Source organism: Atheta coriaria, unplaced genomic scaffold, assembly GCF_025399875.1.
Source record: "Atheta coriaria isolate IRGN ID8LTWV9N9 unplaced genomic scaffold, Caltech_Dcor_3.1 hic_scaffold_11_pilon, whole genome shotgun sequence".
In the NCBI taxonomy this organism is placed as follows: Eukaryota; Metazoa; Arthropoda; class Insecta; order Coleoptera; family Staphylinidae; genus Dalotia; species Dalotia coriaria.
Genome location: NW_027045453.1, coordinates 1 through 60,727, shown reverse-complemented (window position 1 = coordinate 60,727; position 60,727 = coordinate 1). Strand labels below are relative to the sequence as shown.

The following is a 60,727-nucleotide window of genomic DNA, read 5'->3' as shown; positions in this document are numbered from 1 at the left end:
CTAACTTTTAGGTCTAGGAACGAAATCGCAAGCGAAAACTAATATATATATATATAATATAAAAATGAATCGCAAAGTCTGTTGGTAAGCGCATAACTCAACAACGCCTAGACCAATTTGGCCAATTCTTTTTTTAAATGTTGTCCAAGTATAGTTTTTACCGCGATAAAAATTTGATATATTGCCGGGAAAACCCTAAAGACAGCCTTTTTCAATAGGATAAAAGTTGGCATTGAGTTTCAATCATAGTTATAGTTAAATAGTTGAATCCGAGATGGCGCGCTGAAGTGCATTATTAGCAATTCTTTATATAATTAATTTCTATAAATAAATTAGCAAATCTTATTGTTAGAATTGACACATACGAGTAGTATGTCTAGAACAAGAGGGTAAAAAAGAATTACATTTTTATTAAACACTACCGGGACGAAGTCGCGGGCAAAAGCTAGTATATTTATATAATAATTCCTAAAAATGTTTTTGTCGTTAATTAGCGGTTGAAATTTTTAAATTATTTGCAAATATTTGATTTTATGAGTCGGTAAATTGCTGCGTTTGTAGCAATGCTAATACATGCGGTATTTTGGAGTTTGTGGTGTAAACACGTGTTGCTTGTTTGTAAAATATCGGATACATGGTGATTGATGCGTTGTGTTTGGTTTTGTTTTGCAGAATGCTGGGTGGCGTTGCTGGCAGGCATATGTCTAACCGGCGGCGCGGCTCTTCGCCGGCGGTGCGTGCCACCGATGACCTGCCGCCCCCGCGGTATGCCCGCCGCCGGCGCGCCGTCAACACCGCGGACCATAAATCATGTGCCCTTATTCAAACGCGTCTCAAGCTCGGAGATATTATGTAAGTATATCTTTATTTTTGCATTTATTTTGTGTCAAGTCAACGTTGATAAAAGTTTTCTTTGCCCAAAATGTTTCAAATTTCTACAAAAATATTATCTAAACCTTACAAAATTATAAAAATATTGATTTAACACAATAAATTCAATTTGTATGTCATTTTTATACATAATAATTGAAATACGAGTATGTAAAATTTTGGTAAATTTAAATTTTAATCTCGTATAAAAATATAAAATTTATTTAAATTCAGTTAAAATAGTTTGTTTGGTAAAACAAATAGATAAAGCCGCTCATTGTTTTCAAAATAACACAGTAAAATGCTCAAAATAATCACATTAATTGTTGTTTGTGCAGTGCAAATTAATTAAATTCACTAATAACGAGAAAAAATATCGGATACGACGTAGCCGAATTAAAATCGACTAGCGGTTGACTAAAATGCTAATATGCCAAAAAAAACCTGAAATCAGCACAAAATAATAAAATAATAAAAATAACACTAAAAGATGATAAATATTTTAGTATAGTATTACTAAAACTGAATTATCAAATTCAATAAAATTATCCGCAATAAATTAGATTAATAATCCATTGGGGCAATAAAAACGAATTGCTCAATGAAATCCAATTAAAAATATTTCAGTTTCAAAACCAATAAACGGTGAAGTTCTTCATTCAGTCAAACTCAATGCGATTCCATTTTATAGCCTCTCATAACTGTTGCGTGGCTGCATCGGTAAAAAGATCGAAAATTATATTTGCGATGAAAAGTGTTTGTCGGAGTTTCGAGAGCCACCTTTCGGCGAGCGGAGGAAATGAGGAAAAACGTAGACAACACGTGGAAAACTCAACCTGCGCAGTTTGACGCGCGTAATGCGGCGTTTTCCACGTGGCGCGCTGGTTCATTGAGCGAGTATTTCGGGGTGGTAACTTTATTCTCTTATCGGGAAAATTCCTAGATGTCTCTGCTGGCGTGAAACGGAAAATTAAAGTTAAATAAATAGTAAAAATTATTTTGAATGCTTTTGAAGCTAAAAGATGATAAAAATTATTATTTTTAAGGTTGCAATGAAAAAAGTTTTTGATTTTTGTTAGATTTATCTAGGTCAAAATGGTTAATAGTAATGACCTTTAGTAGTAAAATGTAGTAAAAGATGGCATTGTAATATCGGGGGCGGTTTTAAGTTTTTCATTAAAAAAAGGCTCTTAAAGTTATATTCGTGGGTAGTTGATCGAAAAATTAAAATAATTTAATTGTTTTCCTGGTAGTGAGATATTGGTTTGTCGGTATGCCACGTGAGCGCGTTGCATGAATGGAAGCCGCCGCGCCGGGGGTAGCTGGATCCGGGCACTTGGGCATCGGCGCGGCGCGGCAGCGGCGAAAAAACAGCGCAAGCTCTAAGTCGCTGCTCCCACACACCAACACACACTTCCACACAGTCAAATGAAACGAATACGGGCGCCGGCGTATACCACCCCCACGGCGGCGGCGCGCCACCACACGCGTTCGACGATCTTTTCCGACGGCGGCCGAGGTCGGCCGCAAGCCTGAGGAGTACGGGTGCGGACCGTAGCCGCGCACACAGTGACGTTGCGCCCGAAAAGTGGCTAGAAAATAAACGCGAAAATGAAGTGTCGCGCACGGCGGTAAGAGACAACAACCGGGGTTGGCGAGAAACGCGGGCGCGGTGCTCTTCAGCAAGCTGGTGATCGCTTCGAATACGGGCGGATGCGATAGATGTGCGCGCGGTGTGCGGCGGCCAGCTTCGGACAGGATGACGCCGGGCAATGCTAGCGCCAGCTCAAGACACGCATCTGCACCCTAACGCGAGTTAGACACAAAATGGAGGCATGCTGCTGTAAGCCCACTCTGACAAACCAGGTGAGTGTACACCAGGCACATCCAACAGACGAGAAACACAGGGAATTACAGCGTCGCAGCGGCGAAGCCATTGCTTCGCGCGCGCGCTCGCGAAACGTTCAAGAGGAATCCCCTAAATGCCCACACGGCACATTGATCCCCGTGACCCACATCTGATCCTCGATTTCCAAAAAGTCTACATTAACTGGCTTGGAACTATTTTCAACCACAATTCAACTCGCCTGCATTAATCAATGGTAGCGCTCGTTTCCGGCATTGAGATCCTCATCCTCATCATAGCTGCATAACCGGAGCAATTACCGGAGCGCAAGCCGCATTCATACACTTACGCCACTACTACACAAATACTCCAACCACCAAACACACCAAACTTAAACATTCTACAGCATAAAATAATGCGACTGATAGCGTTAAATCAATTGTAAAAAATTGTGATTGTCGTTTTCTTGTCTTTGGAGCTAAAAATATCACCGCCCGAAATTCGACAGCGAGTAGCGCACAGCGTAGCAATGACCTTTCATCCTCATCGCGGTGGAATCAATTCGAATAAGTTATATCCGTTCAAATAACGACGACTGCTCATAATCAATAAAACCACATGATTAATTAACCATCGAGGTGGTGGAGCAACAGTAGGGCTATTTGTATCCAGTGTGCATACAGTGTGTTTGCGAAATGATTTTGTTTGCAAACAAAATTTCGAAATTTTAATTGTGTTAGCAGTGGCGAGGGTGTTCGTGTTCAGTGTGTCACGAGGATAATTCATTTTCACACACTACTGGCCGCATAGCAACGGCATCGGCGTCGGTGAGGGCGAGGGCGGCGAGAAGAAGCAAACGCTGCGCTCGTCCTGGTCGGAATAGGAAATAAGGGCGAACGGCAGTTGAGGTCGCGTTACACAAAGCGGACGCCGGCGTACAATGAATGCACCATGCACTTTGTGACACTAATAAAAATTCAATTTTGAAATTGTGTGCAAGTTGCATATTTTTCTAGTTTGATACAATACAGGCAACCCAATATACAAATAAATATGTTGATTTTGATTGGCATTGAAAAATAGATACATGAGTGGTTAAATATGTCGTAGCATATCATCTTGTATACTTGCGCTCGGTATTGTTTAATCCATAAATGTTGTTCTTGTTCCACTTTGCAATTCAATCGCTTGGAAGTCTGGAGCGGCGCGCCGACTAAATATAAACGCCGCGGCGGGCAACGAAATTGACAGAACGTATACGAGCGACATTGATTAGGGTTTGCACTGGATACGTCCCACATTGTTATCGAGTTGATTCGAAGACACAATTGAGTCACAGAGCAAGTCTCAAGATTCAAAAATTACATCAAGCTATGAATAATATTTAGATTCGTCGCAAAATAGATAAAACGATTAATTTTTTTGAGTTTTATTCACTTTCTTCATTTAGAAGAAGCCATTCGTGTATTGATTTGCGTCATTGTGTTTATTATCATCTTATTTTTCTGTGTCCTTCAGATTTGAAACAGAATCGCTTCGTATCATTTGTTTTGATCCAGTTGAGATTACGTTCTTGACCGACAACTTGCTTACCAACAGTTTTAAACTTAGTTGATCGTTGAGTTCGGCGTGTTCATGACGTTCGCGATGCGTTTGATATCGGAAATTATGTTTATTTTTATAAATTCCACGTATTATAAATATTAATTTTGTTTTTGATTTAGTTAAATATAAAAGTGAATTTTATGCTAATAGTAGTGATTATATTAGCGATTGTTAATAAACTATAGGTATATATTTAATTTCTCAAGTGTTAAAAATTATCGTGAAGGAATAATACATTTTCTTTTAATCTTTGGTTGTTATCTATGATTTACGTTGATTAAGGTAACTATAGAAAACCATTTTATTAAAATTAGTTGAAAATTAAATGAAATAGGCCGTTAGAGAACATTTTATCGTCCAGTCAATACAATTGGTGTACATAATAAACAAATGCCGTAATAATTTAAAAAATAATAATAATTAAAATAATAATTAAGTAACAAAAACGTTGAATTCAAAAAATATATTTTTTTAGAAATCTGGATTATCAGATTAATATATATATTTTATTCTTATCTATTTTAACACTTAATGATGACTGAAAGATAAACCAGCATATTTTTCGATAATTATTGGTTTTATATTAAGTTTCGTTCATTAAGAATTCAATTTTATGACGTCTTAACATCTTAACTTATCCCAAACTGAAATATTAATAAACCACTATTCAAATTTAAATTGAATAAAATAGCTATACTTACAATAGGAAGTTTAATTCTGCTGCAATATCAAACAATACACTAACAATAAAACATAAATTTACAATAAAAGCATTAATAAAAAGTGCACTTGAGTAAAAGTACGTATATCTTTGACGAAACCTTATTGAAACAAGCCGTTATCCAATTTATGTCGCGCTATTAATCCAAATTATATGCATCACGTTTGCAAACGAGTACAATCCAGTCAGTATTAATCGCAAGAACTGATTCATTTAATTCTTATCTTTGGTATAAAATAATAAATATTAAAACTATTTTAAAACACGTTTAAATTTAAAAGATAATAAAACATTGTGATTTAACGCGAACTAAAATACTTATATTCAACTTCAATATCAATTATTATTTTTATTATTAACCATAAAACGATAAATATGACTTTTGTCACTAAACACTGAACTATAAACTGAACTTAACACTATAATACGACATGAATGACCTCATTGGAAGAATAAATAGTTTTCTTAGAATTCCAGGAAGATTTTCCAATGAGTCATGCACTTTTCACAATAGCTTTGATCTACGATAACTTTAATTATTTACATAACATTTTACCTTACACTTTTTCCCAGGAAATAATTTAATTAGTGTGGTAAAGTGTCGCGAATCTGGTTGCATACCAATGTAATTTCAAATTAGTATATGAGTTGGTTTGTTTGTTACTCTTTCACGAATCTCTTTTACTGAATAGATTTAAATGACTTTTTACAATTTTATAACTTATTCGTCAAAATAGAATATAGGCAACTTTTGTCCCGAAAATAAAATTTGAAGGCAAGAAAATTGGGTATGCTACCGATAGTTATTTAATTTAAACCAAGGCGGCGCTAATGTTGTTTTCGCATTTATTTAAATTAAAATTTAGAAGAAAGTAGTTAGTGAGGATACTTTTTAAAAATGTATGCAAACGATATCGCGGGCAAAAGAAACTAGTATCTAAACATATAAATTGCTGACAATTTAAATTGCCATTATTCTATTAAGATTATCACTTTCAATTTTAAACTGTCTCTGACTCTGACATTCAATTTATTGTGACCGGCATCTCACTACAAAGCCTCAAGTTAAATCATCTCACTGTGTATAACTCTCTAGCTGTACAAATTCTAAAATTGTTATCATCTCAAGTAGGTTAAATATTGCAACAGTTGATTCAGTTCGCAACTTTTTCTGCTCTGCACGAACGTCCGAATCGAGGTAAATGAAGGTAAACGAAACTGAACAAATGGAAAATATCTAATTAGCAGAAAGTTTATCGCTTCGTTCCGTTTTCTAAAATACACACCAAACTTCAACTATATGTAGGTGCACATTGCGCATTGAAACGTCAAAAACAAAAGCGGAAATCTTAAAGTTTCAAGAGTTTGGAAGTTAACTCGATACATCTTGTACTTATGTATATATATTTAAGACAAAAGGATTGCAATTTTGTATAGTGTGTCGCTAATTAATCATGATTTTAATTTTGTGTGTCTTTTTGTTGCAGGTGAGTGTTAACACTAAACTAGAGCGAAATTAAATGTGGTTTGTTGAGTCCAGCGTGAGTACAAATACAAATTTTATAATAAACAATAGAAGAATTGTCAAAATTACGTTTACAACGTAAAATTTCAAGAGAAACACATTTGAGACAAGAAAGGTTTTTATTAGGTTATGTTGCTTCCGGATAGTAATTATATTTTATATTAAAATCAGAAATTTATAGCGATAACATTAAAATAATAATATGATAGTACTCTTTTTAGTTTGTGATCATTAATTTACTATTATCTGGTTGTTTGTACATCAATTTTGCTTTTATTGTAATCTTTGCTGATTTGGTTCAAAAATCGAGCATCGTTTCGCTCGACATGCATTCGCAATGAATGGCCCGCGTTCCGGCCGGAAAGAAAACGTGAAAAACGAACGCCGAGACGACGGCGGGCGAGGGTGGCGGCTGCAAAAATGTAAAATACTCGAGTAGAAAAAATGCGGACAGCTATGTGAACGCGCAGGCAATGGCTTGAACAATGGGGAGGAAAACTCCAGGGTGGAAAACGCAACAATGCCGCTTTTCTTTCTACCGGTGTTGGGGTTTTGTTCGGCGCGTAAGCGCCGCGGAAAAGTGGGGCAACAATAGGGAAATGAAAAAATGAAATCTCTTTAATTTATTAAAAATTTACTAAATTAAACATGTTTGGGTGGCAATTACTATAATGCTAATCATTATTATCTGTAGTTTAGAGGGCATTTTAGTCAAATTATTATAGTATTAGCAATTTAAAACAAATATTCACTTTTAATCAACTTAATTTAATTTAAATAGCTCTGAATATCATTGCCATTGCCATGAGAACGGATCAAAAGTGAGGTTATGGCACTTTCTAACCAAGAAATCACGTTTCTCTGTAAATTTTCTTAAATAAAAGTAAATTTTTGAGTTAAAATATGTTTTAACTATAATTATGTGAAATATTAGATTAATTCTGACATCAAATCAAATGATGTTTAAAACTGGCATTTTAAACACTTAATATTCATTATATTAATGTGGCATTAAAACTTATGACACTAATAAACGGTTTAAATAATTCTTAACATTTGCAATTCGTATCAGAATATCAATTAAAATGTCAATCATCATAAAATCATTATAAAATCAAAATGAAGCAGTTCCACATCTAATGATTACAATGCTAAATTATTAAACGATTAAATAATTAATTGATATGATTGCAGAACAAAACGATATAACTTGAACAAGTAGGTACTTAAAATGTTCACATAAGCACCTAGCTATATTATAAAAGTGTTTCAATGCAGTAAATTTTATACCGATGCGCGTTTCCGTGCGCTGTGAGTGCGGATATTGTATCTAAGGAATAAATTAACGAACGGATGCCATTTAATTAATTTGTGTTCATTAACGTGCGCCGACATTTCGAAATGGAACGCATCGCAGAATATGTCACTTATAATTTGTGGAATCGCGATCGCATCGAGGCATTGCAGCTCACGGCGATGATGATTAATTAGCTTACTGTCGTTCTAATTCCACAACTGTAGAATTATTAAATAAAATTGTGCTGAATACAATAATATGCATAAAGTATAAGCAAACAGACATAAAATATGACAGTTTATGTTAGGCAACCCAATATACACATGCATATTCTATTATTGCAATATACGCAAAGTTAAATTTTTATATAATAGCATCAATTTATGCATATTTGCTTATTAGTATCTAGCACTATGTTCTCAGATGTCCGTGTTACAACATAATTTATGCTGTTGCAATGCACAAACGCTCGCGAATAGCGGTTTTCAGTTAATTAAAAAAATTGCTGCAATTTTCTACATAAATAGTTGCGTAGAATTCTGCAGGCAAATTTTTTAGCAAACATATAGGGCGAATAGATATTGTTTTATTAATATCTAACTATATTTTGTATGTCTCTGTATCATAAAGAAAACTAAGTGGAAAGCGCACAACAAAAGTAGAATAATTTATTCAGTAATTTATATGTTTTCAGTCAAAAAATGTCCGCAGTATAATAAAACTAAACGACATAAAACGCAGTCTCGACCCGGAGACCACAAAATCAACACGTAACTTTATTGCCATTATTGCGTTGCGTTTTCCTGCCTCGAGAGATAATTATTTAGGAAAGTTTTCTTGCAATAGTGCCACAGCTTTTACACCTTATGCAATATTTTAAAGAACAAAAAAATATATTAATTAAAAATTGATACAATTTTTAAAATATTTTGTTGAATATTTTGGTATTTTTGTGTTAGGTTTAATTTTTTATTGTTTGTGATTTGTTGAAACTCCCTGTATAATATTTATATATTATAAGCATTAGGCATTCAGTGAAATTATACTTCGACACGAATTCCCAAATATTTCTGGTTATTGTGGCAACTTGCCTGCGTCTTTAACATCGCACCCTCTTTTTGTTTCACTTTGCTTCGATTGCTTTTATTTTCCGTTTTGAGCTTGTCAAAATAAAACCGTATGCGTCAGTAATCGATAATTTTCTGCATCTGACACATATTCACGCTCTCATAATCATGAAATGTTTGTTTATTCTATTATAGTTCTTTTTCTGTGGCTAAAACAATAAATTAGAAAATATTAATAATAATGTTAATTAAATGATTAATTATTGTTGCTGGCGCATTGTTAACGATCGTATTTTATTGCTTGCAGCGCGTTTGGCGCGTTTGTCGCCGGTGCGTCGGTTAATTATTCGAATTCATTAAACAAGGGGTGCCCACCCCGCCGGAATGTGCTAAGCTGCCAAAACGGTTGCAACAATTTACATAATCCGTTTGCATTATCGGATTTAATAGACGCGGACGCTAGTTTAGCGAGTTGAAGTGCGATGGTGAAGGCGCCGGGCAGTTGGCTGGCATTGTTCACGGCATATTTCTCGCGGTTTTACGTCCAAAAACGCCCAACATGCGGGGCGGCGTAGCCGAAACTATAATTGAAATTTTCGTGGTTGGCGTTCACCGCACATATCAAATCAACACGTGTGCTAATTGAAAATTAAGCAAAATTTTACATCAACTTAAAAATCTGATCTAATATTCAATCAAAATATTTATTATTTTTTTGATGTAAAAGTAATCCAATCAAATTAAATGAATGCAGAGAATGTCTCCATTTTGGTTGATTATACGCCATTATAAATTTAAAACAGACGTATCAGTTTTCTCGGCGTTCGCAGCATTCGAAACGCATTTCAGCAGGTTTCCACCGTTTCGCATCCCACGCGTAGCGTGCTCCAGCCGCCGCCGACATCGGCATCGCACCCCCTCCGCGCCAAAGCACGTGTACACACACAGGGTGACGCAGAGAGCTGCAAAGTGACGTCACAGCGGCCATATTATCGCGTGACGTGGCGCGAGCTGCGAGCGGCGAGCTAGCGAGCGAGCGGCGGTGGCGGCGGCGGCGCGCTGATCGATACGCACATAACTGCAGTGGCGGCAGCGCGCACTCGAGTCGACTCGTGTGCGGCGCGGAACGACAAAACCAACCTAGAAGGAATTTCCTCTTCTATAAGACTGAAATAAAACCAAAAATTCACAAATTCTTAAAAATCACAAAAAATTGAAAACCTTAAAATTCATAATAAATTAGTAAAACCGCAAAATTTACTATTTACAGTATGATATAATTGTATTTAATTATATATTATAAGCATAATATTGTATTGTTTTGTGTTCAACTTTGTTTTCTCATAAAAGTTTTTCAAATCGTCAACTTTTCGCGCGTTTCATGCGGCTTCCACTGCGTCGGCGGCGGTAAAAACCGGGTTATGTAGCGGCGGCGATAGCGGCGGCAAGCGGAAAAACCTCCACGCGATTCGTGTATTCATTGCGGGTCAATACACTTCGGCCGGCGAAAGGTGACTAGCGAGTGCTGCGGTGCGCGTTGTGGTGGAGGTGCCGGGCGCGCGCGCTATTATAATAATGCAAAGCGGAGCCTTCAAGCTTTCGAAACTGTTCAATAATTTCACACGAGGCACAAAACTACCTGCTACTTAGTCGGGAAACACGCGTACTGAGCTAGAAAGCCACAAATTATGATATATTTATCGCTATTGCTACAAAGTTACTTTTTCTAAACAACATTAAACAAAAAGTCATAATATCTCCTCAAGATTTAAAAAAAGTATTATTTTAATTTATAGATACTTGTAGATTGATGCAGTTACTTTGGTAAAAGTGAGGTTAGGCAGTTTGTTTGTCACCCAACACAAGAAAACTGACAGTTATTTCTAGCTAATTTATAGATTTTTGATCATTTTGAGGAAAACATCTACAAAATAATATATTAAGTATCAAGTGGCTAAACGAGTGTTTTAGTCACGACATTGATTCAGGGCGAGCGTTTAAGCAATCCAGTGTTTAACAACGTTTAGCCACGCGATGCTTACGCTATTCTTTCTACTTCCACTCTAGTTCCACGTTTAGGTTTTTATATTTGAACTTTTTTAATTTAAATCTTCGAAATTTGCTTGCATACTACTGGGAAATGTAATTTAAACACGACTTGCAGCAGCGCCTGGTTTGACTTGTGTGAATGGCGGCGCAAGCTCCGCCCCGTAAATAAAGCCCGTAAAGGAAAGTACTTTACTAACGGCCTTGGCTGTCCGTGTTTAAAGTACCACTTTTTGTGTCTAAAAACCGTGGAAAACTGGCGTTTTAAAGGAGGAAGTAGGAAAAATATATTTTTCACAATGTACAGTGTTAACAGCTCTTATTTTCTGGTCGCAATTAGATAAAAGTGTATTTTGAGGTTAAATATGACACGAAACCTAAAATTCCAATGATTGAGATGCCGTCCAAGTGCATTATTAACCCCCACAAACCATTTACTGATAAAACAACATTATCTCTATGAAAATAACGTGATTATGTTATGATCACCGAAGCTTTACGTCAGTTGCTCAAGTAAATCATCTTTCATTTTTATTTGCTTTGTTTATACTGCAATAACCACATAAATCATGTACTCTCGTACTTAGCCAACATTAAAAAATATTGATTGCAATACTATTCAAATATCATCCACATATTCCTCACCGTAAATTTATTATTGATGATATTTGCTCGTCACTATCACAGATTTTTTCTCCACGCCCAAGAAGAAATTTATGATTGCTGCTACTTTTCAGCATTCGCCAAGCAATTTCTTGTTGATCAAGTTGATATATTTATATGTATAATGAACTGCCGGCGTGCAATAAGACGCGAGATGCGTGGTGATGCTAGGCGAGCAGCTCGCGAGATATATTGTTTAAATATTCGCGGCGTGGTTGGCGGTCGGGTCGGCGGCGCATGATAAATAACGAACTGGCCGAATGCCAAGAGGTCTTGAGCGGGCTGCTTGAGATTAGCGCACGCCACTCGCGACGCGATAAATCAGTTCGACCGACCTCGCCGATTCAGCCGGCGTCATGTCTTCTTGCCGCCCCTCGCTGAAAAGTCATTTCAGCAACTACATCATAACTTTATCTGCATATATTTCTAGTGTTTTCTAACAGTAATTGTAAAAATAAATGGATTGCATGGGTTAAACATGCGCATGCGCAGTAAAATTAAATATTTGCTTTACTTATGTAAATATTTATGTTTTTGATTCTAATTAAAAACGATCACTTGTTGAAAACGTATTTTTAGCGGTCGTGCGCTACTTGAGGTTGCACTGCGCCGCCATCGTGCCACCCCCGTCGTTGTTTAAGTGTTACACGGTCGACCGCCATCGCTCAGACGGATTGGCGGTGGTTTTGCGGTATTTTTGGCTCAAGTAGGCCAGTGTCGGGTAAAAATATAAATTACACATTAATGAGGACTGATTTCTTTTAAGTGGAACTCGATAAGTATCAATAACAAAACAAATTCACTCACAATTTATTTTTATCTACTCTTAAACATTGGTTATACCGTTACCCAACCTACAAAACGTAAATTCACACTAATAAGCATAAATATTTCACACTTTCAATTATTATCCTTGAGAATGCGTCAGGATAACACAATTAAGTGTCGCGTGGGTATTTATAGCGCAGTACTTTTTACGACCGCCCGAATGCATATGTTGTCGGGGGCGGCAGGCGGAGGGCGCGGACGGACGACGGCCGGCACGTCCAGCACGTGCGAGCGCATCGAGCGTGTAAAACTATAACTCGGAAATCGGAGTTTCCCGGTCGCGGCACGAATGTGTACCAAATGCGCGGACGGTGGGGGCGGCGGCGGGACGTAATATATTTATGTGTGTGCGCGCACTGCCAGCGTGTAATTCATCCGGGTATGATGAGGTCGGCCAGCCAGACGACGCCGCCGTCGCTTCTTGCGAATGGTCCAGACGGCGCCCGCCAACCCAGTTAATCCTGGCGATTGATTGTGAATTACACCGAATTTAGTTACAACTCGAGAGGATTTTTTAGGTCATGGCGACAAACAGATAAAAATTTTATATGTATTAAATCCTTGAAAGTTTCAAATTAAATTAATTCAATTCATAATAATAATATTTGAGTATTTAGGGCGTTGTTAAATTTATGCTTTGCCCTTTTATGTTTTTTATGACGCTGTTGGAGAAGAAAGGTACTGACACAGCTAATTTTTTGTTCCGGTTATCAGAGATGTCCTCGCGGTGTGGAATTTTTAAAAAATGCGCACATTTTAATCCCACTTTTTCCCACTTTGCGCCACACTTAACATTGACTTCATTATCACGCGCCGCGCTACGCCGCCGGAAAGGCGGTCCACTCTGATTCACTCAAAAGGACGCGAGGACGAGCACGACGCTGAGAGTGCGGCTTGGCTGCCAAATGCTTCAATTAGAACGCGACATTGACTCACTGGTGAGCAAAAAGTGAAAATGCAACATTTGCATGTCCTCTCGAGTCTCAAGCCGCGGAAAACTCAATTCTGCAAAACATGATGAAACTTATAAACTGAAACAAGCGGCATTAATAAAGACAAATTAGTTTATGCGCCACTGCGCCGCATAAATATAGATGAAAGATACAAAAATCAAAGCAAACCGGAAGTTTTTTTCGAGATATGCAACACACTTTTCTGCAATATGCAGTTTATACATTGTAAATCGCTCGCGTCCGCGTTTTTCATCTTGTTATCGAAGGGAAAGTTTCTTTTTCGCGTGTAATTTCACGACTTCCTGTTTCGTGGCAGCCGGCGAAGGTGAGTGGAGTGTTCAGTAGGCCGCGCCGAAATCAATCGATAAAAGATGTGACATTTTAAAAGTTCAACCGGTAGGCATGCGACTAAAAATAAACCTATCTATCGGTGTTTTTGAGCAGCGGGCCTCAAAGTGTTACACTTACTAATATATTCTTTGATATTACTAAATTTAAATCAATGTAAAAGTGGGTTATACACGTCACACAATAATAATGTATGCAACTCTTTATACAGATTTTTAAAATTTTTTGTATTTGAATTTTTCAGGTTGGCCGCAGCGCAGGAAGCGGCGGCTCAGGCGGTGCAGCAGCAGGCGGGGGCGGGCGCAGCTGATAGAATGGGGGGTGTGAGGGAAGCGGGCGGCCAGGGGCCCAGCTCGCTCTTCCTGTTGTCCGACGAGAATTTCATCCGTAGATACACGCGCTTCATCATCGAGTGGCCATATCCTTTTCTTACTCATTCACACCAACCGGAAATCCGGAAATGATCCGCAATAACACAAAATTTTCCAAAAGCAAACATGTTTACAAATCTAACACTATTTTAAAATAACCCATACTTGCATAAATGTAAACTTGGTTGCATACTTTCTAAAATAATTCAAATGTTTTTCCTTAATGATAAATTTACTCCGTTTGAGTATGCCGTGCTTTCGACAATCATAGCAAACTGTGTGGTGCTGGCGCTGGAGGAGCACCTGCCCAATCATGATAAGACTATGCTAGCACAAAAATTAGTGAGTATTTTCAAAATTTCGGAAGAAAACTTGAAAAAATTATTTAAAACACACTGTAACACATTTTTCTTTCGCACAGGAAAAAACAGAGGCATACTTTCTAGGAATATTCTGTGTTGAAGCTTCGTTGAAGATTCTAGCATTAGGTTTCGTTTTACATAGAGGATCATATCTCAGAAACATTTGGAACATTATGGATTTCTTTGTCGTGCTCACAGGGTAAGTGTTCAAAACCTATTCTACCAATAACCAAACTGTTACTGTTAAAATAAGCGTAATAATTACATAATTCAGATTTAGCGCTGTCGAAATCCCGATTTTTTGACAGCCGCACTCTTTTGACAGGTCGTCGAAATCGAAAAACAAAACCTCCACCCATATTAGTGATACGTAGATAATAAACGTGAATAAATTGATGAATGCACTACGTATGAACGTTTTTAATGCGTGTGACTCTTGATGTGTAGCCTGTATCTATATTCACCTATTGATGTTGTGCCGAAAAAGTAAACTGTTGCTGTCTTCGCTCAGGTCGATGACCATTTTTGCCGAAGCGAACGTTGACGTTGATCTGCGGATGTTGAGGTCGTTTCGCGTGTTGAGGCCGTTGAAGCTGGTGTCCAGGATCCCAAGTATGTTCGCGAGCCCGCCCACTCCGCCCAATCATCTCCACTAAGTCACTACTTTACTTTACTTAGCGAACTACTAGTGTTGCGTATACCAAACAAGTACAAATGTGAAAAAAAAAACACACTGAACAACTTAACCAACATACACGACTCTCACACGTAATAGCATACAGTTCGTTCACACACGCTCTCTCTCTATCTCTATCTTCTTGTCTTCTTGACTTCTTTTTGACCTGCCAGTTGACTGTCTTTCTGTCTAGCTCTATTTCAGTGGGCCCGCTGTAGCACAGAACTAGAGACTTGATCGTAACAATAATATTACTTAGCTCTTTCTTTCATAGTTTTAGATGAATACAGTACTCTACAGTACCGTCTACTGAGTTTCACATCATGATTTATTTTTGAATTTAATTTCATTGCAAAATTATCAAGAAAAAAATTAATTAATTATTCCCTGTTTAATTTCTTATGATTATTTGATTTTGAACCAGTAGTTTAGGTAAAATTGTAACGATTATTCAGTGCGTTTGCAGGTGTGCGTTGTTTTAGTCGGTGTCTATATATATATATAATATAAATATATTTCGTGTCAGACTAAACCTCTAAATTTGACCTTTGATTAATTTTTTCGTATTGACATTGGTGAATTACTCTCACTCTTAGCGTGATTAATCAAGTGGCGTTGATTAATCCTTGCGATCTCAGCCAGTATGCATGTTTTTTTGTAGATGGACAGTGCTCGATTGCATTTCATTGTAGTTTTTATATAAATATATACATATAAATATATATATAGCATATAATTATGACGAACATAGCACGTGTTTAATTAACGATTGATTTGTTTTTAATGCGAAAAAGAAAGAAAATCATTATGATGAGTGATAACCAAATTTGAAACACTAAGAGTACGAATACGAATCTGACCTTTGAATGGATATATATTGTGTTTGTGTCGTTAGAATTGACTTTGTACATAAACAAATCACATTGATTGCTTTATTGACTATTTGCGTCGATGAAAACGAAGTGTTTTCTCTGTTTTCCTCACCCGTTCATATCGATTGCGTGAGTTTGAAAGCATTAAATAAGGCATTACCTTGTTTGACAGTAAGCACACTTAATATTTTTCAATAAATTAATTACTCAAAAATATGGCTATATTTGGATGTAGAATTTAATTCAGAATATGTTTTTTTGTCAATTTTACATTTTATCACTAATAAATTGCACAAAAATTGTTTTTTTTTGTGTGAGATTGTCAAGAATCTTTTATTGTGTTACTAAATTTCATTTTTTTTTCTTTATAACTTTGTACATAACTATCGGACAAACTACATTTTAATTAAATTAGATGCAGAATTTAATATAGAATATATTTTGTTGTCAATTTAATATTTTATCGTTTCTCGTTGCTCAAAAATTGCATTTTTGTTGGATATTACAAAGAATTTTTCACTTTTTTGCTAAATCCAACTTTCATTGTTTATAACTCTATCCATAATTATTGTACCAACCGAAATTTGATATAATTTGGCGCAGAATTTAATATAGAATGTATTTTTCTTTTATTTGATGTTTTATAGTTAATTATAACCTCAAAATGTTCAGGTTTTTTAATTACATCAAAATTACATATTTTTATTACTAAATTTAACTTTAACTGCTTATAACTCTAGTAAAATTATTAGATAAACAAGTGTTGCTAATAATGAGACACAGAATTAAATTCCGTATAAATTTTCTTTCATTTTATTAATCTATTGCTTTCTAATTACTCAAAATTCACAATTTTGCATGTTTCACGAGAATCTTGCAATTTTCTACTACATCTAAGTTCAATTGTATATAACTCGATGTTTAATTATCGAATACACAATTTTTACATTATTAGATGCAGAATTTAATACAGAATATATTTTTGTTAAAATTTATCATTTATCGCCAACGGTTTTTGAGTAATTAATTAAAAACTGTAAGAATAACCATGAAATGATTGTGTGTGAACCACAACAAGTTTTCTGTACATAAGTTTCTCTGTCGATTTCCTCTATAAAGTCTTTTTGTACTAAGAAAATAATGTCGTAACGTCGTCGTTTTTTCGGCCCCGAGGTTCGGGCGGCGAGTGCGCGGCGCACTTATCGATTTTACAATTATAATTAATTATGTCGCACGCAGGAAATTAATATTTCACCATCAGGGCACGCAGGCACCCGCCGAACATTGTACACTTAGCGCATCGAGCATTGTTTATCATAACAAAAGAAAGAGAATCGCTCGGAAACGCGAAAGTTTCGGCGTCGATTTCCGCGCTGCAAACACCGCGATGATCTCGCATCGAACTTTAATCCCTTTAATTCCGAACAATTCTACCAAACTACATTTTGTTGTAATTGTCTTGTGTTGTATTTGGATTGTGTTTTATTTCATATGCTTTTAATTAGTTTTCGTTCGGTTTATTTTCGATTTATTTCATGCACTAGAATATTACAGCTGTTTCCATGACGACCGCCAGACCAAAGTAGATGAGGACAACCGAATTCTTTAGCGATTTTATAGTTTCAGCGATTTATAGCGATTGATTCAGATCGATTTCTAGGACGTGTTGTTACATAAATTTAAGTATTCTATATTTTTTGGTTTCCTTGATTTGTTGATTATTAGTTGTAAACAGAACATAGCGATTGGAGTAGATTGCTGGAGGCTAGTATTTTGCAGGTTTATAACGATGTTCCCTCAGGAAATCATAGCGGTGGACCTGCGCACGTTGCGCGCCATTCGAGTGCTAAGACCTCTCAAGCTAGTCTCTGGCATTCCTAGTAAGTAGATGATTAAACAAAACAATACCTATTTATTCCCCCCGCCTAACCTCATTGTTTTAATTAATTTCGTTTTTATTTACATTTATCCTTAATAAAAAAAAAGCAACTTTTATTATTGTCGTCCACGGCGATTGCTGCGATTTACTTAATTTTCAAAACATTTATCAAACGTGAAATACGAATATTTAAGTATCACCTGAGGTAATATTTTAATTAACTTAATATAAACAGAAAAAATCTGATTGCTTTCACCTGAGAGGAGATTTATGCTCTATTCTAATCAAAATAAATACACTCCTTGGATACATCTCTAAACGAACGAAAAATACAACGAAATGCTCTTCATAATGATTTCGAATCTAAAAAGAAAAAAAGAAACACAATTCTTTATTAAATACGTACTTTAGTGAGTAAAGTAAACTTAGTTGAGAAACGAGTCGATGATAATGAGATGATTACGTTTTTTGGTATCAAACTAGTTGCACAACAAACCCTGTTCTTATTGATTTTCTAGTAACGTAACGTTTTGATGCGATGACGATTGTACAATTGTAGTGTTGTTACATATTAATTACAGTAATATATATATCTTTAGAGATTATTTGCAGAGTGTTTAACCACATATTTTACCTACCATCGGGTTAAAGTTAAAGCATGACTTAAATCTCCACTTAAATAGCAAATTATTTAAAAAAAAAATCATAAAATTCACAATGAGCATTGTTGCGGGCACAAAAGCAGCGCCGAATTGTCTTTATTCGTAATCTATCTTTAATCTATCGATTAATTAATGAGGCGCAAACGCTTTGTGCGTCATTTCATTGTTTTCCGTTGTTGATCGCCGCGCATTGCTCAAAATTAATTCGATTGGTGAATCAGATCAGATTTTTTTGAAGTTCGAGTCGAAAAGTAAGCAAAATTTCTAGATAACAAAAAAAACATATAGACATACAATCGAATTTGTATAAAGTAGTATCGAGTTTCTCTATAATTAATTAATTAGTGATACATAAAATTAGTACGCTTCGTAATTGAGACGCTTTATTGATTACAATTAGATGTATTCAGAAGTCTGTGTTTCACACTTTTCGTGTGCGTGTGTGTGTGTGTTTGTATAATATTTACATTACAACGATAACACCCGACCAATTTCAGTTCTCCCAACTTTTAGTCTTTTATCGTATTGTTGAATTTACACCAAATGAAACTACTGTAAAAATACAAAACTCACTGGTTTTTATTTTGTATTGGTTGGTTTCTTAGATGGAAATTTAGTTTTTGAGTAAACCCGGTGTGTTCATAGCTTCCTAGCATTTATTACATTGATGTGAAGCTATGAATGCATTGAAACCGATTGATTTGAATGTAGTTAACGTGTGTGATGTGAAATTTTAGGCCTCCAAGTCGTGTTGAAGTCCATCATCAAAGCTATGGCTCCCTTGCTGCAGATCGGTTTGTTAGTATTGTTTGCCATCGTTATATTCGCGATCATTGGTTTAGAATTCTACTCGGGAGCGCTACACAGAACCTGTTATAGTCTCTATGATATAGGTGAGCAAATAATCGAGTTTAGCGGTTTTTTTCTGGATTGTATTTGCGTGATTTTCTTAATAGTCTTGATTCTTGAACATCATTGCAATATGATTCATTGAATCGCACGGTATTGTGCGGAAGATAAGCAATCCGGCAAAAAGCACCATAAATCTCAACGGCTAACCGGGCCGAGCGGTGTGCGCAAAGACGCTCGTATAGCCGCCTCCGCCGCCGCCTGCGTTGCCTCGGTCCTAGTCCAAGTCGCGCAGAGCATCGAACCGTGAACGCGAAGGCGCGCATGTGTCGCACACACCTTGCCGCTCCTCACCCTTCGTGTGCCATGATAGCAACTCCTCAACAAGCTCAAACACACTCCATCTAGGCAACCCAGGCAGCGGCGGCGGGACTTCTTATCGCGGCGATTATACTTGATTTAATTTTATTTATTCTCGCCGCCGAGCAGATGAAATTATTAAGGAGGGCGACGCAGCGGCACCCTGCAACACCGATAATCAATCGCAGGCGGAGCTGCAGGGGAGCAATTGGTGTCGCGACGGCAACTCGGTGTGTCTGGAGCGGTGGCAGGGTCCGAACAATGGCATCACCTCCTTTGACAACATCGGTTTCGCCATGCTCACCGTGTTCCAGTGTATCACCATGGAGGGATGGACTTCGATACTGTATTGGGTACGCCAAACCCGAATTGCTTCCTCGACCTTTTTCAGAAATTAAACATAAATTTCCTCAACACAATCCGCTCTTGATTAAAAGAACTACAAGTGTCTGAAACATAGGCAACCAACATTACATTTCACTATTTTTTCAACAACTGTATTTCTTTTAACCTAGAAGATGATGTGATATTCTTGATGATTGAAAACTCGACGCGAGCAATCATTCCGTGCATGAATCTTCCACTCATCCTCTCCAAATAAAGCAGGCGCCTTTGTTATCCTCGTTATATTCGACGGTGGCCGCTTTTGTGCAAACACATTCCGCTGAAAATGAAATCTTGCTCACGTTCCGCTCCGCTCCGTCTGTCCGCAGATGAACGATGCAGTCGGCAGCTACTTCAATTGGATGTACTTCGTGCCGCTGATTGTGCTCGGCTCGTTCTTCATGCTCAATCTGGTGCTCGGTGTGCTTAGCGGGTATGTTATCGCTGGCGATCTCGCCAAGCGCACGTAATTTTTTTCCAGCGCCACACTTCACCACCTTCGACTTTTGTTCATGTCCCTAACTGGCGTCACGAACAGAAAAGCAAGCCACACTCGTTATTTTTTGTTCTAAACTTTAAATACACCACCAAGTTTTTGGTTTATTATAGCGAATTTTCTAATGAACGCCTGCGCGTTGAGCGGCGTGCTCAATTCCACAAAGTGCGCTCGAAACTGCAGTTTCAGCAGGCTCTTGAACGCTATCTGGAGTGGATAACACGGGCAGGTGAAAATCACCGAAGCCTCAATGCGAAAATTATGCTAAACTTGCTTTAATCTAGTCACAAAATTATTTATCGATACTTAAAACACATGCTAGATATATTTATACCTAGTTATTTAGTTTTGGTTTAGCTAAAAGTAATTTGGTGTATGCTATTCTGCTTTCTCCCAAAATTAGAGAGTTTGCCAAGGAAAGAGAAAAAGTAGAAAACAGGCAAGAGTTTTTAAAGCTACGTCGAGCTGCCCAGTTAGAAAGAGAGCTAAATGGCTATGTGCAATGGATTTGCAAAGCTGGTGAGTCATAACCTCAATTATAAGCTTACAAAGTGTGAATGTTCAATACACACTCTAAAATAAAATCGTTTTTCAGAGGAAGTAATATTAGCTGAAGAACGAACGACAGAAGAAGAAAAAATGCACATAATGGAAGCGCGTCGACGCGCGGCGAAGAAAAAGAAGCTGAAAAAGATGGGCAAGAGTAAAAGCACGGATACCGAGGAGGAGGAGCAGGAGGAAGAGCTGGGCGACGATGGTACGATCATTTTATTGACTCCATCTCACTTTCGTCACTTTTCTTACTTTCATTTTTCACTCCACCTTCGAATTCGAGTCGAAATTCAACCACAATGTTAGCCAAAAATTCATATCGAACGCCATTTGTTTACCGATTAACCTCCTTTTTTGTCTGCACTATTTTATCACGTGACCACCATCTTTGTCATTTGCAATCACTTTGGTTATCTTATCCCCCAAAACTAAAAAATAATAATAGAAAGAGAAAAATGTGTTGCAAAGATCTAGATTTCCGAAGATTTCGGTTTTCGATTGTTATTCGTTTGTTTTTGTTTTCAATGTGCACTAAACTGATGTCATGTTTTAATCCACAGTATTTCTTACAGAGTCTAAGAAAAAACTAAAAGGTATGCGGAACTGGTGGACACTACATTATTATGTAAAAATACTTAGAACTTGTTTAGTATGATTAATATTAACTTATTATTAACGTAATGAGAGTCTCTGTAGCGCCTACTGCGGACAACTTTTCATTATCCTAGTTTTGATTATTACCTACTACTATTACTAACTCTTAGTTGTTCACTCAACTCAACTATTTTTGTTTTTATTTCTTTCGTTTTATTCGAGGAGCGAATCACGTCAGATACGAACTAGTTTAGTTGATATATAAACTGCACTGATTAGTTGTTTAGCAAATGATACAATTAGCGACGGCGGCCATCTTGTGGCGCCGACTCCTTAGCTGCTTGATGTATGATTTGATCATTTTTGTGTTGCCTGAATTTTGTCGGTTCGCTCCTCACACTTACGTTGATTATGTGATTAGAGATTGAGTTACTTACTTACCGCCCTGTACCAGGGGCGTGTCGTACGCTTCTGGCTGAAACCACTCTCTCTATTGTCATTGGCGAGTAGTTGGATCACGTTGAGCGTAAGACTTTGAACTTGACATTTTATAACTACTAACAACTAGCAGTAAGACGTAAAACGTAGTAGAAACTATTAGTAAGGCGGCGGCCATTTTGGATCTATTACTAATATTAACCATTACTAATATTATCGTTTCTCTAGAGTCTATTAGCCACACGTTGTTGTTTTTCATAGATCGTACCGTTTTTGGGTTTGATTTTTGGTTGCCGTAGAGTTGGGACACTTCTGTCGAACGTAATTTTTGTAAATTGTAAACTAACTGTATACACTAGTCATTTTTGCGATAGCTGAACATAGATCTAACCTATCATAGCAACTAGGAGTCGTTTGCGATGTAGTTTGCGTAGGACCAGTAGGGTGGGTTTGGTTTAGATTCGAAGTTGAACGAACCATTCGAACACACACTCACACTGATTATGATCGAATTATTGTGCAAAATTTGTGCGCGCCGAACGCAATTGTTTGCAATGTGACTGGTTGGCACCATGCGCGCAAGTTGCTGTCATGGTGTCGATGTAAATGTCTCCTTTTCTCTCTGTGTGTGTTTATTTCGGAATGCTGGACACACACTGACTGACTTGACGCCTAGGTCGCGACGCGACTCGCTGGCGACGCATGCTTAAAGTGGCGTACTTTGTTAGCAGGTTTTGGGCGCGCCGGCTACATGAAGACCCGGGCACAGGGCCCGGGCGGGTGCGCCTCCTTCTGGCGCGCCGAGAAGCGCTTCCGGTTCGCCATCAGGCACGCCGTCAAGACGCAGTGCTTCTATTGGTTCGTCATCGTGCTCGTCTTCTTCAACACTGTCTGCGTTGCGGCGGAATTTCACGGCCAGCCAAATTGGCTTACAGATTTTCTTTGTAAGTACCTGCTACCATCAAATAAAAACCACAATTCTAATTCTTATAATGATAAATTTTAGATTATGCTGAATACGCATTTCTGGGTCTATTCATGCTGGAGATGGTGGTGAAGATGTACGCACTGGGACCTCGGATCTACTTCGAGTCGGCGTTCAACCGTTTCGACTGCGTGGTCATCTCAGGATCCATCTTTGAGGTGGTATGGTCGGAGGTGAAGGGCGGCTCGTTCGGCCTGTCCGTGCTGAGAGCTCTAAGACTGCTGCGCATCTTCAAAGTGACCAAATACTGGTCGTCACTGCGAAATCTCGTCATCTCGCTGCTGAACTCCATGCGCTCCATCATCTCACTGCTGTTCCTGCTCTTCTTGTTCATTCTCATATTTGCGCTGCTCGGCATGCAGCTCTTCGGCGGGCAGTTCAACTTTGACGAGGGCACGCCACCCACCAACTTCAACACGTTTCCCATCGCTCTACTCACCGTCTTTCAAGTGAGTCTTATCAAAATTATTCAGAGTAATAACTTTGAATCCAAATTTGATTGCTTGTAGATCTTAACCGGTGAGGATTGGAACGAGGTGATGTACTATGGCATTGACGCGCTGGGCGGTCACAAATCCGGCATGATCTACTCGTTATACTTCATCATTCTCATGCTGTTTGGCAACTACACTTTGCTCAATGTGTTCTTGGCTATCGCCGTCGATAATTTAGCCAACGCCCAGGAACTCACAGCTGCCGAAGAGGAACAGGCTGAGGAGAACAAAGAGAAGCAAGCACTGGAGCTGGAGAAGGAGATGGAGGCGTTGCAAATGGAAGGTAATACAATTCACTTCATTCATAACATCATTTTACTACAAAATGCAAAATTCTAGGTGCGCCTCGATTAGATGGCAGCTCTTCACCAACAAGCCGCCGAAAGAAAAAAGATGAAAAACCCGAAGAGGAAGAAGAAATTGTCGGACCCAAACCTATGCTGCCATATTCTAGCATGTTCATACTATCACCCACAAATCCGTAAGATAAACTATAGTTACCGAAATAATATTATGGTCAACAATATTGTCAAATTCGAAATGTTCTTTCTGTTGCAGTGTAAGAAAAGGGGCACATTGGGTAGTTAATTTAAAGTACTTCGATTTTTTTATCATGATAGTGATAAGTCTGAGTTCGATAGCGTTAGCGTGCGAGGATCCCGTTGTGGAAGACTCGCCGACAAATCAAGCTCTAGATGTTTTGGATTTGGGGTTTACCGCCGTGTTTGCGACCGAACTGCTTCTCAAGATCATCGATCTGGGAATCATTTTGCATCCGGGCGCGTATCTGCGCGAGTTCTGGAATCTGATTGACGCGATAGTCGTCGTCTGCGCGCTCATTTCGATGGGATTCGATTTCTTGTACGTCCTAACCTCAAATCATAACCCAATTCAAAAACTAACCAAAGTTGTATTGTTTTACAGGGGCACATCTACGAGTCTGTCGACGATCAAATCCCTAAGAGTGCTCCGAGTGCTGAGACCTTTAAAAACAATTAAACGAGTGCCCAAATTAAAAGCAGTGTTTGACTGTTTAGTGAACTCATTAAAAAATGTGATAAACATTCTGATAGTGTACATATTATTCCAGTTTATATTCGCTGTAATCGCCGTTCAATTGTTTAACGGAAAGTTTTTTCACTGCACTGATTCTAGTAAATTTACGGAATCGACATGTCAGTGAGTATCTGCGCCATTTTATAAAGTTTTATGTTTCAGAAAACTAAAAATTGTATTGTATTTTAGGGGGACGTACTTTTTATATGAGGAAGACTCTGATGTGCCCCGCATAGAAGCTAGAGAATGGAAACTGCAGAGTTTCCATTATGATGACGTGGCCATGGCTATGTTAACACTATTTGCTGTGCAAACTGGTGAAGGATGGCCACAGTAAGTATTTTATTTGTAATAAAAGTGACAAACCGAAAAATTAATGCGAAATGTCTTCAGGGTTTTACAAAATTCAATGGCTGCCACATATGAGGATCAAGGCCCAATACAAAATTTTCGTATTGAAATGTCCATTTTCTACATCGTGTATTTCATAGTGTTTCCATTCTTCTTTGTAAATATATTCGTTGCCTTGATTATCATCACATTTCAAGAACAGGGTGAAGCCGAACTGCAAAGCGGTGAGATTGATAAAAATCAGGTGCGTACCAATACACATAACCTCAACTAACGTCTATCTAATGCGTAAATTTTTAGAAATCCTGTATTGACTTCACGATACAAGCCCGTCCGCTAGAAAGATATATGCCTAACAAGCGGAATAGCTTCAAATACAAGATCTGGCGTGTCGTCGTCTCAACGCCCTTCGAGTACTTCATCATGATGCTCATTGTGTTCAACACGCTGCTGCTGATGATGAAGGTATGTTGCTCGTTCACTGCTTACTTACATGTTGCAATATATTTCAATAATGACGCATCGTAAATCGTAAGAATTTGAAAAAAGTCGGCAGCCTGATCAACGCACGTCGGATTCGAAATTTACTAAATTTAAAAATAACTCGAACTCAAACTGGATCAATCAAAAGAACACGGTTAGCACAAACTCCGACGCCATTGTGAAGGAGGCACACTAACAACACCTTAAAACAATTGCTTTTCAGCAACAGAACAAAAACTAAATTTTTATAAACATCAACTATTCAATCAAAAACTTGAACAATTTATGTTTTAATTAGTAAATCTTAGAATAGCGATAAAAACATGATGAATAGTTGATGTTTTAGTAAGATTTGTGCAATGAGGAGCGCAAATCGATTCAATGTTATATATATATATGATCTAACACCACCAACGGAATGCCCAACTATAAATATTATGCAATTACAAAACGCACCTTGTTGATGAATCATACATTCTCGGAACAGCATCTTGCCGTCAGTGTTAACGTTGATGTGTGTCGTTCGTTTCCTTTATTTTTCATGCGAGATTGTCGTTTGAGCGATCTTGAGCAAGGTGTGTGCGTGAGGCAACCCAACAAACATCAATACTCCTCCGTATAGACAATCTTAGCTTCGACCAATCACTAACCACGTCTTATTACTTACTAATAACTAACAAATCCTATCGGTGTGAATGTATACGTGTTTAGATACAACTTGATCAAGAGTTTGGGCGAGAATGAGAGTGTCCTGCGAATGCGTCATCAAATCATCGGCATGTTGCGCGCTTTCTAACCAAATCAACCAGCTTTACACCCATAACCGCAATATTTGACTATTTTTATGTTTGTCAGGATATATGTGATGTGTAATGTGGTTGATTTGGTCATAGGCGTGTGTCTCATAGTCGAATCACACTTTGATTGATGATGCCATTATAAACAAATTGATTGAGATGAAGTTTCTGCTCTCCGGCAATGACCGACCAGGATGTGTAATTACGTGCAAAGCATGCGTCTTAACTTATAAATGTGTATGTTGTTGATATTCTAACGTAACTTAATTTGGCGGTGGGACAGTGCACACGTTTCACGCAGTTTACCTGTTCGTGGCGTTAAGGGACTGATGAAAACAAAATGGCAACTGCAGAACTAACGGCTACCTGTGGCTGCGGTGCACACTCCTTTCCACCTCACAATCAATTCTATAAATTTCTCTCTCAGATACATAACAATGCCAACTCCTCATTAGAACGCTTCAAAATTTATCATCACTTGGCAGTGATGATGATTTTGGGAGTGTTTAGTGGCCATTTTGAATTCCTTGTTAATTTCCACTGAGAGAAACTGAGAATCGCAAAGCATACACAAACGAAATACCTGTATGTTAACAGCATGATGGGCAAACCGATACCTTCTCGAAATCGCTTAAGTACCTCAACTGGGGCTTTACGAGCATGTTCACGGTGGAGTGCATCCTCAAGATTCTTGCCTACGGCGTGCGGGTAAGAAAAGAACATCTAGCGTTCTCGCCAGCGTTCAAAACATCCGGAATTTATTTTATTCTTTTATTTAAAAACCAATATTTTATTTCCAAATCACTTCAAAAATATTTACTTAAAACGTTTGTTCGATGTCAAAACTCAATGTTCATAATATCCCGACAGTCCTAACCTCACCCAACAACTACTCACAAATGGCTTTGGGCGTTTGTTGTCGCATGCATGCAAGCAACTTTTCTTGCGTAGAAAGTAGCGTGTAGTTCTGCAGGCAATTTTATGTATACGCATGCGCTGTGTGCCACTGCATGCTTTCAGCGATTCTTGGCAAGTGTCGCACTCTCTCTCGACTCACACGCACCAGAGAAAAGCAACACTCACCGATACACGACCACAAAAAATAAAAAACATTTACTCACGGCGACTTGGAGCGCGGAACGCGGGATATCTTCTACTCGTACAACCGACTGCCGACTTTTCAACCCACTGATTTACAAAAAAAAAAACAAAGATTTGATTGATTTATTCAATTTGAGAGCAAAAAAAGCAAAAAGTGATGTGAAATGAAGGTAGGCAGACTGCTTGTAGTGCAGAGTAGCTACATATGTAAGTTGTTTGTAGTACCACGATTCTCCACCCGTGCTCTCCGACACCCTGGCGGCAATGAATATTCTGTTTACTTTCCTCTTCCTTTGTGAAACCGTACTCAAGCTCATCGCTTTTGGAATCAAGGTAACGTCACCAAATCTTACGTATTACTAATAATAATGCTATAATGTATTTCTGTATCAACTCTCAACAAGTACAAAACCAAAACACTTGTAATTCACCAGATCAAGCTCTATATTTTTGGGTTTGCAAGCACACCACTTCGTGAAAATCGTCTGGAACCACTTTTGACATGTTGACCAAAACTCATTATCTACCGTAGATCAGTTTACATGTAGCACACTTAATTTTTATCCATCATAATTCATTTTGTAGATCAATATTTAAGTTGTTTTTTTATTCATAAATTTTCAGTAGAAATTTTTGCCAACTCATTATATTGTAATCGGCTGAACGTTTTCCAATCTATGACACTTGAAAACGAGGCCTTCGAAACGTAGATTTTAATTACGCTTACAGTCGTAGAATATCTCAAGATTGCATGTCAATAATATCCTTGTCAATTACCCTCCGAACAAAAAACTAAAATTGATTTTAAATTCAAACATTAATCTAACTTAAAAATATTAAATTAAATGTTTTATTCTATTGGATTATAATATTTTTAAGTTAGGTACAAAGCAAACATTTTTATAATTTAAAATTTTGTAAATAAATATTATGTTTGTATACTGACAAGTTTTATTCCACAGAACTTCTTCAAAGATCCTTGGAATACCTTCGATTTGATCACGGTGGTTGGCAGTATTATCGACGCGGTGGTCGTTGAATTTGGTGTAAGTAAAACAAAAATTACTTAAATTTTCTTTATTCAAAGTAAAATTGAGCAAATGAAAATCTCAATTTTATTTTGCCTGTTTGACTGTCGATGATGTCGATGAATTTTTCTGTAAATAAAGGAAAGGGCAGCGGCGAAAGTGTCAAAAGAGTCTGCGCAGAGGGTATGTTTGTCCTGCAAACCAATCTAAAACCATATATATGCCCGAAAACGTCATGTGTCTTTTTAGCCAGTTTTCTCTGCAGACAGTGCGTAGATGCGTAGCCAATGTGATATTCTTAATATAGTAAACTTTCATCCATCCAAAGTATAAAAAATAAACGAATTTATACTCAAACTTAACCTCAGAACGCAAATAAATTCGTTATTTTTGTGGCTAGCTGCTTTGGATTCAAAGTTTACGGTGTTCTTCTAAATCTCCTCTAGTTTTTAGTGTCAACAGAATTAATTTAACCTTTTGGATACTCAAAAACAACAAAAACACACTTTACAGGTTCAAAACTCAATCTTACACTTGACTTAAACACAGAATGGAAACTGAAGCAGACCGTACTAGTTAACCTCTTCTAGCAGCCATTTTGTGCACGACAAATGCCATGACAATATGAATTGAGGTTATGTGATTGATCTAACCCACTTTCTTCCAAAGTATCCACAAGGTTGGGTTTAAATTAGGCCAGACCAATGTGCAATCTTTTGAATCTGTTATCATGAGAGCATTTTCCAACTTTCAGTTGAACGTAGTGAGTGTGTGTGTGTATGTGTTTAATCATACCGTACTGAATCGAATACTAATTAGTAACTAGTGCTAGTGTGCAGTGTGCGGCGCTCCGATGTTTAGCTGAATTGTGCATTTGAACTTTAAATATTACTAATAAAATACCTCGTTGGAGTTGATGGGTAGTGTCTGACGTGGATGAGTGCATGTATCAAGATGGCGGTTTGCTTTTCTAGGACAATTTCATCAACGTCGGCTTTCTGCGGTTGTTCCGCGCGGCGCGTCTTATCAAACTCCTGCGGCAGGGCTACACGATTCGCATCCTGCTCTGGACGTTCGTGCAAAGCTTCAAGGCTCTTCCATACGTCTGTCTTCTAATAGCGATGCTGTTTTTCATTTATGCTATTATTGGCATGCAAGTACGTCAATAATCACAAAATTATTAACATTTTTAATTTACTAATATTGTGTTATTATTATTTTATCAGGTATTTGGAAACATTGCTGAGAATCCAGCAGAGTCTATCAATCGACACAACAATTTCCGAAATTTTATACAAGGCCTTATGTTATTATTTAGGTATGTAAAAGTAGATTTAATATCAAAACCATTTTTTAAAATTTCACTTTTTATGTTCATAGATGTGCAACGGGCGAATCCTGGCCGAGTATTATGTTGTCCTGCATAAAAGGACGACAATGCGATGAGAAATCCGATAAGGAGGACCCGCTTAGTTGTGGGTCAAACCTGGCATACGCCTACTTTGTATCATTTATCTTCTTTTGTTCATTTCTTGTAAGTATTCCACAAAAAAAATAATTATACAGATCGAGATTTCACCAAATTTATACTTTTAGATGTTGAATCTGTTCGTTGCTGTCATCATGGACAACTTTGACTATTTAACAAGAGACTCGTCTATTTTGGGCGCCCATCATTTAGACGAGTATGTAAGAATATGGGCTGAATACGATCCAAATGCTACGTAAGTTAATCACTTAAATGTTAGTGGTTATGTTCATGTATAACTGGTGGTTGCAGAGGTAAAGTCCTGTATCAAGAAATGTACGACATGTTGAAAAACATGGACCCGCCGCTGGGATTCGGTAACAAGTGTCCCAATCGGTTGGCGTACAAAAAACTTATAAGAATGAACATGCCGGTGGATGCAGAAGGCCGGGTGAATTTTACAACCACACTCTTTGCACTTATACGAGAGAATCTTGCCATTAAAATGAGACCAGGTAAATTGGAATTAGAAAAATGAATTTCTTGATTAAAATGGATGATATTAAATGTTCGACAGCTGATGAAATGGACGTGGCCGATGAAGAACTCCGTGAAACAATAAAAATAATCTGGCCAATACAAGCGAAAAACATGGTGGACTTACTAGTGCCTCCACCGGACCAGCTCAACACTGGTAAGATGACAGTGGGAAAGATCTACGCCAGTTATTTGATATTAGAGAGCTGGAGGACGACCAAATTCGGCCAGCTGGAGTCAGCCGGAGGCAATCAGGTAAACCACACGAGTATCCTCACGAGCTCACGAAGCCATTTTGAGATTTACTAACATTTACTAACATCAACACTAATCTAGGAACAGACTAATCGGGAATTTACGAATAATAATTGGCATTCTATAGACAAGAACACAAAACAATCAGAAACTGAATCAGGTTTTAAAGATCAGAGCTGCCCCTCTTTTAGACAAGTAAACAAATCAATTTCACAAAATAATCAAAAACAAAAAGAAGTGTATAGTCGGTGTTAATTGTACTTACTTCTCTATTATAATTGATAATCGTGTAGAGAACTACGTTGTAGTTGATATACCTACGTATTCGGAACTTTTATTTGTACCTCCATTTTGAAATATGTCTGATCGTAGAAAGACACAACTCAGGTTGTGACATTTTCAATGTTTGCCATCACGTGCATGACAGAATCATACTTTAATAGGCAACCCAAAATACATTTCAATTTAAAGCTTACTTTAGTTTCTAAACGTGCACATGATGGCAATGGTTAATCTTATCAACTGGACATATTGTATTTCTCGCAGTAGCGATCAATGTTAAGCCTTCCGTTTGCGTTGGACTTTGTTCAATGTGCAACGTGCACGTGTGTCGATCTCCCCCCAACACTGAGATTAGCTAGAGCCCCCCATCTCTCTGTTTCTATCTCTTGTCGCCCAGCTACAGTTTTTACTAGAACCTTCACCAAAATATTCAAACGAAAAAAAAGTACCACCCGCCCCGAACAATGAATCAACTATCTTTATATCTATTTCAGGGTTTTGGAAATAGCCCCTCAGCCAATCACGCGGTAGTATATTTGTTATTTTCTTCCTTATTCTAAGAACAGCATTTGTTCATATTTTCATTCTCCACATTTGACACGCTCCTCGTATTTTTAGCAAGCGTAAACATTTTTTTACGATGATCTCATTCATAGTACGGTCCTGTAGCGAGGCGCCGTTTTTGTGTCTTGCTCCTTGTTCTCGTTCTCTCTGTACATACGTGCTCCGTTCGATGATTTTGCACCCACTTTTTTAGATGAGCATCGATGTCCTTTTTAAATGTGTACATATCTAATATTGAATGCCCTTAACTTCTACCAATTGTTTGTGTCTTGTCTTTCGATTTTAATCTTTGATCTTGTAGTAATATGGCGATGACTAATGGATATTTGCATGCGTTGATTGATTAGTGACCATGACCAATAGTGTACATAACCTCCTATTACTATTATGATCCTTCTTTTACGAAGCAGAACGCAGTTAGCACTTGAATTCAACTATTTTCGATTTTTAACTGTAAATACACTTAAAACTCGACCATGACTGCTCTGCTCGATTTTGCATGCTTTTTTCGAATACTCTGCGATCGTGTGCAATGCTCTGTATATACCTGTACATACAATTTTGACAATTTTGCTAACCAGAGAGTATTTACTGATATTTTGGGCACAACTCTTTAAAACTTAAACTTGATTATTATTGATGATTGATTATTACGAGTAGTACGATATATAATGTAATTATGCTAGACTTAATTCGGAGAATTGATGCAACGCGCAGGCGCGGTAGCGCACGCCGGCCCTGTTGGTGTACTATGTGTGTGTGTTTTGTGACATGCCCAGCCGAAGCGGATAGGTCGCAGATCGTGCGTTATGTTGATACTTTGGTTTTTGGCGTATAGGCGAGTCTGTTAGCGCAGTTGTTGTGTGTTAGCCGCGCGCGCAGACGCGCTGCGTGTTTGTAAGCTAAAGTTGTGTTGGATATGGCAGAAGGCGTCGTTTTTTGACTGTCTGCTGGACATGGCCGGCCAGCTGGGCAGTCGCGCCGGCTCGATTAGTCTCGAAGGCGCACCGCTCATGGGCGGGCAGGAACAACCCGAGCAGGCGGCCGCTGCCGCACCTGTACCCACCCACGCCCACACGCTGCATCCCCTAGGGCCGGGTCATCATCCGGACGACACCAAATCTCTAGCTACGCTTGCTAGACGCAACACCAAACGACGCTCCTTAAGGTAAACATCTACAGCACATTCATTTACATAAATTAACAATAAACTTTCTTTATTTGCAGGAACAAAAAGGTGAAAAATAACGACTTGACGGTAACCAAAACAAAATCGATGTGTGTTAGGGCAGAACTTTAGGTTTAGGTCCAGACGGTGATATAATAATTGTTGAATGTCTATCAGATTTTTACAGATCCACTGCTATAAATACTCGTGCATAATCTTTGCTCTAAAAAATGATGACATAGAAACAGTTTAAACTTTAGTCAGGTATAGAAGGTACCAATTAGGGTCGAGACGAGATCAGTCTAGGATCTGCATGTCGATCATCAACTTCTAATCAATCTTTCTAACACTAGCGCTTAAAAATTGTAGGCTAGGATCTTCGTGTCTTGTATTGAAATCTTTAGATTAATTCAATTTTGCAACTTTCGCAACTTAATAAGTAAATTAACAGTATTTGTGTGTGTTTTAATAATCTAGTTAAATTAATCTAGTGCACTTTGTGATCGTGTGTATAAAGTATTCAGAGAATTAATTTGCACCAATTTTAAGACATCAAGATCAGCATGTATCTGATTTTTGCATGAATTCTATGTGTATCTAATTGTTACGGGACTTGGTATGAATGGGACTGTTTTAAGTACTTAACGAAATTTGCGTAATTTCTTCGGAAGTTTAAACTAATACAAAGGAAAACATCAATGACCAGTAGTTTGATCAGTAGCGCTGGTAGTCTGTAGTCTGTGACTGATTTTACCAACATGTCCGAAGCAGGTGATGGAACTACAGGATGTTCTGGGCTCACGCCGTCCATCGATGGAGAGCATAGGCGATCAGCAACATTTACATCCGGCGGGTAACTACCCGAACACGCATCGAAGATCACCGAGTTTAAGGTAATGTATAAACACGTGGTACTACTGCGCACGCGTGATGGGCTGCGGTGCGAGGTTAGGTTTGTATCTTTTTGGTCATGCGTAGACGTGGGAACTCCCCGTCGATGCAGCGTAGTCCCTCGCCGGGACGTAGGTATCCATCACATCTGCACCACGATATTGGCTTCTCGGACACGGTGTCCAATGTGGTTGAAATTGTAAAGCACGAACATCAACGTTCGTCGCAGAGGCACCGGAAAGGAGGTAGTAAGGACTCATGACGTTCGCCAGTCTTTAGCAACGCTCTTGCTGATTGTGACTGTGTTATAGGTGAGTTTCTGGGATCATGGTCGGCGTCGACCAGTCCGGCGAGGTCACCCTCGCCGACCAACAACAGGCATCACTACAATGTGCGGCATGGAGGCGGCGGAGGAGGAGGTGGAAGCGGAGGCTACAGGGCGCCGCACCGGGGTGCCGCTTACGGTACTACCAGCCTTTGCCAGAGATCTAGATCCCCAAGTCCCACACATCCCGTGCCTCATCAACACGGTCCTCCTACAATCGGTATTAGCAGCATCGTTTCTTACACCAGAGGTATTCTAAATGCCACTTTGTGTGGGGATAATGTATTGTTGTAGCTTGCGCGGTTGTGGGACTTCCGGTGCATCATTCAGCGGCCATGCAGGGCAGCGTGCAACACAGCCATCCTGTACTTGGGTCTCGTAGAGGGCAAGGAAGGAGACTACCGCCAACTCCATGCAAACCTTCGACGTTACAATTACGACCAGGACCCATCAACTTTCCAAAGTTGAATGCATCGCCAACCCACGTAAATAATCCTCAAAAATTATAAAAAGAATCCTGTTAGGTAATACCTGGTCTGGGTTTAGTTTGATCTCTTGCAGATGCAATCACATTCGGCACATGCTACACCCCATGCATCACTCAACATGGCGCTGGTCAGAGAAAGAGAACCACCTCACGAAATGGTAGCACCACTTCGAGACGCGCCCGCGGCACCACTCAGCTTCGAGCAGGCGGTAGCACTGGGACGTGGTGGACGGATGCTGCCCAGTCCTGTGCCCAACGGCTACAAGCCGAAACCGTCGCGCTCGCGGCACTCTGACTCCGACGACGACGACTGGTGCTAACACTAGGGGACCTACTCAGTCACATGAGTACCCACCCACCAAACGGACGCGCGCGCGGTGTGATGACTTAACTCGCAAAAGGCCTTCAAGGAATTGATTATTGTGTTTTTAAAACGAACCGCAAATTCGTAAAAATTCGCTTGTGCATAACAACCCACCGACGAACCAAAAAAATCAGCGCAAAAAAATAATCCAAAACAAAGAAACAGAAAAATAAAACAGTAGCGGTGTCACGAACAATGTTCACATTCAGTGAGCGGTGAGTACTGTCCCCCGGCGAATGTTAAACAAACAACACTTAAGTATAGACTTACCGGAAACGCCATCTTCGACTTTATTCAACTTACATTTAAAACATATTAAAGAAATCATCATGCAAACACTCTAGTCTACTATTAAGAACGTTGTAACGAAGTTCCAGTTCGTTGAGTGGTTATTGAATATAATACACAACACACGTTTTCGTTCGAGCGTTAGTTGTCTGAACTAAAAACAGTGAGAAAAAGAACGTAGAGAACGTGTAAAGTGTAAATGCGCATAGGCATTTTTATACTTTTCTATGACTATAGCGCTTTGTTTGGAACATCCAGTATATTACGTTCACTGTATGCAGGCAAAAAAAAAACAAAAAAAAAACACTCACACACAACTTTAGTAACTCAACTGCCAGCGATCGAACAAAACAAATTCCATGATTAACTTGAAGAGAAAATACTAAAATGACAACAATTATTATTAAGTTTGAGTTGATCTGACGCCACACACCGAGAGAACACTTCGTATACCTTTGTACATACAAACAAACAAAGCAAAAACAATGGTAACTTGCAGTTAGATTTCAAATTTACTAACCAACGTGTGTATGAATGTCGTTTTTACACATTAACGTTATAATAACCAAAACTACAAAACAAAAATGATGAAAAAACGGTGCAAGGACGCAAATGGACAGGCGATGACGAGGAATATTATTGATAATTATATAATTCTTCCCTAAAGTGCTTTAAAATCACTAAATTTACGAATCCATAACGTGTATGTGTGTGTGTGCAAGTCGCAGACCGGAAACCCACACACGTCACAAAAACATAACAATAAAAGCAGCGTTCGCCGCTAGATATCTAACCTAACCTTAAATTTGCATTCAGCTGTACTTAACCTCACTGGACGCAGAGATCCGCAAGACGTGTTGAATTTGTCTGTTGAAACTTGTCAAACGTGAATATTATCTATAAAACATTGCGCATGTGAAACACTTGAAACTCTTTCCACCAGCTACAACACTACACTTCAACCTAAGTTATACAGAGTGTTCCAAGAAACATAGTCTAAGTGTTGATAAATGTGCTGATTATTTCGTTGCTAGCATTTGGAACACCTTATACCATGGTTATTTCTGTGATATGTAAGATGAAACCGAGCAGGAAAATCTAGTGACACACACACCAACACATGCATTCGACTAGATAGTTTGAGTTGATTGGTTTTAGTAATTCACTCATAACACAGAAAGTAACAAGACATTCTCATCGTGGTGTTGTCATAATTTAGGCAATATATTCAATCAATTTACAGCGTTTGATTGTTTGCTAGAATTTTCTACCGAATCCGAGCATGAAATAGCGTGAACCTTGTGTATTTATACCGGAACGAAGTGTTTAGACAACCTAATTTCATTGTATAGTTGTATTTTTAACAAAAGAGATGCCTTATATATAAAAATGAAGTTAACAAGTAAACCAAGTTGGGAAAACAAGACGTAATACAGAAATTTGCGCGCGTAGAGTCGGCGCGGGATGGCGAATGAAAACTCGGTGTGAAAAGTTGTAAACATTTGAAAAATTGTACAGGAGTGCACTCACGTTTCCGATATTCACACAATCTTAGCGTGTATTTCGGTCTTATTAAACCTTGAACTTAGCTGATATGAGACAACATTAACGTTAAAACTAACCTAAAAATGAAGCGATACTTACGCGTGCGCAAGCGCATAACATTTTTTATATTAACAAGAAACTAGCGCGAGAAGGTCGCGATCCTGTTCCCATTCGTGTCGTGGAGAATAATAAACATAAAAACACACTAGGATTAATATAAAACAAACAAAAAAAAAACTATGCAAGTAATTTAAACTAAAATGAGAAAACCCAGTGAGAATCGAAGAATATTATATATACAAAAGAAAAAAAAAACAACCACACATATGCTTATAACGTTGATCAAGATGGCGGGACGTTCAATCGGCGTCGTGTATTCTTTGGCTGTAAATATTATAAATATGATCATAGGCTAGTCTAGGTGTAATCGTGTTCCATATGCACACAAGAATCTTACATTGAAATTCAAGTTCACTTTGATTTCGTGCGCTGGCGCCCTCTGTGTGTTGATAATCTATAATCTACGAGATATATTGTATGTTGAATTTGTTGATTCTTGTTGAATTGTTTCGCGATCTTTCCGATTTATTTGTTCATATTGTAAATGTGATCACGAATTCTTTCAAAGCGCGATGCAAAATGGCGCATTGGCGTACCACCATTTTGTGTACATCCGGATGCATATCACACACACACACACCACACTCACACATAAGCGCGCGCGTTGAAGCATTCGATAATTACGAGATAAGATAGCTAATTATTCGCATTTTCGAGCCACACCATCATCAGGAATATTCGCCCACGACGATGACACGTAACACTTTCACCCGCCCCCACCCACACACATTAACTAACTAAGGATAACGAGTTTACAATTTAAACGTAAATTTTAAACGTGAATAAATACTACTATCTCTGCCAATTTCATCAAAGTGTAAACAAAAATGATTACGGGTTGCATTCGTGCCTAATTTCGTTTTGTCGCGGACACATCGTTGATTATGATAATATATATCGTTGATTTTGTTGTCAAAGTTTAAGAATGCCAGGTGTTATCGGTTCCGCTCCTTTTTGCCATACTGGTCGGGTCACACACTCAACCCAACACCCTGTATATATCCAATAAATTTGCACATATTGAAAGCAATATTATTAGAATGGCAATTATTCGTTGGTTTCTCGTTGAAATTAATACTTAGCTTTGACCCGACGGCGTTATTACTATCCCAGATAAAATCGTGTGTATGTTGTATATCGTGTCTGCTTGTGCATAACCTCGATAAACATGCGCGAACAAAATGGCCGCCGCGATACGAATCGTTTTTTCCCAATGATGTTGTGTTCCCTAGTCGTAGCCGCTCTTTCAACTAAATACATTTACTTATAAAATCAGTCGAACGCCGAACGCAGCGCCGGAAACCGGAAGCACTCGACATGGCGAGACATAAATGACTTTTACATTTGCAAATAAAACTAAATAGTAACTACATTGATGATGATTCAAAACAACACACATTCGTACTTGTATTATTAACTTATGTCGTAAGCAAACTTACACTTAATTACATATTACATAATATACCTTATCGTATAAGTACATATAAATATAAAATACGAGTTCAAAGTCCAAATTTTATAAAATTCAGCATCTGTACATATATTTTAAATCTAGATATGAGAAATAATAGTAAATAAAACCATGAGGTGATGTTGGCGGCGAGTGGAACGGTCGACCGGAAACAATATGGCGGAGGATGCCATCCACATTTCAAAAATGATGCTGGGTTATGTTTTTCGTGCACGAATTGCGATGGATTCAAACACTGCGGGCAAACAAAACAAACAAAACCAGAGAGAAAACTATAAGAAAGTATTATTATCATGTTACATACATAAATTATAAGCGCATAATAATTTATCTAAATATAGTTGTTAAGACTTGAACAGCAACATTTTTGAAGTTGGTTCGTGGAGACGAGGCGACACACGATGGTCGAAATGCGACCGCTGCGAGATATTGAAATAATATATATTGAAATATATTGATCTATTGTGAGCATGATGTGTAAAAATGCAAAGCGACACGTAAAAACGACAAAAAAAAAATCACAAAAAATTGAAAATGAGAAACCAAAAATTACAGAACTTATAAACATTTAAGAGAATGAATAAGATTTATATATAAATATATTATAATTATATGACATAAAAATCTTTTTCGTAATTATGTTATGTATTGAATATTTATGTAATTTATTATTAATATCTAATGATATCAGTTAGACTATTTGCATTAGTGTTATAACTAAACAAACAAAAAACAACAAACAAAAATATTATCATCGCTTTAAAGCCCATTTTTTAATGAAAATCGTAAATAAATTATGATAATATATGAAAACACAAGATGCGCACAAGAAGCAAATCCTAAATTCGCACGATTTTTCATTTCTCGACATTTTTCATTCCTATTTTCCATTTTACTTCAGTCAAAATTACTGAAAACCGCAATTTCCAGCCTATATGCCACTGTTTATTTATTGTTTCGCGTGTTTTTGGTAATTAGGACCGTTTATTGACCGAATTATTATTACTTTAACAAATCACATTTTCCTTGGTTTCTAAACAAATTCGATCTTGGTAGCGACATCTACCGCATCAACTTCGAACCAAGCGCCTACAAGCTAGACAATTAGCGAACGTCAAACAAATTCGTTACAAGAGTCGTTGAGTTGTTACGCTTTTACGCGGTGATTGCCAGAATTTCCACCGATTCCGGCACAAGCTACAGACGAAACATATTTAGTGTTTAAAAAGCTCGTTTCAACCTGACTAGAATATAATAGAAAAACGAATACGCGCACGTTTGTGACAACTGTTCACTATATGTGACTAATTGCACAAACACAGTGCGTAACCTCTTCATCAAAACTAACAACGAGTCAAGTGTAACGAAAAACGGCGATTCGTAGTTTATCGCGTCATGAATCAGAACGATGTTGCAAGCTACATCTCATCGAAGAAGATGTTACATCTACGCGATGGTTTGGATTCGACGCTGTCTACGATTAACGAGTCGTTCATGACCGCTGATGAAAGCGGCAACAATTCCACGCAGTTTTTCTCAGTGTTGGAGGACAGCACCACAGAGACAATCTTAAATGATATCACTTATGATAATTTAGAGATAGATGACAGGGAGTTCACGCTTTCGAACGCTACTGCAGAGAGTACAATTGGTAAACAGGAGGAACTTGAGGAAGAGATTCCTGAGGATCAGGAGTTGATTATTTTCAAGTCACCACACTCTTCAAAGTTATATGGGCTGCAAAGTACACAAGATGAAGAGGGTAATCTGCTTAAATATCAGTATGAAGTGTTGTAAGTTGACAATTATTATTTTAAAATGTTTTACATGTGTTTATTATGAATATAATATGTTTATTTTAATTTTTTCAAAGCTTTATTTGCTTATATAATGATTGTTTTATGGAACAATTAATGCCTGTTTCATGTGATTTGATACTTTAAGTAACGTGGACACTTTAATGTTATTATTAGTAATTTTTGTTTGTTTTTTGGCGCACAGGCAAAACGAAGATGGTCAATTTGAAAGTATTCCCGGCACAATTGAACTGGTACCTTATGATACAACACCCGCGAGTGTAATCCGAAATATCGAGTCACTTGAAGCACAAGAAGTAGGCGAAGCACTTTCCCAACACGATAGCATCGCCAACAACAATGAGAACTGTGATGAAACCGAAAATGATCAAATGAACATCAAACAAGAAGTAGAACAAAAAGTTACAGATGTCTACATAACCGGAGACACTGATGTTGACGCTAAACTGCAGTTTGAATATCAAGAAGGTCAGGAACAAGAACAAATGGTGCATGAAAACGAAACTTCTGATAGTCAGCGTGTAGCACATCAAGTATTTGATGGTTTATGCATGAATCTAGAGGAAGAACGAGAAGGCACACAGGAAGATCCACTACAGGATCGATATATACCCGATTGTTCTATTGAGTATGAAGAACCCTTTCAAACTGATCAAAATGAGGATAATCAGGGGGCGGAGAATGAAGATGAGGAAACTCGTGTTCCTGTTAAGCAGGGAATACTTGAAAGTGCTCTGGAAGGCATTTACTCTCCTGTTAAATCAGAAAATCCAATGGAACTATATGTCCATGATGAGGAAGATCAACCAGGTGACCTTGAGGTGGAAGAACCCGTTGTAGAAGAGGAGGAAGAAGATGAACAGGTTATTCATTTCCAGAAAATTCAGACTCAAACTCGTCCGGGTCATAGAACAATTGCATTATATCCCATTGGTAAAGAGGTTTCAAAGCAGGTAATTGCGACTATTGAATTACCCTGTAGGTCATATCCCAAATTGATTGTGAGTGATACAGGCGCACCTTTAAAGTGTCTTAACAGTTTGAAAAGATCGCATGGTGTTTCGAATTCGTTGGTGATATCACCACAAAAGGAAAATCTTGAAGTAAAAGCAGTTCTTCCATTGGTGTAATAAAGAAAAACAACGTTAGACGCACACTTGTGAAGAAAACTGACATTTCTTTGGAGAATTTAGTTATTGAAGATAATAGCACGTCAACAAAGCAACCAGAGAGATACAAATCGGAGCGGGATAAAAAGAAGCATCCGTCTTGGAATGTCAACAAAATGATTTCACAGACGAAGATTATAGAAGCACCGATTAGGCAGGAACGTTTACCTAGGAAGCAGAAGATTAAACCATTGGAGAGACTTGGCGAGGAGTTAGTTTTTCAGCATGTTACTGTCACGGCGAATGGCGTCGTTGAGACTAAAGTGGATGGAATTGTCCGAGATAGGAAGGTTCTGCAACCAAGTGAATGTATTCATTTATCTGATAATGAGGATGAATTCGAGCGGAAAACTCGCAAGCGAAATTCGAAAAGGAAGCAGATACAGATTGTTATTAGTGATTCAGATGATGAGAGCTTAGAAACACCGAAAGAAGATGAAACACCAGGAAAGTGGGACGAAAATAAGGAGGAACCTGAGGAAACATCATCGGAGTCAAATGAAAAAGAAACAAATGAATGCCCAAAATGTTCGAAAACTTTTCCGAGTGCCGGTAGTCTAAAGACACACCTCCAATTTCATACTTTAGAAGAATTAAAAACAATCGATTCGAAGGAAGCAAAAGGTAAACATGTCTGTTCTATTTGTTCAGAGACATTTATAAATGCCTTCCTAAAGAATAAACACGAACAATTGCATAAAGCACGGACGAGAAACGAATGTGCGGTGTGTAAAAAACTGTTTAAAAACTCAATGGCTTTAAATGTTCATCAGAGATCGCATGCGAAGGATAATTCAGGTCAGACTTCCGCGAATTCAAATGTAGTCAAGAGGAGGTCTTTAAGGAGTTATGACAAATCTTTACAACCGAAACCAGCACAGTTTTCATCATCGAGAGTGACACGAAATGCTTTAAATTCAAATTCTAACAAAGTCGATAGTGAGAAGGGCAAAACACAAGAGAATAAAGCCCGATTATCACATATAGTCCCTAGGAAAACCATTTTGGCAAAAAGAACATCATTAATACCTACAAAACTGATAGCGGTAGGAAGTCATTGATGCCACCACCTGCAACGACTCGAAAACCCACATTGCCCACAATTTCAACCCGTAGGTCAATATTACCTTCAAAGATGGCACCTGCTCGATCAAGTATGACAACGCGCGCTTCAATCAGCAACCAGACGAAACCTTCAACTTCTACTCGTCTATCAATCTCAAAAATGTTCAAATGTTTGACTTGCAATCGCGTATTTTCAAACAAAATACTTTTGGACACGCATATTATTAAAAACTGCGTCAAATCACCACGACGGCCATTGAGATCACAACCAACCGAATCAATACCTTCAGAAAACAATAAATTAAACATCACTAGTGCCTCCACATCAAGAAACACCTCCACACGTTTATCAACAAATTTAATTGGTCGACACCAAACTAGGTCGCATTCTACGTCGATGATCAACGAGAATGTGTCGAATATGTCTCTGGCTAATTTCAAGTCCACCTCGAGTTTAAATTTGACCATTGGTGAAAACAGAAAGAATTCCAGTAGTACGAAAAAGATGCCTTTGTCTGCACGTCACCGGATTACAACGAATGCGGGCATTCCTGCGATGGGCATGCGGCATAGCTTCCTGAACTTCAAGCGGAAACTCATGGAGAAGGACAGCGACAGTGAACAGGAAACGGACAGTGTATTTCAATAACACAAGGGGAACCAATTAAAAGTTAGAATTACAAGTTTAAAGTGAATATGCCGCGTGTGATCGATTTACAATTGATGAATTCTGCGTCTCACGCGTGGCGTTCACATATTTTATATAAAAATTAGTACTACTTTGAGAGAGGATTAACGATGTGTAAGATGTACAGTGTTTTAAATGCTTGTCTTAATATTTGTACTGAACGTTAATATGTAATTGATAAAATATTTAGTAAATGACACGAACAGTTTGTGTTCTCAAACTATATTTGAAAAGTAAGTCCCGGAAAGAAGTGTCCTTGTTTCGGAAAAAGTTTTGATTTGCTATCGTAACAATATGTTTTTAATCTAATCTTTAATTTTTTATTGACATATTCTATTTGTTTGCTATTTCAGTTTTACAATTAGATTAGAGTTTATCATTTCGTGATGTTCGCGTTTTATGCGTCGCATTCCTCACTAATCTTATTTTGTGCCAGTTTTATATCTTTGCTTTTGATCACAACCAATCGCAATACACTCTGAAAAAAGACAGAAAGCATTGCCAACAGTGCTACCAACTGTGAAATTTGTCTCACTTCCTCTCGCAGAATTTCAACTATCTTTCGCTTTTATCAGTTTACGTTTAATACTTAGGTAACGCCCGCTGCAGGTACACGATTTGAGCTAGTTCTGTTTCTTTATTTTTATATAATCCATTATTTAATTGTACGTTTAAGTTAAATGTTTTGCCTTGAGGGCATCGTCAGAAATCTGATTTTTGATTGCAGCACGTTCTCTTAAGAAAGACAGAAAATAAGTGCAAACAGTGCTGCCAACCCTAAAATGTGTCTCTTTCCCACCCGAAAATAGACAACTGTCTTTCTCTTTCATCATTTGTTGTTTACATTTGTATTTGGGTAAAGTCCCGCTGATGCGCACTTCGAACGCACGTAACACTCTGGTAATTCACATATTCCAGTCAGCACTACAACTCATCGTCCTTGACGAAAATACCCGGGGAATCCCATCCCAATTTATGCGTAATTCGTCGTGGGATTCACACAGGATAAAAATATGTCGGTGAGTAGATAGTATCGTCATCATTCGATGGTGAGCTCTCGAAGGTTCACATCCCGCATTCATTTGTTTCAATCAGTTAGAAGTTATACAAAAGTTTATAGCAAAGTGTAAGGTTATACGTGTGTGCGTTGTGCGTGCCTTCAAGCACCAGGAACATATCAAAAGTGTAGATGTAATTTATTGTCATTATGGAAAACTACACGAATATTGTTCCAGCCACGCTGGAATATACGGGTATTGAATCATTAAATGCATATTCTTGGGCGGAATTTTGAATGATGCTAATGAAAATTTGTTTCTTTTGTAGATTTGAGCATGAGTTACCCAAGCAAATATCCGACGCCGTCGCCAAGCTCCGACGCTTCGCGGTCACCAATTTACATGATGTTGGGCAATGGTAATACACCCGTATCACCAAGAATGCTTGAAGATTTTGAAAGCATGACTTGTAGTATTGCTACTGGACAGTTTGAAGGTTTTTATTAACATTTATAAAGTAACATATGTAGATGGGTGTAGAATGTAGTGGTTTTTGGGTTGCTATTAATTTGTTAAGTTTTCATTTAAAAAATGAATATCTTTATTTTATACATATCTATATCAATTTAACTATTTTGTCAAGATTGTCACCTGGAGATACTTGAGCAACCTGTGGAGAAGTTCAGATTCAGGTATAAATCTGAAATGTCTGGAACACATGGCAGCCTGCAAGGAAATTCTACTGAGAAGAACAGAAAGGCTACCTATCCTACAGTACAGGTAAAACTTCAAAATTACCTCTTTAATAAATATTACAAAGATTCTTTATAGTTAGGCAACTAAATATGCCAAATGTACGATTTATATTCTTTACTTAAAAATCATTATTTACAGTTGAAAAATTACATGGGGCCTGCAATTATAAGATGTTCCCTGTTTACCTACTCGAAAGAGGCTCCAGAACATTTTAGATCACCACATCCTCATCGACTAGTCATGAAAAACGATTCTGAGGAACGCGTCGATCCGCATGATAAGCGTGTTGACCCGCACACGAATCCGAATATGAAAGTCGTGTAAGTTTTTCATCATTTTTATCGTTGTTTACGGTAACATTGCATCAATAAACAAAGTGTTTAGTTACAATCGCATAAGTGGACATTTGTATTTGTTTTTGTTTCAGATTCAAGAGTATGGGTATCATACATACAGCAAAGAAGCATATTCAAGACGAATTAAAATCAAGAAAACCAATTTGAAACTTGAAGAGATTCGGCGTTCGGAGGCACCGCGGGCCCTAACAACGCGCGAGGAATCTGAGATCAAACAACAAATTCTTGATGAAGAGAAGTCGATCAACTTAAACGTGGTGACTTTGCGTTTTGACGCATTCAGGGAAGATTCCACTGGTGTCCTACATAGACTTTGTGAGCCATTATACAGCAACCCTATTTTTAACCTGAGTAAGTACATTTTATAACTTTTGTTTATTCGGTGTTATATTTTTAATAATTGAAGAATCCGCAATGACTGGCGATTTGAAAATTGTTCGCATGGATCACGCCACGAGTCCTGCATCAGGAGGTAAGGAAATCTTCCTTCTGGTGGAAAAAGTGGCCAAAAGTAAGTCATGCGCATTTTATGTCTTAGAATAGTGAAATAAATGAAACGTTTTGGTTTTTGATTAGAAAACATCAAAGTTCAAATTTTTGAAGTTGATGAAAACGATGAAAAGATTTGGTCTGCGGACGCAAAGTTTCACGAATCTGATGTGCATCATCAGTATGCGATCGTGGTGAAAACACCGCCCTACCGTAATCCGCACATTGACGAACCAACGAAAGGCGTTTTTGTTGCGCTGTTTCGCCCGTCCGACGGGGAGTGCAGCGAACCGCGGGGGTTTACTTATACTCCTGACCGCACCAGCAAACGAAAGCGCCCGAGGTATGACGCAGATCTTTCCAGCTCGAGCATGAGTCTCAGCATGGAAATTCCACCTGTGATTCTGAACATGGATCATCCGACGCTGGCCAGCGAAGAATTGCTCAAGCATGCGCCCCAAGTCAATTCCGACGATTTTAATCGTTTACTGCCAGATATGTTTGGCGACATTATGGAGAATTTTCAGGGCGAACAAGTTCCGAATTACTATTCATTACAGACCGATGCGGTCGGAAATGCCGAGTTTCAGTCGACCGAGAAGGACTTGAGTAAACTCAAAAAGCAATTCTACCAGATCGGTGCCTTTATTAAAACCGCACAGCCTGATGTGGAGAAGATGATCCGCAGGAAGTTTGAGGATAAGAGCGAGGATGGCAATAAGTATGACAATTTTGATTATTTTCAATCATTACTAAATGCTTTTCAAACATTACTAAACGGCTTGAATGCGAGATCTAGATACAGTTACTAATTTAATGTTTTGTTTGGTACGCGTTGTAGTTTTTAATACATTGTTTTCAAATTTGCTATCCGGGCCTCACATTCTTTGGGTGTGCGTGTTTGCATAGTTGCATACTATCGCTTTTAGTTTTTTAAATATCTAAAGTTGGCGCTGCTTTTGCTTTGAACTATTATTGATCAATGGTTTCAAAATGGTAAATTATCCGGTATTTTTCACAGGTGAAGAAGATGATAATAATTTAAAATCATTTAATAGTTCTTTATAAACGATCAGATTAGGTTTATCTCCTTTTGCGAGTGCGCAATTCATGTTTTTAAAATTTTCATTATATTTTTTTACGTGGTAATGAATTACAATTTCATCTGACGATGCATTCGAGATGAAACATTGAAAACTCACACAAAAGAGTAATTCATTGTTATTACAATTATAATAAAGAAAAATTAGTTAGTCATATATAGTGTTTTTTGCATTTAACGTGGATGCATATTTTCGGGGGCACGCAATAATTTTGTATTAAAGATTGAAGAATCGGAGACGTTTGAGCGTCAACTCACTGCTGTGCACTGAAATTGTTTTCAATTTCTGGTCAGAGCAGCGAGTTGACGCTCAAACGTTTCAATTTTCAATTTTAATGTATCTTTATTGTAATCAACAGCCTCCTGCATCTGTGTCACATACACTTCACGGACGACTACGCCAAACAACTGAAGAAGAGTCTTCTGGGTATAATTGATCGCTTCAAGCTCTACGACCTCCTGAACGTGCCGAACAACTACAATGAGACCATCCTTCATCTTGCACTCAGGAATGGAGCCAAACACAACCAACTAAAAGATCTACCTTTGCATCACATGAAACTCGATGCAAGATACGCTTCTCCTTTGCATCTAGCAATCAAGTATGACTACGGTATCGAAGAGGTGTGCACCCATTTCAAATCGCAAAACGTCGTGGAAGGCTTGGGACAGATGAACGGTACCTGGTTGACACCGTTGCAATATGCAGTGGAACAAAATAAACTCTCTGCGGTGAAGCTGTTAATCTTCCATGGGGCGCAGGTAAACGCGCAGGATAACCGCACGGGTAACAACATCCTGCAGACGGCCATCTTGGGCCAACAAGAGGAGTTGATTGAATACGTGTTAAAAAACACTGCGGTTAATAAGAAACATACGAATTACGATGAAAAAACTGCGAAAGATTTGGCGATGGAGTGCCTTGAAGAAATAAAACTATTTAATGTCTTGAAACTGCTGGATCCAGCAGCCGTGCCGAATGATTTTGAGTTGTTTGAGTCTGCGCTGATTAAAGATGAGGAGACTTCGTCCGAATCGGAATCAGAGGTGGAAGTGTCGGATATGGTTATGGATATTAAAACTGAAGAGCTCGTTTTTGATGACCACATCGACGAAAACCTAGAGATCCCGCTCGAGCTTGCTAAGGATCTGTCACATATTAAACTGGGCAAGGACATAATTCGTAAGTTGTATGAGGATTTAAACTTTGGTTACATGCTGAATACGGACGCATTCGAAGATCGAAATCCTATTCAATTCTTGGCGCATTTGGCAATGGTATGTTTGCATATTTATTCTAAACAATTTTACGACTTGAGATAACCTTCAGCTCATAGTTTATGCTGCTCATTATTATTTGTATAGAAGTCATTTCGGTTATTTAATATTTAATGCAGCGTTGCGTGTTTGTAGAAAACCGACATCAAGTTTTGTTTTCAACAAGTACCCGCAAAAATATAATAATAATCCGTATTTAAATAAAAACGTACAATCAGCCGCTAATTGTACATATGGTCGATTTGAACAAATGCGAATATAAATAAACGGTTCTGTTTTTTTATTTGTTTCAGACTAATAACGTTCATCTACACGAATTTCGTGCGACGATGAAAAAATACAACATTTCCGAGGCCGTGCACTGTATAGACCAGCTGATAAGTCGACTTTAAGGGAATCATGAGTGGGTGTTGTAAATATGAATTTAATTCAGTTGATCTAAATTGATGTTCGAAACATTCTGCGATCAAAGCTCGAGTTAACACGAATGTAAGGTGTTGCCAATGTCATCATTTATTGATAATGTTAATAATGTACATACTTTTGAATTCTTGTTTACTTTGCAATGTAAACACTACATAGATATCGTCTAAAAAGTAAGTGAGCTTGTTAAAAATTTCAAGCGATTGGTAAATATGCCGGGCGTAATTACTGTGATTATTGTTATCTATTGTTGAAAGTTCTGCTAATTAACGTCAACAAGTTAATTCGATGGATACTGAACATTCCTAGCACACACAAACATGCGTGTAACCACAATACCAATTTGATATATCTGTCAGGAGCTGTTTGTATTGCGCCGTTACTATCTGTGAAACGGTGCAATCTTCAGAACTCTCGTATAATTTATTATAACGCAAAATTAATTTGCTGATTTGAACTGTATACACTCGAACATATGGATGTGGGAAGAGTGGGAGACGATAGGGAGCTAGTTATACCGCAACAAACACACCGCACGCATCAATCCTGTTGTTGCCTTCCTGCTGGTCAGTGTGGCTCAGTGAAACATAATTGTAAGAACGCGTTAATAAAATGGCTCAGAGAAATCCAGAAATTAAGTACACTAAGGTAAAATTCTACTGCATTATTTAATTTAAGAGTTATTTTTAATAATTGTAAATTAAGAATTATCAATTTGCGCTATACTTATTATTGATTAACTTATCTTAAATTTAGTTAGTCTATAGGTTACAATAACTTTTTAACGATGCTTAAGTCAACTTGAGGCAACGATAAAAATACTATAAAAATTTGTCATCAAATGTTATGTTTGGTTCAGTAAAATTGACATATGATTGGTTTTATTTTATTTATATCAAACCGGTTCACGGTTATATTTTATGCGTTGTTGATTAATGTTTATTTCTTTATTTGTACGTAACCCAAGATGTAAATCTAATTTTTCAGTTAGGTTTAAGTGTTTTGTGCTAATTAGCTGACATAAAAACTGCAGGAATTATGAAGAAACATGTTTATGTTTTTATATGATTTCTATTTTGAGAATTATCTAATGCGCTACTTGCTTGTTAAAATACAAGTGTACCTATGTATCATTAAAAGTGTATTTATTGTCTTAATATTGTAACAGTTGTTTATCAACAATGAATTTGTCGACGCTAAAAGCGGGAAAACTTTCCCTACAATTAACCCAGCAAATGAGAAGAAGATTATTGATGTTGCCGCCGGCGATAAGGAGGATGTAGATGCAGCGGTGGCGGCAGCTCGCTGTGCTTTCAAGCGGGGATCCGCGTGGCGTTCGATGGACCCTTCTGCACGTGGAAAACTGATTTACAAAGTGAGTATCCCTAAATATGGTTATAGTTGAACTAAAATTTATTTTTGGATAATTCTTGTTCTGCGAGCGTATTGAAAATGTCCCTAGTGATTGTATGTATTTGCATAAATGTCACATTATGAAAAATTAGTTATGCAAGTGCATTATTTAATTTACAGCTGTAACACCTTAGTTGTTTACGACTTCAAAGTGACGATTAGCAGCCTGTAGCTAAAAATATGCATTCTATTTTTAATACCACTTCAAATCGAAACATGGTAACGAAAAGTGAATTCCAGGCCGCACGATTTTAGATAATATCGGAATTGTGCTGGTTATGTTTAGATTACCATACAGCTTAGAAACTCAAACATTTGTATACTGTATATTTGCATTTCAAATCTATTGCTTCTGTTAGTTTTACGTGTGGTCTTCAAACTTGACTGTGTTAGCACTCTAGTTTATTATGATTATGATGATTTATTCTAGTTAGCACAACTTGTCGAGCGTGACATCTCATACCTGGCGTCCTTGGAGTCGCTGGACAATGGTAAACCATATGAGGATTCCATCTTCGACATCAATTGCGCCATTGACACGCTTAAGTACTATGCAGGATGGGCTGACAAGATTCACGGTCTAACTATTCCCGGAGGTATATGATTAAAAAACAAAAACATAATTTACATCAAATTTATTTTCTTTATTGTTTTTTGTTGTTGTATAGATTGGGGTGTAACATCGATGACAAGAAAGGAACCAGTTGGTGTTGTGGGTCAAATAATTCCATGGAACTATCCTATTCTTATGCTTGCCTGGAAGTGGGGACCCGCATTGGCTACCGGTTGCACTGTTATTCTGAAACCCGCTGAGCAAACTCCACTTACTGCTTTGGTACTTGCTGCTCTCAGCAAGGAAGCTGGTTTCCCTGCTGGAGTGATCAATGTCATCCCTGGGTATGGTCCAACTGCAGGCGCCGCCATTGCGTGTCATCCTCACATCAACAAAGCTGCATTCACCGGCTCCACCGAAGTGGGACACAAAATTTTGGAGAATTCTGCTTTGAGCAACCTTAAGAGGATTTCTCTAGAATTAGGAGGAAGAGTCCACTCGTCGTTTTTAACGATGCTACATGTAACTTTATTAGAAATTATTGTTGAATTTGTTGTCTTATGTTGGATTGTATTCTTTATTTAGTGGAGGAAGCAGTTGAAATTGCCCACAATGCAATTTTTGCCAACCATGGCCAGAATTGCTGTGCTGGTTCCAGGACCTACGTTCAATCAGGCATTTACGACGCCTTCGTTGTTAAGGCAACCGAAATGGCTAAGGCACGCAAAGTAGGCGAGCCTTTCACTGCTGGTGTCCAACAAGGACCTCAAGTAGATAAGGAGATGTTTGACAAGGTATTGGGTCTCATCGAAAAGGGTAAAAAGGAAGGTGCCAAGTGCATGACTGGAGGTGCCCGCCACGGTACCGAGGGTTACTTTGTGCAACCGACGGTATTTGCTGATGTCAAAGATGACATGAGTATTGCCAGACAAGAGATCTTTGGGCCTGTGCAGAGCATCTTTAAATTTGATACTCTTGAAGAGGTAATCGAACGCGCAAACGATACTACCTACGGTTTGGCGGCTGGTTGCGTTACCAAGGATTTGAATACCGCCATGACTTTTGCACAAGCTGTGCAAGCTGGTTCGGTTTGGTAAGTTTTGATACGTGCATGATTATTGTAATTTTTATTCACATCATTTGTTTATAGGATTAACTGCTATGACATGGTTATTCCACAAGCGCCTTTCGGAGGTTTCAAGCAGTCCGGAATGGGCCGCGAACTTGGTGAGGACTCGTTGCACGAGTATCTGGAGACGAAAACCATCACTATGAAATTACCCTGCACCCACTAATTTTAATAGTGGGTTTTTAATATGAACATATACTATTGTTTTGATTTATTGCAAAATGAATTAAATGAAATATTTTTGTATTTCAAATAACATTGCCTTGTTCTGTAAATCCGGAGTTATTTGAAGATTCTAGCTAGCGTGTTTGCAGCTAAATCCTAGATATGATAACATTTAAAAAAGTATTATTTTCCAAAATATTTTCCGACCCGATTTTCTCAGAAAGTTATAAAGTTAGAGAAGAAGTTTCTTCATTTTGTTTATGGTTTAATATGGCTCTATAAAATGACAGATTTATGTTTTTCAATTTCCAAGATTGACAAAAACCACTCAAAATCAGTGAAAAATGATTTTTTAAGCAAGAGAAAAATGGAAAACGCAAATTGATAGAGTTTTGCACAGAGATGATAAATATTCAATCAGTTTTTTGATATCACCATTATTTCAAAAATAGCGTATCTGAAAATCGCAACTGACCAAATTGAATCACTTCTCTGATTTTCCGAAAGAATCAGACTAGTCGTGTTCCACGATGTAAAATATTGTTCTGCCTACTAATTTGAAGACCAAATTTCTTTATCTCTAATAGTTTCCAAGATTATCGTAAAATACTGGATTATTCATTTACTTCACATTTCTTAGGCAAAAAATAAACATTACAACTATGAATTTTTCATTGCAAAAGATAAGGGAAAACGTGATTTCACATAATTAATTCTGTTAATATTTTATTATCAGACTCATTATTAAGGCAGTCATTTCCAAATGAAAACTCTTGATAAATCAACAAAATTTGATGATTAAATAGAATAATCATATCTATATATATTAGGGTGTCCGTTATTTCCCAAAATGGATTTTATTTTTCAGACGCCCCCCAAACTTTTAGATTTTGACCTAAAAAAAAATATGAGACTCATTTCAGCCCTTAAAGTTGATATTAAACCGTGCCTAAATCATAATCCTTTTCCCATTTAAATAACATGGGATTTTTGCACTTTTTACAGTTATTGTTTTTTTTATCGGAACAAATATAGCTAAAAATACCGCTGGAACATATTTTGTCGGAAATTTTACGCTCTACAAAAAAGGTCTGAATACTTTTTTCGATAAACCCTGTAAAAATTATTCAAAGATTAAGTCGCGTTGTCGATACGCGATTATTGTAACGTAAACTCTAGTTTCGATCAATTGATTATAGGTGGCGCAGTTAGAATTTGCTGTAAATGAGATTATAAACTATGTGTATAACTTTAATCGCAAATAACTTTTACAGGAATGTTTTTAAGCAAAAAACCAAAGAGATCATTTTTGTAGAGGGTAAAATTTTGCATTAGAATATATCTTTGTCGAAGCTGTAGGTTTATTTACTTTGGAGATAAAAAATTAAATGCAAAACGTCAGGAAATCCCATGTTATTTAAATGAGAAAAGGATTATGATTTAGGCACGGTTTAATATCAATTTTAAGGGCTGAAATGGGTCTCATATGTTTTTTTAGGTCAAAATCTAAAAGTTTGGGGGGCGTCTGAAAAATAAAATCCATTTTGGGAAATAACGGACACCCTAATATATATATAAAAGAAAGTCGTGTTGGTTACCTCCATTATAACTAAAGAACGGCTAATTCAATTTAGCTAAAAATTGGTGGAGAGGTAGCTTAGGGCCAGGAGAAGGTAATGGGATACTTTTTGAAATGAAAACTTTTCTAAAAAGGCACTAAACGACACTAAAAAGAGACAAACATATTTGCGTATATGGATTATCTTGCGGGAGAATAAGAGAACGCAAATACAAAGTTTTCTATTATCCCCGTCTCCTCTTTGTGCGATGCTTCGTAGCATAGACGTGTGTATGTGTGTACGTGTGGGTTGAAGTTGACCGGTTGATGTTTTTGTTTGGAGAAGGTTACTAAACGACACTAAAAGGAAACAAACATATTCGCTTATATGGGGTTTAGCCGACGGGAGAAAAAGAGCACACAAATATAATGTTTTCTATTTTCTCCCTCTCCTCTTTGTGCGTTTCGTAGCTTCCCCACTCAACATGCAGCGACCAAAACGATCAAATCTTATCCGACAAAACCGTAATGCAACTAGGATTCGAAGGATTGCGAATGAAAGGACTGAAGTAGAACAAAAAATGGCACGTAAAAAGCGCCGTGTTAGTATGATTTGAATTCGTGCTTCTCAATCACAAGAGCAAAGCGAGGCGGAACAAAGTTTGCCGGGTCAGCTAGTAGAACATATTTCACAAATCAAGCAACTGAGATCCGTTCTCTCATAGCCCATTTAATTTCAGAGATAATTTCAATAGAAAACCATAACTGATTTCGAACAGAATCGATTTCAAACACAAGTACTATCCTGTCTTTCGGACACATTTATTAATATTTAGGTGCAATGACAGAGAACAAATATGACCTTCATAAAACAATGTGATTTCTAATGACAGAAAATCAGTAGATTTAGTGAATATCAAAAAAATAATTTACAATTTATTAACACATCACTGCATATTAATATTAATCGTTAAAACAAACACTAACACAAATCCATTATATATAAACTGTAATTGTATACCAACATTTTATTAGTTCGTGTGGTAATACCCCATCAACATGTTAAAAATTCTTCTAAGTTTTGTCTACGAATATAATCATAAAGGCCCAGCGCGTGTGGAAAATGTATCATTTTCCGGCGCCATGTTGAAAATGGTCTACTTCTCTGACTCAAAACGAGCCCAACCAATTTTATTCTTCATGTATTACATCAACCCCATTTTTATATTGTGTGGAATGGTTGGATATGTTATTAAAATAATGTGTATGTTCCATAGATTTTCGTAGATTAGAATTAGTTTTGTTTTCTTCTTTATTTTCCAGTGGAAGGACGAGAATTTAAAGAATACGCATCCTATCTCACTGTTCTATTGGTGTATTTAATGGGATTATTTATTATCATATGCTGTCGGCGTTCGAAGGAACAAGGCATGTATATTTACGATATTTTAGCAAAATGTCCGTACGTTGCATTCGATCATCCGGCATTGCTCGAATACCACATGTTTCATAATCGTCTGCTTTTGCTTGTCATGATTGGCGCAAGTGGGTTTTGGATATTAGTTTACGGATTCATTCTAATCATGCAACATTTTTATGATAACATCGAAGCTATCCTGCCATATGTATAAATTAATATATTACAAATCACTTTAATCTATCAAACATTACTATACTGTTTTAGTATTATCTGGTGGATATTAGCAATAGTCCGTGGCACTATGCTGTCGAGCTTTTACAAATAATCGAATTGATCTTTGCTGTTATTTTAATTTGGAGTTTGACGTCGGCATATTTTTGTTTTGTGTGTTATTTGGAGTTTCATTGCTCACAGATCGTAAAGGAATTAGATGTTTTGAAGGATGAGTTAAATATAAAACAAAGGTATCGTGATTTTGCGCGAATTATTGGCCGTCATCGCTTTACGATACTGTACTGGAACAATATATGCGATATGTTTAAATTTCCCTTTTTTGGAATTGCAACTGTTGGAAGTGTGACGCTTGGATTAATTGGCATCACATTATTAATTGTACAGTATTTTTATCATTTCCAATTTCAAAAACAATTAAAAATTAACATTAGGCACGTTTATAGGAATTTCAAATATTTATTTTTGGAATATCTGTGATGTTCGTGGCGATTGCATTAATCGGTGGAAATGTAGCTTGTCGTTTGGAAGATTGTGTAGATATTGTTCGCAGTATTTTATATATTTGCAATACAATTTGTTTTTTAGAGCGAAATGCTGCAATATGCAAGTTTTCACGCCATACCTTGGGACGGTGACATGGCACTTGTAAAAAGTTTGCAGTTTATGAATTTATGCACTAAGCAGAACTTCACTATTGCTTTAGCCAATTTTACTTATTATACGAATGAACGATTAGTGCAGGTAAGACTTGAAGATTTGAATGAACTATTAAACAAAGAATGAATTGTATTTGTTCACAGATTGGCAAAACAGCATATTCCTGTATAACTTTTTACAGAGAAACCCTAAACTAATGTATTATATTGATTTAAAGATTACACAACACAGTTTTGAACTTGCTTGGCATTACTTTTTTTAAAACATGCGCTGAAATAAGAAAAATTGCATTTAATCAGCTGAAAGAATGTGTTGTTTTTTTAAGAAAATAATATTTTGAAGAAAAATAACCGGCTGATTAAATATTGCTTCCGACCTTGGAATGTTCAGTGATTATTGTATTTACAAAAGCCAAGAACAAACATGATTTTAGATAAGATTTATGATCATTAAGAAAGAAAACTTAATTTTCAATGAATAATTTGTCACTACACATCATTAGAAGTACGTCAATATATACTACATTTCGGTAAGACTATTTTATTTATTCGTGCGATATTAACACGGCAAGATGCTAAAAATCCTTCAAAATTATATCTGGGAATTCACATTCAAACGCCCAGCGCGTGTTGTAGACGTCTCAATTTGTGGTGTTGTATTGAGTAAATTCTACTTGAATGATTTAAAACTGGCTCAACCATTTCTATTGTTCATGTATTACATAAACCCTATATTTGTAGTATGTGGCATGATTGGTTACAATGCTAATATGTTAAGTATGTTTCCACCAAAAAAATAAATTCAGGGCGTTAACTTAGATGTTTTAGTCGATGGTAAAGAATTTAAAGATTCCGCCCCAAGTCTTGCGGTTATGTTGACATATGTAACGGGAATATTCATGATAATGTGCTTTCGACTTCAAAAAAATGGGGCCAAAAGCATTTACCATATGCTGGATACAAATTCGTACGTACCTTTCGACCATCCAGCATTGCTCGACAATCACATGTTGCATAATCGTGCACTTCTGCTAATCATAGTTAGCGCAACTGCTTTCTGGATATTTCTGTTCGGATTGAATGCAATCATGCTACAATTCAATGAGAATATCACACCCTTATTTCCATATGTATAATATATATAAGCACAATTATATACGTTTCAATTTTATATCAGGAAATTTTCAGTACTATTTGATGGACATTGGAAACAGCCCGTGGCACTATGTAGTGGAATTACTGCAACTACTTGAATTGATCTTCGGGGTAATTTTGATTTGGAGTTTGATTTCTTGCTTTTTCTGTTTTATATGTTTTCTGGAGTTTAACTGCTTGGAGATAGAGCAGGAATTAGCTGCTTTAAAATACGAATTAAACATTGCGCGACGACATCGCAATCTTGCACATATCGTTGGCCACCATTGCTTTGTGATCTTGTTCTGGAAACGAATTTGCGATCTTTTTCAATATCCACTTTTTGGCATCTTGATTGTTGCCGGTGTAAACATTGGTCTTATTGGCATCGCATTATTAATTGTAAATTAAAATGTCTGTAGTAATCGACGAAATAGCTAATAATGTTGATTTTTTGAAACTTTTTATAGGAAGTTCAGTTCATTCTGGTTGGATTATTGTTGATGATTGGGGTGATTGGATTTACCGGCGCAACCATAGTTTGTCGTTTAGAAAATAGCGTATTAAATAGCTTTACTTTTTGAAATAAGATTACAACAATTATTTTTAGTGTGAACAGCTCCAATATGCAACCTTTCATTGTATTCCTTGGGACGGTGATTTAGTCACTGCGAGAAATTTGCAGTTGATGAATTTGTACACGAAAAAGAATTTCACTATTGTTTTGGCCGGGTTTACCCATTTTTCAAATGAAAATTTAGTGCAGGTATATTTCGTGATATTTAAGTATTTCAAAGGAAAATATATCGCATTTGCTTACAGGTTGGTAAAGCAGCATATTCTTGCCTTACTTTCTACAAACACACATTGAAATAATTAATTGGGTATTTACATGATACTGATTTAGATCTACAAATGTAATTAATCAGTTCTCTAATTAGCATAAAGTTGAAATTTGTTTAAAAACGGATTTTTCTTAATTAATGAATAATTTAATTATATATGAACAAAAATAATAATTGTAATAAAAAATTAAAGGAATATAAAAGCATTTAGAAATATAAGAATATTAATATTCATGCAAATTCCTGTATAATTTGATATTTGCATGAACTATCTAATATTAGCTGCTGAAAGATAACAATTGTGCAAAAAGTAGTTTCAATCAGCTTTATTTTGAAATAGATTGCAATGTTTCTTAACACAAAATTAAAATATTTGGCTTAAGTCAAAACTTAATACATACCTAATGAATATTACAAATGCATATGCAAACTGAGAAATAAATGTGACAAGCATTGAGTTTTATTGTTCATGTGTAGGTGAGATGATTCATTCATTTTGCATTCTTCAGCTCTGCCCTGCTTGGCCTTGTTGTTGCTGCATTTGTGATAGCTTCAATTCCATAACTTCAATAATGGTATCACGAATTCGGCTCTTTTCCAATCCCAGGACCTGAATATTCTCCATTTGTTCAGTCACAAACTTTACTTTCCTTGTGAAGTAGTCAGATGCATCTTTGATATCTTTCTCTGCATAATACCTTGTGCCAATATCAATGATAACGCGTTTTGAGTCGGCTACCTTGCCAGGTACATACATCTAAATAAACAAATGCAAAAATAATTATTCTTTTCCTATGTTTATGTTAAAATTAAATATTACCGAGCCAGTAAGAGGAACTAGTATTTCTCTACCTTCACATTCAGGTGTGATCTTTCCTAAACACTCGCCGGAACGTTTGAATTTATTTTGAGCCATTTTTAACGACTGCAGAGACTCTTGAAACAAATTTAATTCCTGCCCAAAAAACGTATCATTAATAATTGAAGCTTCAATAAATCTTAAGAACTTTGGTTTTCGAGGTTAGAGAAACATACCGAGTCTAATTGTTGTTTTAACTGCGTTAGTTGTGGCAAAGATAGAGTCGTAAGGTCGACTTGCTGCATATGCGGTGATTCTTGCGATGAAATTTGTGACATTTTTGCTTCGGTATCAGATAACTCTTAATTATTAACACAGGTGCAGAACCACCGCAAACCACCGAAAATGGTAATATGACAAATTTAGATACTTTTGTGAGGTTCTGTTGATCTCGGTGCATTTCAAAATAATCCGCAACCCAACATACTGCAATATAAAACACACTTTGGGATTAAAAGCTGTTATTATAATTAATCCAATAAGAATGTAATTATTTAAGGTATACATATTAATGTTAATATAAAACACATATAAAATAATGAAAATGCAGCATTCTGTTGTTTCCTAATTTTGAATCTGTTTCAATTTTTAGTAGGCGCATTCAGCACTGTTGTGTAACAGCGCTATATGTCTTACTAACGTCAAAACAGGAAAATTTTATTCATTTTGGAAAATTCACACGGAAAATGCTTCTATCCAGAGGCACTGCGCTAATTCGTGCGGCCAACGCCATCAAAACCAAACCTACTGTTTCTAATCAAGTAGTCAGGAAATCCCATGAGTGAGTTTCCTTTTACCTTCTGCCCAATAAAATATAACCTCTAAGGATCTCCTTTCTTTGAGTATTAATTTAATTTTCTATTTAAGCTGGTACTACCGAGAATGCATTCCTCCCCAGAAAGATGCTATAAAAGTAGCTGAATTTGTTGGTGGTTTTGCATGGTGGTGGGTCCTCTGGCATCTTTGGACTGAACCTGGACACATTTTGGTAAATTCCTGTGTTCTTTATATAATCATAAGAACATAGTATATATATTTATTATTTAATTCAATTACAGGGTGAGTTTGAGTATCCTGATGCATCAAAGTGGACTGATGAGGAGTTGGGTATTCCACCTGAATAAAATTTTAACACAAATTGTAGCAATTGATTAAACTTATGTTAATATGTAATATAATAAATATGTTCAGGAATATTTATTATGAGGTAGTATGAAGGTCCCTGGCCAAAAAAGAAAATTAGATAGGTGGTATTAATGGATTTGTTATTTTAATTTTGGGGTTATTTTACAGGAGCCCAAACAGTATAGGCTTTTCCATAGTAGTCATGGTACACAATTATAAACACAAATCATAGTTCACTTTTCTGCCACTGGCTGGGCATGGTTTGAGAACGTATCGATATAGGCTGGTTCGTGTTCATAGCAATATGGAGACAATTCGTTTAACATAAAATTCCTGTATATCTTTACTTTATCTATTATTTTTTCCGGCGGTGTCCTTAGCAACGTAGGGATTTAAACGAATACTAATAGAATTGTAATAGAATAGTGGCGCGCTAAAGCGGCGAATGTTCTGTTCCCTAGACCGAGACCATTCGTTTAACACGACGTTCAGTCTCCTGTGTATCTATACTTCGTGATTGAAGGTATTTCAGAATATCAAATCTGTTTAAACCCTCAAAAGGAAGAGCAAAGGAGAGTGTTTGCTGTTTTCTCTCCATTGAATGTAATAAGATATTACATAAATATGTGATTCAAATTCTTGATTCAAGTTTTATTGATATTAATAATGAAACATTTGTTTAACAGCCTAATATGCACGCCACACTTTGATATTTGTATTTTCTTGAAGTACTCAAAAGTAACCTCAGATGGCGCAATAATGCATGTTTTCGCAAAGAATATTCCGGCGAGTGAAAGTCGACGAGCCCAGTTGTTGTGTAGTCGGCACGCAATTCTTACTCTGTACGACAAGTATTAACGATTAACACTTACGAGTACATGGATATTCGTGTTGTAAATTCGTTTTAGTCGATAAATATTTATCGCGTATGTAATCTTCGGAATTCAATGTTTTGTGTGTTTTGGCAGTTTCGCGTGTATCTAGGATCTCTTGCCGTCGGACGCCAGTCGGTAATGTTGTGTGATTGTAAATAATATTTTGGAGTTGTGCGAACAATTTTTGTCTTCAGCAGAACACGACGGGCGGTTGTTCTACCTGGTAAATATTATTATTTAAATAATTATGGCAAATAAGGCAATTTTAAGGGCAAAGTTTCGGTTCCTCCGGTTCC

The 60,727-nt window shown here is 37.3% G+C and overlaps 7 protein-coding genes across 43 annotated transcripts; 6 read left to right on the top strand and 1 right to left on the bottom strand.

Annotated features, from left to right (window-relative positions):
* Nucleotides 1-2,391: 2,391 nt before the first annotated feature.
* Nucleotides 2,392-39,168, top strand: LOC135801649 (voltage-dependent calcium channel type A subunit alpha-1-like). 32 transcript variants are annotated; one of them, XM_065315141.1, is made up of 37 exons: nt 2,392-2,736; nt 14,014-14,187; nt 14,377-14,482; nt 14,562-14,701; nt 17,830-17,930; nt 19,329-19,484; nt 19,930-20,153; nt 20,514-20,617; nt 21,084-21,199; nt 21,276-21,437; nt 21,805-21,825; nt 22,996-23,208; nt 23,271-23,698; nt 23,759-24,026; nt 24,083-24,224; nt 24,302-24,604; nt 24,668-24,922; nt 24,989-25,132; nt 25,193-25,394; nt 25,451-25,615; nt 27,754-27,864; nt 28,494-28,577; nt 28,701-28,742; nt 29,534-29,716; nt 29,786-29,877; nt 29,940-30,093; nt 30,156-30,283; nt 30,340-30,542; nt 30,605-30,819; nt 31,596-31,628; nt 32,592-32,833; nt 32,893-32,902; nt 33,605-33,726; nt 33,812-33,972; nt 34,036-34,269; nt 34,344-34,534; nt 34,596-39,168. In XM_065315141.1, the coding sequence occupies exons 2-37, from the start codon at nt 14,084-14,086 to the stop codon at nt 34,854-34,856; spliced, it is 5,820 nt and encodes a 1,939-aa protein (XP_065171213.1). In that variant the 5' UTR covers nt 2,392-2,736; nt 14,014-14,083; the 3' UTR covers nt 34,857-39,168. The 32 variants fall into 32 exon arrangements, with proteins under 32 accessions (XP_065171213.1, XP_065171196.1, XP_065171210.1 ...); XM_065315124.1 differs by having other exon boundaries at nt 33,602-33,726; XM_065315138.1 differs by having other exon boundaries at nt 21,793-21,825.
* A 237-nt stretch (nt 39,169-39,405) lies between these two features.
* LOC135801655 (uncharacterized) lies at nt 39,406-43,286 on the top strand. Its single transcript, XM_065315146.1, is given in 4 exon segments — nt 39,406-40,117; nt 40,326-41,256; nt 41,259-42,363; nt 42,366-43,286. Coding segments are annotated over 4 exon segments (3,093 nt in total). The 5' UTR covers nt 39,406-39,719; the 3' UTR covers nt 43,025-43,286.
* Nucleotides 43,287-44,089: 803 nt separating this feature from the next.
* Nucleotides 44,090-49,340, top strand: LOC135801653 (nuclear factor NF-kappa-B p110 subunit-like). Its single transcript, XM_065315143.1, is given in 10 exon segments — nt 44,090-44,316; nt 44,390-44,557; nt 44,705-44,841; nt 44,956-45,137; nt 45,245-45,299; nt 45,302-45,524; nt 45,580-45,684; nt 45,750-46,383; nt 47,124-48,042; nt 48,336-49,340. Coding segments are annotated over 10 exon segments (2,568 nt in total). The 5' UTR covers nt 44,090-44,270; the 3' UTR covers nt 48,435-49,340.
* On the top strand, nt 48,494-51,816 carry LOC135801654 (aldehyde dehydrogenase X, mitochondrial-like). Its single transcript, XM_065315144.1, is given in 7 exon segments — nt 48,494-49,113; nt 49,634-49,840; nt 50,309-50,474; nt 50,547-50,918; nt 50,921-50,953; nt 51,017-51,524; nt 51,582-51,816. Coding segments are annotated over 7 exon segments (1,467 nt in total). The 5' UTR covers nt 48,494-49,077; the 3' UTR covers nt 51,727-51,816.
* Nucleotides 51,817-56,142: 4,326 nt separating this feature from the next.
* Nucleotides 56,143-57,695, top strand: LOC135801644 (uncharacterized). 6 transcript variants are annotated; one of them, XR_010550412.1, is made up of 6 exons: nt 56,143-56,370; nt 56,422-56,560; nt 56,782-56,859; nt 57,198-57,287; nt 57,338-57,493; nt 57,550-57,695. XR_010550412.1 is itself a non-coding variant. In XM_065315101.1 (6 exons), exons 2-6 carry the CDS (start codon nt 56,521-56,523, stop codon nt 57,601-57,603), a joined length of 429 nt encoding a protein of 142 aa, XP_065171173.1. In that variant the 5' UTR covers nt 56,143-56,370; nt 56,422-56,520; the 3' UTR covers nt 57,604-57,695. The 6 variants fall into 6 exon arrangements, 1 of the variants encoding a protein (XP_065171173.1); XR_010550413.1 differs by having other exon boundaries at nt 56,782-57,129; XR_010550414.1 differs by having other exon boundaries at nt 56,782-57,141.
* Nucleotides 57,696-57,883: 188 nt separating this feature from the next.
* On the bottom strand, nt 57,884-58,811 carry Pfdn5 (prefoldin 5). The gene is made up of 3 exons (XM_065315100.1): nt 58,608-58,811; nt 58,393-58,527; nt 57,884-58,329 (listed from the first exon to the last, which is right to left on the bottom strand). The coding sequence occupies exons 1-3, from the start codon at nt 58,707-58,709 to the stop codon at nt 58,078-58,080; spliced, it is 489 nt and encodes a 162-aa protein (XP_065171172.1). The 5' UTR covers nt 58,710-58,811; the 3' UTR covers nt 57,884-58,077.
* Nucleotides 58,812-59,030: 219 nt separating this feature from the next.
* On the top strand, nt 59,031-59,627 carry LOC135801645 (NADH dehydrogenase [ubiquinone] 1 beta subcomplex subunit 2, mitochondrial-like). The gene is made up of 3 exons (XM_065315104.1): nt 59,031-59,212; nt 59,299-59,419; nt 59,490-59,627. The coding sequence occupies exons 1-3, from the start codon at nt 59,118-59,120 to the stop codon at nt 59,553-59,555; spliced, it is 282 nt and encodes a 93-aa protein (XP_065171176.1). The 5' UTR covers nt 59,031-59,117; the 3' UTR covers nt 59,556-59,627.
* The last annotated feature ends 1,100 nt before the right edge of the window (nt 59,628-60,727 follow it).

What these genes read in the sequence shown, in the direction of transcription:
- LOC135801645 (XM_065315104.1), top strand. Translation starts at nt 59,118, where the DNA reads ATGCTTCTATCCAGAGGCACTGCGCTAATTCGTGCGGCCAACGCCATC. An exon ending in GTAGTCAGGAAATCCCATGA is followed by an intron (nt 59,213 to 59,298) that starts GTGAGTTTCCTT and finishes TTTCTATTTAAG; the next exon opens with CTGGTACTACCGAGAATGCA. An exon ending in CTGAACCTGGACACATTTTG is followed by an intron (nt 59,420 to 59,489) that starts GTAAATTCCTGT and finishes ATTCAATTACAG; the next exon opens with GGTGAGTTTGAGTATCCTGA.
- Pfdn5 (XM_065315100.1), bottom strand. Translation starts at nt 58,709, where the DNA reads ATGTCACAAATTTCATCGCAAGAATCACCGCATATGCAGCAAGTCGAC. An exon ending in TAAAACAACAATTAGACTCG is followed by an intron (nt 58,528 to 58,607) that starts GTATGTTTCTCT and finishes TTTTTTGGGCAG; the next exon opens with GAATTAAATTTGTTTCAAGA. An exon ending in TAGTTCCTCTTACTGGCTCG is followed by an intron (nt 58,330 to 58,392) that starts GTAATATTTAAT and finishes TTGTTTATTTAG; the next exon opens with ATGTATGTACCTGGCAAGGT.
- LOC135801649 (XM_065315109.1), top strand. Translation starts at nt 14,084, where the DNA reads ATGGGGGGTGTGAGGGAAGCGGGCGGCCAGGGGCCCAGCTCGCTCTTC. An exon ending in ACTGGTGAAGGATGGCCACA is followed by an intron (nt 25,133 to 25,192) that starts GTAAGTATTTTA and finishes AAATGTCTTCAG; the next exon opens with GGTTTTACAAAATTCAATGG. An exon ending in CAAAAGAGTCTGCGCAGAGG is followed by an intron (nt 28,743 to 29,533) that starts GTATGTTTGTCC and finishes TTGCTTTTCTAG; the next exon opens with GACAATTTCATCAACGTCGG.
- LOC135801644 (XM_065315101.1), top strand. Translation starts at nt 56,521, where the DNA reads ATGGGGCCAAAAGCATTTACCATATGCTGGATACAAATTC. An exon ending in CATATGCTGGATACAAATTC is followed by an intron (nt 56,561 to 56,770) that starts GTACGTACCTTT and finishes ATTTTATATCAG; the next exon opens with GAAATTTTCAGTACTATTTG. An exon ending in CAAATGAAAATTTAGTGCAG is followed by an intron (nt 57,494 to 57,549) that starts GTATATTTCGTG and finishes ATTTGCTTACAG; the next exon opens with GTTGGTAAAGCAGCATATTC.